The following is a 67,611-nucleotide window of genomic DNA, read 5'->3' on the forward strand; positions in this document are numbered from 1 at the left end:
TTAGGGTTGTAGTTAGGCTTAGGTTTAGGTTTAGGGTTAGGGTTAGGGTTAGTGTTACGGTTTGGGTTAGTTAGCTTTAGTGTTATATTTATGGGTTAGGTGTTAGGAATAGGGTTAGGGTTAGGCTTTTGGTTACGGTTAGGTTTAGGGTTATGATTAGGTTAGGGTTAGGTTATGGGTTATGGTTAGGGCTAGTTTTAGGATTAGGGTTAGCGTTAGGTTTAGGTTTAGGGTTAAGGTTAGGATTATGGTCAGGGTTAGGGTTAGGGTTAGGTTTAGGTTTAGGGCTAGGGTTATTGTTAGGGTTAGCATTAGGGTTAGGTTTAGGGTTAGGGTTAGGGTTATGGTCAGGGTTAGAGTTAGGATTAGGGTTAGGTTTAGGTTTAGGGTTAGGATTAGGGTTAGGGTTAGTGGTTAGGTGTTAGTGATAGTGTTAGCGTTAGGGTTAGGTTTAGGTTTAGGGCTAGGGTTAGTGTTTGGGTTAGCGTTAGTCTTATGTTTAAGGTTATGTTTAGGGGCTAGAGGTTAGGTTTCAGGGATATGGTTAGAGTTAGGCTTCGGGTTATGTTTAGGTTTAGGGTTAGGATTAGGTTAGGTTAGGTTAAGGGTTATGTTTAGGGCTAGTTTTAGGATTAGGGTTAGTGTTATTTTTAGGGTTAAGTTTAGGGTTAGGGTTATGGTCAGGGTTAGTGGTTAGGTGTTAGGGATAGGGTTACAGTTAGGGTTAGTGTTAAATAGTGTTAGGTTTAGAGTTAGTGTTTGGGTTAGGTTTAGGTTTAGGGTTAGGGTTAATGTTAGGGTTAGGGTTAATGTTAGTGTTAGGGTTAGTGTTAGATGTTAAGGTTAGGGCTAGGTATAGTGTTAGTGTTAGGTTTAGGTTAGGTTTTGGGTTAGGGTTATGGTTAGGGTTGGAATTAGTGTTAGGTTAGGGATAGGGTAATGCTTAGGATTACGGTTCGAGTACAGTTTTAGGGTTAGGGTTAGGGTTATTGTTAGGGTTAGGGTTAGGGTTAGGGTTAGAGTTTAGTGTTAGTGTTAGGGTTAGGTTTTAGGGTACATTTAGCGTTAGGGTTAGGATTAGGTTTATGGATTATGGTTAGGATTAAGTTTTGGTTTAGGTTTGCATTAGGTTTAGGGTTATGTTTAGCGTTAGGATTAGGGTTATTGTTAGATTTAGGGTTAGGGTTAGCATTTAGTGTTAGTGTTAGTGTTAGGGTTAGGGTTAGGTTTATTGTTAGAGTTAGGGTTTGGTTTAGTGTTTGTGTTAGGGTTCGTGTTAGGGTTAGGGTTAGTGGTAACAGTTAGGGTTAGGGTTAGGTTTAGGTTTAGAAGTATGGGTTAGTGTTAGGGTTATGTTTAGGATTTGGGTTTTGGGTTTTGGTTAGTGTTATGTTTAGAGTTATGGTTGGGTTAGGTTTAGGGTAATGTTTTGGGTTAGTGTTAGGGTTAGAGTTATGTTAGTTGTTAGTTGTTAGGGATAAGGTTAGGGTTAGGGTTAGGGTTAGGGTTAGGGTTAGAGTTATGGTTAGGGCTCGGTTCAGTGTTAGGGTTACAGTTAGGTTTTGGTTTAGTGTTGGGATTAGGGTTGGTTTAGAAGTTAGGTGTAGGGTTAGGATTTGGGTTAGGGTTAGAGGTTAGGTTTAGTGTTAGAGTTAGGGTTAGGGTTACGGTTCGAGTTTAGCGTTAGGGTTAGGTTTAGGTTTAGGGTTAGGGTTAGAGGTTAGCATTAGGGTTATGGTTAGGTTAGGCTTAGAGGTTAAGTTTAGGGTCATGGTTAGGGTTTAAGCTTATGTTTAGATTTAGGGTTAGCTTTAGAATTTTGCTTTAGGGTTATGGTTAGGGTTAGGTTTAGGTTTAGGGTTAGGGTTATAATTTAGGTTTTGGTAGGGTTTCAGGGTTAGGGTTAGGGTTAGGGTTATGATTAGTGTTACGGTTACGGTTTGTGATAGTGTTAGGTTTAGGGTTAGGGTTTTGGGTTATGGGAACATTAGGGTAGGGGTTAGTTTTAAGTTTAGCATTAAGGTTATGTTTATTGTTAAGGTTAGGGTTAGGGTTAGGGTTAGAGTTTAGGGTAATGGTTAGTGTTAGGTTTAGGTTTATGGTTAGTTTTAGGGTTAAGGTTAGAGTTAGAGGTTAGTGTTAGAGGTAAGGTTAAGGCTAGGGTTAGTGGTTAGGGTTAGGGTTAGGGTTAGGTTTAGGTTTAGTGTTAGAGGTTAGGGTTAGGGTTAAGTTTACGTTTAGGGTTATGGTTAGGTTTAAGGTTAGGATTAGAAGTTAGGCTTAGGTGTAGGCTTAGGCTTAGGGTTACAGTTAAGGTTAGGGTTAGAGTTAGGGTTAAGATTACGGGTTAGATGTTAGGGAGAGTGTTAGGTTTAGGCTTAGGGTTCCTGTTAGGTTTAGGGTTACAATTAGTTAGTGTTAGTGTTAGGGTTAGTGTTATGGTCAGGGTTAGTGGTTAGGTCTTAGGGATAGGGTTAGAGTTAGGGTTAGTGTTAAGTAGGGTTAGGGTTAGAGTTAGAGTAGGGTAAGGATTAGGGTTTGGCGTCAGGTTTAGGGTTACGGTTAGGTTGAGGTTTAGGGTTAGGTTTAGGGTTAGGGTTAGGGTTAGCGTTAGCATTAGAGTTTAGGTTGACTGTTAGGCTTAGTGTTAGTGTTAGTGTTAGGTTTAGAGTTAGAATTATCGTTAGGTTTAGAGTTACGTTTAGGGTTAGGGTTAGGGATATTTTTAGGGTTAGGCTCAGCGTTTAAGGTTACGTTTAGGGTTACGGTTAGGGTTATGTTTAGGGGTTAGGCGTTAGGGATAGGGTTAGGGTTAGGTTTAGGCTTCGGGTTATGGTTTGATTTATGGTTACGATTAAGTTAGTGTTATGGTAATTGTTCGTGTTAGTGTTAGTTTTAGGATTAGGGTTAACATTCGGTTTAGGTTTAGGGTTATGGTTACGGTTAGGGTGAGGGTTAGGGTTAGGGTTAGGCTTAGTGGTTAGGTGTTATGGATAGCGTTAGGGTTAGGGTTAGGATTAGTGATAGGATTACGGTTAGTGTTAGGTTAGGGTTAGGTTTAGGGTTAGTGTTAGGGTTAGGGTTAGGTTCAGGTTTAGTGTTAGAGTTTAGGGTTAGGTTTAAGTTTACATTTAGTGATAGGGTTAGGTTTAAGGTTAGGATTAGAAGTTAGGCTTAGGTGTAGGCTTAGGGTTAGGGTTACGGTTAAGGTTTGGGTTAGGGTTACAGTTAGGGTTAGAATTAGGGGTTAGGTGTTAGGGAGAGTGTTAGGTTTAGGCTTAGGGTTTCTGTTAGGTTTAGGGTTACAATTAGTTTTATGGTTAGTGTTAGGGTTAGAGTTAGTGTTAGGGATTGTTTTAGGGTTAGGTTTTAGGGTCAGTGTTAGCGTTAGTTTTAGGGTTAGGGTTAGGTTTAGGGTTAGGGTTATGGTCAGGGTTAGTGGTTAGGTGTTAGATATAGGGTTAGAGTTAGGGTTAGTGTTAAGTAGGGTTAGGCTTAGAGTTAGGGTTAGGGTAAGGATTAGGGTTTGGCTTTAGGGTTAGGGTTAGTGTTAGGTTGAGATTTAGGGTTAGGTTTAGGATTAGGTTTAGCATTAGAGGTTAGGTTGAGTGTTAGGCTTAGTGTTAGTGTTAGTGTTAGGTTTAGAGTTAGGATTAGGGTTAGCTTTAGAGTTACGTTTAGGGTTAGGGTTAGGGATATTTTTAGGGTTAGGCTCAGCGTTTAGGGTCACGTTTAGGGTTAGGGTTAGGTTTAGTGTTAGCGTTAAGTTTAGGGGTTAGGTGTTAGGGATAGGGTTAGGGTTAGGCTTCAGGTTATGGTTAGATTTATGGTTATGATTAGGTTAGGGTTATGGTAATGGTTAGTGGTATGGTTAGTTTTAGGAATAGGGTTAACATTCGGTTTAGGGTTTGTGTTAGGGTTAGGGTTAGGGTCAGGGTTAGTGTTAGGGTTACAGTTAGGGTTAGAGTTAGGGTTACGGTGAGGTTTAGAGTTAGGTTTAAGGTCATTGTTAGGGTTAGGGTTAGGGTTAGAGTTTAGTCTTAGTGTTAGTGTTATTGTTAGGCTTGATGTTAGGGTTAGAGTTAGGGTTAGCGTTAGGGTTAGGTTTAGGTTTAGGGCAAGGGTTAGTGTTAGGTTTAGCGTTAGTGTTATGTTTTGGTTTATGTTTAGGGGTTAGGTGTTAGGGATATGGTTAGAGAGGCTTCGGGTTACGTTTAGGCTTAGGGTTAGGATTAGGGTAAGGGTTATGGTTTGGGCTCGTTTTAGGATTAGGGTTAGTGTTAGTTTTACGGTTAAGGTTAGGGTTAGGTTTTTGGACAGGGTTAGTCATTAGGTGGTAGGCATAGGGTTAGCGTTAGGGTTACTTTTAAGTAGTGTTAGATTTAGAGTTAGCGTTAGGGTAAGGATTAGGTTTTGGCATTAAGGTTAGGGTTAGGGTTAGGTTGAGGTTTCGGGTTAGGTTTAGCGTTATTGTTAGGGTTAAGGTTAGTGTTAGAGGTTAGGTTGAGGGTTAGGCATAATGTTAGTGTTAGTGTTAGGTTAAGGGTTAGGATTAGGATTAGGTTTAGAGTTATGTTTGGGGTTACGGTTAGGGATATTGTTACGGTTAGGCTCAGCGTTTGGGGTTACGTTTAGTGTTAGGATTAGGGTTATCTTTAGGGGTTAGGCTTTAGCGATAGGGTTAGGTTTAGGCTTCGGGTTATGGTTAGATTTATGATTATGATTAGGTTAGGGTTATGGTAATGGTTAGTGTTAGGGTTAGTTTTAGGATTATCGTTAGCATTAGGTTTAGGTTTAGGGTTAAGGTTAGGGTTAGGAATAGGGTTAGGCTTAGTGGTTAGGTGTTATGGATCGGGTTAGGGTTAGGGTTAGGGTTAGGGTTAAGGTTAGGTTAGGGTTAGGGATAGGCTTAGGGTTAGTGTTAGGGTTAGGATTAGTTTTTGGCGTTGGTTTATTATTATGGTTAGATTGAGGTTTATGTTTAGGTTTAAGTTTAGTGTTAGTGTTAGTGTTAGTGTTAGTGTTAGTGTTAGTGTTAGGGTTAGGTTGGGTTAGGGTTAGGGTTAGGTTTAGGCTTAGGGTTATGGTTAGGTTTAGGCTTAGGGTTAGGGTTAATGTTAGCGTTAGGGTTAGTGTTAGATGTTATGGTTAGGGCTAGGGTTAGTGTTAGTGTTAGTGTTAGGTTTAGGGTTAGGGTTAGGGTTAGGGTTGGAGTTAGTGTTAGGTTAAGGATAGGGTAAGGCTTAGGATTACAGTTAGAGTACACTTTTAGGGTTAGGGTTAGGTTTAGGATTAAGGGTTCATATTTTAGTTAGTGTTAGGTTTAGTGTTAGGGTTGGGTTAGTTTTAGGGTAATGTTTTGGATTAGGGTTAGTGCTAGGGTTAGGGTTAGGGTAAGAGGGTTAGGGTTAGGGATAGCGTTAGGCTTATTGTTAGTGTAAGGGTTAGGTTTAGGGTGAGTGTTAGAGATTAGGTTTCAGCCTAGGGTTAGTGTTATGGTTAAGGTTAGAGTTAGAGGTTAGTGTTAGGGGTAGAGTTAGGGTTAGAATTTATGGTTAGGGTTAGAGTCAGGGTCAGTGGTTAGTTGTTAGGGGTAAGGTTAGGGTTAGGCTTAGGTTTACCGTGAGGGTTAGTGTTACGATAAGTTTTAGGGTTAGTGTCAGTGTGAGAGTTAGTGTTAGTGTTAGTTTTAGGATTAGGGTTTAGGGTTAGGGTTTGAGTTATAGTTAGGGCTCGGTTTAGGGTTAGGGTTACGGTTAAGTTTAGGTTTAGTGTTGGTGTTATGGTTGGTTTAGAAGTTAGGTGTAGGGTTAGGATTTGGGTTAGGGTTAGAGGTTAGGATTAGTGTTAGAGTTAGGGTTAGGGTTACGGTTCGAGTTTAGGGTTAGAGTTAGCGTTAAGGTTATGTTTAGGTTTAGGGTTAGGGTTAGAGGTTAGCATTAGTTAGGGTTAGGGTTAGGTTAGGCTTAGAGGTTAAGTTTAGTGTCATGGTTAGGGTTTAAGCTTAGGTTTAGATTTAGGGTTAGCTTTAGAATTTAGCTTTAGGGTTATGGTTAGGGTTAGGGTTAGGTTTAGGTTTAGGGTTAGGGTTAGTTTTACGGTTAGGTTTATAATTTAGGTTTTGGTTAGGGTCAGGGTTAGGGTTAGGGTTAGGATTAGTGTTACAGTTAGGGTTAGTGATAGTGTTAGGTTTAGGGTTAGGGTTTAGGGTTATGGGAACATTAGGGTAGGGGTTAGTTTTAGGTTTAGGGTTAGGTTTAGGTTTAGGCTTAGTGTTAGGGATAGGGTAAGGTTTAGGATTAGGATTAGAGGGTAGGTTTAGTGTTAGCGTTAGGGTTATTGTTAGGGTTAGGGTTAGGGTTAGAGTTTAGTGTTAGGTTTAAGGTTAGATTTATGGTTAGAGTTAGGGTTAGGATTAGAGTTTAGGGTTAGGGTAGGTTTAGGAGTAAAGCTTAGCTTTAGGGTTAGGATTAGGGTTAGGTATAGGGTATGTGTTAGGATTAGGGTTAGAGGGTAGATTTAGTGCTAGTGTTAGTGTTATTGTTAAGGTTAGGTTTAGGTTTAGGGTTAGGGTTAGAAGTTAGTTTTTGTATATAGCGTTAAGGTTAGGTTTATCGTTAGGGTTAGGGTTAGAGTTAGGGTTAGAGGTTAGGGTTAGTGTTAGTGTTAGGTTTAGTTTTATGGTTGGGTTTAGGGTTAGGGTTAGAGTTTGAGGTTAGTGTTAGAAGTAAGGTTAAGGCTAGGGTTAGATATTAGGGTTAGGGTTAGGATTAGGATTAGATTTAGGGATAGTGTTAGTGTTAGGTTTAGGGTTTATAATTTCGGTTAGGGTTAGGGTTATTGTTAGGACTTTTGGTTAGGGTTAGGGTTTGGGTTAGGTTTAGTGTTAGGGTTAGGGATAAGGTAAGGTTTAGGATTAGGGTTAGAGGCTATGTTTAAGTTTAGAGTTAGTGTTATTTTTAGGGCTAGGGTTTAGTGTTTGGGTTAGTATTAGGGTTAGGGTTAGTGTTAGGGTTTGGGTTAGGGTTTGTGTTAGGGTTAGTTTTAGGGTTAGGGTTAAGGTTACTGTTAGTTTTAGGGTTAGGTTTTGGTTTAGGTTTATGTTTAGGGGTTAGATCCTAGGGATAAGGTTACGGTTAGGCTTCGGGTTATGGTGAGGGTTATGGTTACGATTAGGTTCGGGTTAGGGTAAGGGTTATGGTTAGGGCTAGTTTTAGGATTAGGCTTAGCGTTAATTTTAGGGATAGGGTTAGGGTTAGGGTTAGAGGTTAGGTGTTAGTTATAGGGTTAGGGTTAGGGTTAGGGCTAGTCATAGGTTAGAGTTAGGTTTAGTGTTAGGGTTTGGGTTACTTTTAGGGTTAGGATTATGGTTTGGTGTTAGGGTTAGGATTATGGTTTGGCGTTAGTGTTAGGGTTAGGGTTAGGTTGATATTTAGGGTTAGGTTAAAATTTAGGGTTAGGGTTAGTTTCAGGGTTAGGTTGAGGGTTAGAATTGGGGTTAGGGTTAGGGATAGAAGATAGGTTTGTGTTAGGTTTAGGGTTAGGGTTATGGTTAGGGTTAGGGTTAGATTTGAGGATTAGGCTAGTGTTAGGGTTAGGTTTAGGGTTAGGGTTAACATTAGAGGTTAGTGTTAGGGTTAGTGTTAGGGTTAGGTTTAGGGTTAAGTATAGGATTAAGGTTAGAGGTGAGTGATAGTGTTAGGCTTAGGGTTAGCGTTATGGTTAGTGTTAGTGTTAGGGTTAGACAGGTTTAGAGGTAGGGTTAGGGTTAGGATTAGGGATAGGGTAAGGCTGAGATTTGGGGTTACGGTTAGGTTTAGGTTTACGGTTAGTGTTAGGGTTAGGCTAAGGGTTAGGTTTAGGGTTAGGGTTAGGTGTAGGTTTAGGGTTAGGGTTAGAGTTTAGGGTTAGGGTTAGAGTTTAGTGTTAGTGTTAGGGTTAGGCTTAGGGTTAGGGTTAGAGATGTGAATTTAGAGTTAGGGTTAGGATTAGGGTTAGGGATTAGGGTTAGGCTTACGGTTAGCATTAGGGTTATTTTAGGGATGGGTTAGGGTTAGGGATAGTGTTAGGGTTATGGTTAGGGTTTAGTGTTAGGGTTAGGATTAGGATTAGGGTTAGGTTTAGTGTTAGTGTTAGTGTTAGGGTTAGGGTTACGTTAGGGTTACTGTTCGAGGTTATGGTTAGGGTTAACATTAGGTTTAGGTTTAGGGTTTAGATTTAGGGTTAGGTTTAGGGTTATTGTCCGTGTTAGGATTAGGTTTACAGGCATGGATTAGTGTTAGTGTTAGGGTTAGGGTTAGGTTTAGGTTTAGTGTTAGAATTTAGGGTTATGGTTAGCTTTAGGTTTAGGGTTAGGGTTAGGGTTAAGTTTAGGATTAAAAGGTAGGCTTAGGTGTAGGCTTAGGGTTAGGGTTACGGTTAGGGTTAGGGTTAGGGTTAGGGTTAGGGTTAGGGATTCGTTAAGGTTTATAATAAGGGTTAGAGTATAGGTTTAAGGTTAGGGTTAGGGTTATTGTTAGGGTTAGTGCTAGGGTAAGAGTTTAGTGTTAGGGTTAGTATTAGTGTTAGGGTTAGTGTTAGGGTTACAGTTATGGTTAGAGTTAGGGTTAGGTTTAGGTTTAGTGTTAGGTTTAAAGTTACAGTTAGCATTAGTGGCAGGTATAGGTTTAGGGTTATGTTTAGTGGGTAGCTTTTAGGGGTAGGGTTAGGGTTAGTCTTCTGGTTATGGTTTGGTTTAGGGATACGATCAGGTTAGGGTTAGGGTAATGGTTATGGTTAGGGCTAGTTTTAGGATTAGAGTAGCTTTAGGTTTAGGATTAGGATTAGGGTTATGGTTAGGTTCAGGGTTTGTGGTTAGGTGTTAGGGATAGGTTTAGATTTAGGGTTAGGGTTAGGGTTAGAGTTAGGGTACGAATTAGGTTTTGGCCTTAGTTTTATTGTTAGTTTTAGGTTGAGGTTTAGGTTTAAGGTTAGGTTGAGGTTGAGGATTATGGTTACGGTTACGGTTATGGTTAGAAGTTAGGTTTGTGTTAAGTTTCGGGTTAGGGTTAGCATTAGAAGTTAGGCTTAGGGTTAGTGATAGTGTTAGGGTTTGGGTTAGGGTTAGGGGTAGTGTTAGGGTTAGGGTTAGGGTTTAGGGTTACGTTTAGGGTTGGGTTAGTGTTAGCTTTAGAGTTATGGCTAGGGTTAGTGTTAGATGTATGTTTAGGGGTTAGGTGTTAGGGATAGGTTTATGGGTAGGCTTCAGGTTAGGGTTAGGGTTAGGGTTAGGGTTAGAATTAAGATTAGGATTTGTCATTAGGGTTATGGTTGGGGTTAGGTTGAGGTTTATATTTAGAATTAGGGTTAGGGTTAGAAGTTACGTTTGGTGTTAGGGTTAGGGTTAGTGTTACGGTTAGAGGTTAGGGTTAGTGTTAGAGTTAGAGTTAGGATTAGGGTTAGGGTTAGTGTTATGGTAAGGGTTATGGTTAGAGTTAGGGTTAGGGTTAGGGTTAGTGTTAGTGTTAGGGTTAGCGTTAGGTTTAGGGTTAGGGTTCGGTTTACATTTAGGTGATAGGTGTTAGGGATAGGGTTAGGGTTAGGCTTTGGATTACGGTAAGGGTTAGGGTTATGGTTAGGTTAGGGTAAAGGTAAGGGTTAGAGTTAGGGTTAGTTTTAGGATTAGGGTTAGATTTAGGGTTAGGATTAGGGTTAGCGGTTAGGTGTTAGGGATAGGTTAGTTTTAGGGATAGGGATAGAGTTAGGTTTAGTTTAGGGTTAGGCTTAGGTTTAGGGTTAGGCTTAAAATTAATATTTGTCATTTTGGTTATGGATATGCTTAGGTTGAGGGTTAGGGTTAGATTTAGGGTAAGGGTTAGAAGTTAAGCTTAGTGTTAGGGTTAGGGTTAGTTTTAGGGTTAGGTTAGGGTTAGAGTTTAGTGTTAGTGTTAGGGTTAGGGTTAGGTTGAGGGTTTGGTTTAGGGTTAAGGTTAGGATTAAGGTAAGGGTTAGGGTTAGGGATAGCATTTAGGTTTGCCTTTAGGGGTTAGGGTTAGGGTTTGGGTTAAGTTTAGGGTTAGGGTTAGTGTTAGAGTGTTAGGGTTATGGTTAGTGTTTGGGTTAGAGGTTAGGGTTAAGGTTAGGATTAGGTTTATGATTATGGTTAGTGTTCGTGATCAGATTAGGGTTAGGGTTAGAGGTTAGGCTTATGGTTAGGTTTAGGATTATGGTTACAGTTAGGGTTAGATATTAGGGTTAGTTTTACTGTAGGGTAAGTGTTAGGGTTAGGGTTAAGTTTAGGCTTAGGGTTAGAGGTATGGGTAAGGTTTAGGACTAGGGTTATTGTTAGGTTATGGTTAGCTTTAGGGTTATGGTTATGGTTAGGGTTAGGTTTAGAGCTATGGGTTATGCTTAGGGTTAGGGTTAGGTTTAGGGTTAGGGTTAGAGTAAGTGTTTGGGTTAGGGTTAGGTTTAAAGTTAGGGTTAGGTTTAGGTTTAATGTTAGAGTTTAGGGTTATGGTTAGGTTTAGGTTTAGGGTTATGGTTAGAGTTAAGCTTAGGATTAGAAGTTAGGCTTAGGTGTATGCTTAGGGTTAGGGTTATGGTTAGGGTTAGTGTTAGGGTTAGAGTTAGGGTTAGGGTTAGTTGTTAGGTGTTAGGGAGAGGGTTACATTTAGGCTTAGGGTTACCGTTAATGTTACTGTTACGATTAGGTTCAGGGTTAGTGTTAGGATTAGTGTTAGTGTTAGTTTTAGGGTTAGGGTTTATGGTTAGTGTTACAGTTAGTGTTAGGGTTAGGTTTAGGGTTAGGTTTATTGTTAGGGTTAGGGTTATGTTTAGTGTCAGTGTTAGGGTTAGGGTTTGGTTTATTGTTAGGTTTAGAGTTACGTTTAGGGTTAGGGTTAGGGATAGTGTGAGGGTTAGGCTAGGGTTTACGGTTAAGTTTGGGGTTAGGGTTAGGTTTAGCATTAGGATTGGGTTTATGGTTAGGTTTAGGGTGAGGGGTTAGGTGTTAGGGATAGGGTTAGTGTTAGGCTTCGGGTTTAGGTTAGGGTTATGGTTACAATTAGGTTTGGGTTATGGTAATGGTTAGTGTTAGGCTTAGTTTTAGGATTAGGGTTAACTTTAGGTTTAGGGTTAAGGTTTGGGTTAGGCTTAGGATTTGGGTTAGGGTTAGGGTTAGGTAGTTAGAGTTAGCCTTAGGGTTAGGGTTATGTTTTGGGTTAGTGTAATGGTTTAGGTGTAGAGTTATGGTTAGGGTTACATTTAGAGCTATGGGTTATGGTTAGGGTTAGGGTTAGGTTTAGGGTGATGGATTATCGTTCATGTTAGGTTTAGCTTTAGGGTTGGTTTAGGTTAGGGTTAGGCTTAGGGTTATTCTTAGGGTTAGGGTTAGGGTTAGAATTTAGTGTTAGTGTTAGGGTTAGAGTTAGAGTTAGGGTTAGAGTTAGGTTTAGAGGTGTGGTTTCGGGTTAGGGTTAGAGTTAGGGTTAGGTTTAGTGTTAGGGTCAGGGTTAGGGTTAGATTTAGAGGTATGTGTTATGGGTAGGGTTAGGGTTAGGTTTAGTGTTAGAGTTTAGGGTTATGGTTAAGTTTAGGTTTAGGTTTAGCTTTAGGGTTAAGTCTAGGATTATAAGTTAGGCTTAGGTGTAGCCTTAGGGTTAGGGTTATGGTTAAGGTTAGGGTTAGGGTTAGAGTTAGGTTTAGGGTAGGTGTTAGGTGTTAGGGAGAGGGTTAAGGTTAGGCTTAGGTTTACTGTTAGGGTTAAGGTTATGATTAGGTTTAGGGTTAGTGTTAGGGTTAGAGTTAGTGCTAGTGTTAGTTTTATGGTTAGGGTTTAGGGTTAGGGTTAGAGTTAGTGTTAGGGTTAGGTTTACAGTTAGGGTTATGATTAGGTTTAGGTTTAGAGTTAGGGTTAGGATTGGAAGTTAGGTTTAGAGTTAGGATTAGGGTTATGTTTAGTGTTAGTGTTAGGGTTAGGGTTAGGTTTAGAGTTACATTTAGTGTTAGGTTTAGGGATAGTGTTACGGTTAGGCTTAGGGTTACAGGTTACGTTTGGGGTTAGGGTTAGGGTTAGGATTAGCGTTGGAATTAGGGTTAGGGTTAGGGTTTGGGTTATGGTTATGTTTAGGGGTCATGTGTTAGGGATAGGGTTAGGGTAAGGCTTTGTGTTATGGTTAGGGTATGGTTACAATTAGGTTAGGCTTAGGGTAATGGTTAGTGTTAGGGTTAGTTTTAGGATTAGGGTTAACATTAGGTTTGGGGTTAGGGTTAGGGTTAGGCTTAGGATTAGGTTTAGCGTTAGTGGTTAGGTTTTAGGGATAAGGTTACCATTAGGGTTAATGTTAGGGCTAGGTTTAGTGTCAGGTTAGGTTTAGGGTTAGGATTAGGGATTAGGATTAGTGTTAAGGTTAGGATTATGGTTTGGGGTTAGGGTTAGTGTTAGGGTTAGGTTCAGGTTTAGGGTTAGGTTCAAGTTTAGGGTTAGGGTTTGTGTTAGGGTTAGGTTGAGATTTAGTGTTAGTGTTAGGGTTAGGGTTATAAGTTAGGGTTAGGGCTAGGGTTAGTGTTAGGCTTAGGTTTAGAGTTAGTTTTAGGGTTAGGTTTAGGTTTAGGGTTAAGTTTAGGTTTAGAGTTAGTGTTAGAGTTAGGGATAGACTAAGGTTTAGGATTAGGGTTAGAGGCTAGGTTTAGGGTTAGGATTATGGTTATTGTTAAGGCTAGGATTAGGGTTAGAGTTTAGTGTTAGTGTTTTGTTAGGGTTAGGGCTAGAGCTAGAGTTTTGAGTCAGGGTTAGGGTTAGGGTTAGGGTTAGGTTTATGGATTATGGTTATGTTAGGTTTAGGGTTTGGTTTGGGTTACGTTTAGGTTTATGTTTAAGGTTCGCGTTAGTGTTATTGTTAGGGTTACTGTTAGGGTTAGAGTTAGGTTTAGAGTTAGGGTTAGGGTTAGGGTTCGGTTTAGGTTTAATTTTAGAGTTTAGGTTTAGGGTTCAGTTTACACTTAGGGTTAGGTTTAACGTTAGGATTACAAGTTAGGCTTAGGTGTATTATTAGGGTTAGGGTTACGATTAGGGTTACGGTTAGGTTTAGGATTCGGGGTTAGGTGTTAGGGAGAGGGTTAGCTTTAGGTTTCGGGTTACGGTTAGGGTTATGGTTACGATTAGGTTAGGGTTAGTGTAATGGCTAGTGTTAGGTTTAGTTTTAGGATTAGGGTTAGCGTTAGGTTTAGGGTTAGGATTAGGGCTAGGGTTAGTGTTTAGGTGTTAGAGATAGGGTTAGGATTAGGGTTAGGGTTAGGTTTAGTGTTAGATTAGGGTTAGTGTTAGGGTTAGTGTTAGGGTTAATATTAGGGTCAGGATTACGATTTGGTGTTAGGGTTAGTGTTAGGGTTAGGTTGAGGTTTAGGCTTAGGTTTAAGTTTAGGGTTAGGCTTAATTTTAGGGTTAGGTTGAAGTTTAGGATTATGGTTAGTGTTAGAGGTTAGGGTTAGGGCTAGGTTTAGTGTTAGGATTCGGTTTAGTGTTAGGGTTAGGCTTAGGGTTAAGTTTTGGGTTAGAGTTAGTGTTAGGGTTAAGAAAAGGGTAAGGCTTAGGATCAGGTTTAGAGGATAGATTTAGCGTTAGGGTTAGGGTTATTGTTAGGGTTAGAGTTTATTGTTAGGGATAGAGTTAGGGTTAGAGTTAGAGTTAGGGTTAGAGTTAGGGTTAGGGTTAGGTTTAGGGTTAGGTTTAGAAGTATGTGTTAGGTTTAGGGTTACTGTTAGGGTTAGGGTTAGTTTTAGAGGTATGGGTTAGAGTTAGTGTTAAGGTTAGGGTTTGGGTGATGGATTATTGTTATGGATAGGTTTAGTGCCTGGTTTGGGTTAGGATTAGGGTTATGTTTAGTGTAAGATTTAGGGTTATTGTTAGAGTTAGAGTTTTGTGTTAGGGTTAGGGTTAGGGTTAAGGTTAGGTTTAGGTTTAGATTTAGGGTTAGGGTTAGTGTTAGGGTTAGGGTTAGGGTTAGAGGTATGGTTTAGGGTTACGGTTAGAGTTAGGGTTAGGTTTAGGGTTAGGGTTAATGTTAGGGCTAGGTTTAGAGATATGGGTTAGGGTTAGGGTTAGGGTTTAGGGTTAGAATTATGGTTATGGATTATGGTTAGGGTTAGGTTAAGGGTTAGGGTTTGGTTAGGTTTAAGGTTATATTTAGCCTTAGGCTCGGGGTTATTTTTATGGTTCGGTTTAGGGTTACCATTTAGTGTTAGGGTTAGTGTTAGGGTTAGGGTTACTGTTAGGGTTAGGTTTAGATTTAGGTTTAGGTTTGGGGTTAGGGTTAAGTTTAGGTTTAGTGTTAGAGTTTAGGGTTAGGGTTAAGTTTACATTTAGGGTTAGAGTTAGGTTTAAGTTTAGCATTAGAAGTTAGGCTTAGGTATATACTTAGGGTTAGTGTTATGGTTAGGGTTAGGGTTAGGTTTAGAGTTACAGTTAGGGTTAGGGGTTAGGTGTTAGGGAGAGGGTTAGGTTTAGGCTTAGATCTATTCTTAGGATTAGGGTTACGATTAAGTTTAGAGTTAGTGTTAGGATTAGAGTTGTTATAAGTGTTAGTTTTAGGGTTAGGGTTTAGTTTTAGGGTTAGCCTTAGGGTTAAGGTTAGGGTTTGGTTAGGGCTAGGGTTAGCTTTAGGTTTAGGGTTAGGGTTAGGTTTAGGGTTAGAAGTTAGGTTTAGGGTTAGGGTTAGGGTTAGGCTTGGAGTTATTGTTATGGTTAGGTTTAAGGTTAGAGTTTAGTGTTATTGTTAGTGTTAGGGTTAGGATTAGAGGTAAGGGTCAGTGCTAAAGTTAGGTTTAGCAATGAGGTTCAAGTTTAGGGTTAGGGTTAGGTTTAGCATTAGGGTTAGGGTTAGGGTTAGGGATAGAGTTAGTGTTAGGGTTAGGATTTAACATTTCGGTTAGGGTTAGTTTTACGTTTAGGTTTTGGGTTAGGGTTAGGGTTACGTTTAGGCTTAGGGTTATTGATAGGGTAAGGCTTAGGATTACGGTAAGAGTATAGGTTTAAGGTTAGGTTTAGGTTTATTGTTAGGGTTAGTGTTAGGGTTTGAGTTTAGTGTTATGGTTAGTATTAGGCTTAGGGTTAGTGTCAGGGTTAGGGTTGGGGTTAGTGTTAGGATTAGGGTTAGGTAAAGGGTTAGGGCTAGGGTTACCTTTATGTTTAGGGATAGGGTTAGTGTTAGAGTTAGTGTTAGGGTTAGAGTTAGGGTATGGCTTAGAATTTGGGTTAGAGGATAGTTTTAGGGTTAGGTTTAGGATTAGGGATAGGATTAGCGTTAGGGTTAGTGTTACGGTTAGGGTTAGGGTTATCATTAGGTTTAGGGTTAGGTTTGGGGGTTAGGATTAGTGATAGGTTTAAAGTTAGACTTCGGGTTCCAGTTAGGGTTAGGGTTACTTCTAGGTTAGGGTTACGAAAAGAGTTAGTGTTAGTGTTAGTTTTAGGTTTAGGGTTAGGGTTAGCGCTAGGTATAGGGGTAGGGTTAGAATTAGGGTTAGGGTAGAATTATGGTTTGGCATTAGGGTTACGGATGGGTTAATGTGAGGTTTAGGATTAGGGTTAGAATTTAGGTTTAGGGTGAGGGTTAGGGTTAGGTTTAGGGTTACATTTAGTTTTAGGGTTAGGGTTATGGGTTAGTGTTAGTGTTAGGGTTAGGGTTAGGGTTAGAATTTAGGGTTAGGGTTACCATTCGTGTTAGGGTTAGGTTAAGAATTTAATTTTAGATTTAGGGATAGGCTTAGGGTTAGGATTAGAGGTTACGGTTACTGTTAAATTTAGGGTCAGGTTTACAGTTCGAGTTTAGGGTTAGGGTTAGTGTTAGGGTTAGGGTTAGGATTAGGGTTAGAGGTTAGTGTTAGAATTAGGTTTATTGTTAGGGTTAGGTTAAAGGTTAGGGTTAGGTTATTCTTAGATTTTAGGTTTAGGGTTATGGTTAGGTTTTAAGCTTAGATTTAGATTTAGGGTTAGCCTTAATATTTAGCTTTAGGGTTATGGTAAGGGTTAGGGTTAGGGTGAGAGTTAGGTTTAGGTTTAATGTTATGGTTAGGGTTAGTGATAGTGTTAGGGTTGGAGTTAGGGTTTAGGCTTACAGTTAGCGTTAGGGTTAGGGTTAGTTTTAGGTTTAGGGTTAGGTTTCAGGTTAGGCTTAGGGTTAGGGATAGGGTAAGGGATAGGATTAGGGTTCGAAGGTAGGTTAGTGTTAGGGTTAGTGTTATTTTTAGGGTTAGGTTTAGGGTTAGAGTTTAGTGTTAGGGTTAGGGTTTGGGTTAGGGCTAGGCTTAAAATTTAGGGTTAGCATAGTGTTAGGGGTAAAGCTTAGGTTTAGAGTTAGGATTAGTTTTAGGGATACGGTAAGGTTTAGGATTAGGTTTAGAGGTTAGGTTTAGTGTTAGGGTCAGGGTTATTGTTAATGTTTGGGTTAGGTTTAGGTTTGGGGTTAGAGGTTAGGGTCAGTCTTATGGTTAGGGTTAGGTTTAGGGTTCGGTTTAGGGATAATGTTAGCGTTAGGGTTAGGATTTAATGTTTTGGTTAGGGTTAGGGTTGGGTTAGGTTTTGGGTTAGGGTTAGGTTTAGGGTTAGGGTTAGGGATAGGGTAAGGTTTAGGATTAGGTTTAGAGGATAGGTTTAAAGTTAGGGTTAGGGTTGTTATTAGGGTTAGTGCTAGGGTTAGAGTTTAGTGTTAAGGTTAGTATTAGGGTTAGGGTTAGTGTTAGAGTTAGGGTTATGTTTAGAGTTAGATTTAGGGTTAGGTTTAGGGTTAGGGTTATGGTTAGCGTTAGGGTTAGGTTTAGGTTTAGGGTTATGTTTAGGGTTTAGCTGTTATGGATAGGGTTAGGGTTAGGCTTCGGTTTAGGGTTAGGATTAGGGTTACGATTATGTTAGGTTAAGGGTTATGGTTTGGACTAGTTTTAGGATTAGGGTTAGCGTTAGGTTTAGGGTTAGGTTTAGTTTCAGGGTTTGTGGTTAGGTGTTATTGATAGGGTTAAGGTTAGGGTAAGTGTTAGGGTTATGGTTAGTATTAGGTTAAGTTTAGGGTTAGGGTTATTATTAGGGTACGGTTTAGGGTGTGGCCTTAGGGTTAGTGTTAGGGCTATTTTGAGGTTTAGGTTTAGGTTTACGATTAGGTTTACAGTGAAGTTGAGGATTAGAGTTATGGTTAGGGTTATTGTTTGAAGAAAGATTTGTGTTAGGGTTAGCGTTACAGTTAGCGTTAGAAGTTAGTGTTATGGTTTGTGTGTCAGGATTAGGGTTAGGCTTAGGTTTAGGTTGAGAATTAGGGTTACTTTTAGGGTTAGGGATAGTGTTAGTGTTAGTGTGAAGGTGAACGGTTACATTTAGGGTTAGGGTTAGGGTTAGCCTTAGGGTTAGTGTTTGAGTTAGGGTTAGCGTTATGTTTAGGGGTTAGGTGTTAGGGATAGGGTTAGGGTTAGATTTCGGGATACAGTTAGGGTTAGGGTTAGGGTTAGTGTTAGAGATTAAGGTTAGTATTAAATTTAGTGTCAGGGTTACATTTCGAGTTTATCGTTAGGGTTAGCGTTAGGGTTAAGGTTAGGGTTAGGTTTAGGGTTAGAGGTTAGTTTTAGAATTAGCTTTAGGGTTAGGGTTAGGTTAAATCTTAGGGTTAGGATATGCTTAGAGTTTAGGTTTAGGGTTATGGTTAGGTTTTAAGCTTAGATTTAGATTTAGGGTTAGCTTTAATATTTAGCTTTAGGGTTATGGTTACGGTTAGGGTTAGCCTGAGGTTCAGGGTTATTTTAGGGGGAGAGTTACGTTTAGGTTTAAAGTTATGGTTAGGGTTAGTGATAGTGTTAGAGTTGGAGTTAGCATTTAGGCTTACAGTTAGGGTTAGGGTTAGGGTTAGTTTTATGTTTAGGGTTAGGTTTCGGGTTAGGCTTAGTGTTAGGAATAGGGTAAGGGATATGATTAGGGTTCGAGGGTAGGTTTAGTGTTAGGGTTAGTGTTATTTTTAGGGTTAGGTTTAGGGTTAGAGTTTAGTTTTAGGGTTAGAGTTTGGGTTAGGGTTAGGCTTAGAATTTAGGGTTAGCATAGTGTTAGGGGTAAAGCTTAGGTTTAAAGTTAGTATTAGTTTTAGGGATACGGTAAGGATTAGGATTAGGTTTAGAGGGTAGGTTTAGTGTTAGGATCAGGGTTATTGTTAGTGTTAGGTTTAGGTTTAGGTTTAGAGGTTAGGGTCAGTCTTATGGTTAGGGTTAGGTTTAGGGTTCGGGTTAGGGATAGTGTTAGTGTTAGGGTTAGGGTTTTACGTTTTGGTTAGGGTTAGGGTTAGGGTTAGGTTTTGGGTTAGGGTTAGGTTTAGGGTTAGGGTTAGGGGTAGGGTAAGGTTTAGGATTAGGGTTAGAGGATAGGTTTAAGGTTAGGGTTAGGGTTATTGTTAGGGTTAGTGCTAGGGTTAGAGTTTAGTGTTAAGGATAGTATTAGGGTTAGGGTTAGTGTTAGAGTTAGAGTTATGTTTAGAGTTAGGTATATGGTTAGGTTTATGGTTAGGGTTAGTGTTACGGTTAGCGTTAGGGTTACGTTTAGGTTTAGGGTTATGTTTAGGTTTTAGCTATTAGGGATATGGTTAGGGTTACGCTTCGGGTTCGGGTTAGGGTTAGTGTTACGATTAGTTTAGGTTAAGGGTTATGGTTTGGACTAGTTTTAGGATTAGGGTTAGCGTTAGGTTTAGGGTTAGGTTTAGGTTCAGGGTTTGTGGTTAGGTGTTATTGATAGGGTTAAGGTTAGGGTAAGTGTTAGGGTTGTGTTTAGTATTAGGTTAAGTTTAGGGTTTGGGTTATCTTTAGAGTACAGGTTAGGGTTTGGCCTTAGGGTTAGTGTTAGGGTTATTTTTGAGGTTTAGGTTTAGGGTTAGGGTTAGGTTTAGGTTTAGGGTTAGGTTTTGGGTTAGGTTTAGGTTTAGGGTTAGGGTTATGGATAGGGTAAGGTTTAGGATTAGGGATAGAGGATAGGTTTAAGGTTAGGATTAGGGTTATTGTTAGGGTTAGTGCTAGGGTTAGAGTTTAGTGTTAAGGATAGTATTAGGGTTAAGGTTAGTGTTAGAGTTAGGGGTATGTTTAGAGTTAGGTATACGGTTAGGTTTCTGGTTAGGGTTAGGGCTACGGTTAGCGTTATTGTTACATTTAGGTTTAGGGTTATGTTTAGGGTTTAGCTGTTAGGGATAGGGTTAGGGTTAGGCTTCGGTTTAGGGTTAGGATTAGGGTTACGATTAGGTTAGGTTAAGGGTTATGGTTTGGACTAGTTTTAGGATTAGGTTAGCGTTAGGTTTATGTTTAAGTTTAGTTTCAGGGTTTGTGGTTAGGTGTTATTGATAGGGTTAAGGTTAGGGTAAGTGTTAGGGTTATGGTTAGTATTAGGTTAAGTTTAGGGTTAGTGTTATCATGAGGGTACCGTTTAGGGTTTGGTCTTAGGGTTAGTGTTAGTGCTATTTTGAGGTTTAGGTTTAGGTTTAGGATTAGGTTTACAGTGAAGTTGAGGATTAGGGTTATGGTTAGGGTTATGGTTAGAAGAAAGATTTGTGTTAGGGTTAGTGTTACGGTTAGGTTAGAAGTTAGTGTTATGGTTTGTGTTAGTGTTAGGATTAGTGTTAGGCTTAGGTTTAGGTTTAGAATTAGGGTTACTTTTAGGGTTAGGGATAGTGTTAATGTTTGTGTGAAGGTGTATGGTTACATTTAGGGTTAGGGTTAGGGTTAGCCTTAGGGTTAGTGTTTGAGTTAGGGTTAGCGTTATGTTTAGGGGTTAGGTGTTAGGGATAGGGTTAGGGTTAGACTTCGGGTTACAGTTAGGGTTAGAGTTAGGGTTAGTGTTAGTGTTAGGGTTACCATTCGGGTTATGGTTAGGTTAAGAATTTATGTTTAGGGTTAGGGTTAGGGTTAGGATTAGAGGTTAAGGTTAGTGTTTAATTTAGGGTCAGAGTTACAATTCGAGTTTATGTTTAGGGTTAGCGTTAGGGTTAAGGTTAGGGTTAGGTTTAGGGTTAGAAGTTAGTGTTAGAATTAGGTTTAGGGTTGGGGTTAGGTTAAATCTTAGGGTTAGGTTAAATGTTAGGTTTAGGTTATGCTTAGAGTTTAGGTTTAGGGTTATGGTTAGGTTTTAAGCTTAGATTTAGATTTAGGGTTAGCTTTAATATTTAGTTTTAGGGTTATGGTTAGGGTTGGGGTTAGCCTGAGGTTCAGGGTTAGGGTTAGGGTGAGAGTTAGTTTTAGGTTTAATGTTATGGTTAGGGTTAGTGATAGTGTTAGGGTTGGAGTTAGGGTTTAGGCTTACAGTTAGGGTTAGTGTTAGGTTTAGTTTTAGGTTTAGGGGTACGTATCGGGTTAGGCTTAGTGTTAGGAATAGGGTAAGGCATAGGATTAGGGTTCGAGGGTAGGTTTAGTGTTAGGGTTAGTGTTATTTTTAGGGTTAGGTTTAGGGTTAGAGTTTAGTTTTAGTGTTAGGTTTTGGGTTAGGGTTAGGCTTAGAATTTAGGTTTAGCATATTGTCAGGGGTAAAGCTTAGATTTAGAGTTAGGATTAGTTTTAGGGATACGGTAAGGTTTAGGAATAGGTTTAGAGGGTAGGTTTAGTGTTAGGGTCAGGGTTATTGTTAGTGTTAGGGTTAGGTTTAGGTTTAGGTTTAGAGGTTAGGATCAGTCTTATGGTTAGGGTTAGGTTTAGGGTTCGGGTTAGGGATAGTGTTGGTGTTAGGGTTACGGTTTAACGTTTTGGTTAGGGTTAGGGTTAGGGTTAGGTTTTGGGTTAGGGTTAGGTTTAGGGTTAGGGTTAGGGATAGGGTAAGGTTTAGGATTAGGGTTAGAGGATAGGTTTAAGGTTAGGGTTAGGGTTATTGTTAGGGTTAGTGCTAGGGTTAGAGTTTAGTGTTAAGGATAGTATTAAGGTTAGGGTTAGTGTTAGAGTTAGGGTTATGTTTAGAGTTAGATTTATGGTTAGGTTTATGGTTAGGGTTAGTTTTATGGTTAGCGTTAGGGTTAGGTTTAGGTTTAGGGTTATGTTTAGGGTTTAACTGTTAGGCATAGGGTTAGGGTTAGGCTTCGGTTTAGGGTTAGGATTAGGGTTACGATTAGGTTAGGTTAAGGGTTATGGTTTGGACTAGTTTTAGGATTAGGTTAGCGTTAGGTTTAGGTTTAGGTTTAATTTCAAGTTTTGTGGTTAGGTGTTATTGATAGGGTTAAGGTTAGGGTAAGTGTTAGGGTTATGGTTAGTATTAGGTTAAGTTTAGGGTTAGTGTTATCATGAGGGTACGGTTTAGGGTTTGTTCTTAGGGTTAGTGTTAGGGCTATTTTGAGGTTTAGGTTTAGGTTTAGGATTAGGTTTACAGTGAAGTTGAGGATTAGGGTTATGGTTAGGGTTATGTTTAGAAGAAAGATTTGTGTTAGGGTTAGTGTTACGGTTAGCGTTAGAAGTTAGTGTTATGGTTTGTGTTAGTGTTAGGATTAGTGTTAGGCTTAGGTTTAGGTTTAGAATTAGGGTTACTTTTAGGATTAGGGAAAGTGTTAGTGTTAGTGTGAAGTTGTATGGTTTCCTTTATGGTTAGCCTTAGGTTTAGTGTTTGAGTTAGGTTTAGCGTTATGTTTAGGGGTTAGGTGTTAGGGATAGGGATAGGGTTAGACATCGGGTTACAGGTAGGGTTAGAGTTAGGGTTAGTGTTAGTGTTAGGGTTACCATTCGTGTTATGGTCAGGTTAAGAATTTATGTTTAGGGTTAGGGTTAGGGTTAGGATTAGGGTTAGGGTTAGGTTTAGGATTAGAGGTTAAGGTTAGTGTTAAATTTAGGGTCAGGGTTACAGTTCGAGTTTATGGTTACAGTTAGCGTTAGGGTTAAGGTTAGGATTAGCTTTAAGGTTAGAAGTTAGTGTTAGAATTAGGTTTAGGGTTAGTTTAAATCTTAGGTTTAGGTTAAATCTTAGGTTTAGGTTATCCTTAGACTTTAGGTTTAGGTTTATGGTTAGGTTTTAAGCTTAGATTTAGATTTAGCGTTAGCTTTAATATTTAGCTTTAGGGTTATGGTTAGGGTTAGGGTTAGCCTGAGGTTCAGGGTTAGGGTTAGGGTGAGAGTTAGGTTTAGGTTTAATGTTATGGTTAGGGTTAGTGATAGTGTTAGGTTTGGAGTTAGAGTTTAGGCTTACAGTTAGGGTTAGGGTTAGCGTTAGTTTTAGGTTTAGGGTTAGGTTTCGGGTTAGGCTTAGTGTTAAGGATAGGGTAAGGGATATGATTAGGGTTCGTGGGTTGGTTTAGTGTTAGGGTTAGTGTTATTTTTAGGGTTAGGTTTAGGGTTAGAGATTAGTGTTAGGGTTAGAGTTTGGGTAAGGGTTAGGCTTAGAATTTAGGAATAGCATAGTGTTAGGGGTAAAGCTTAGGTATAGAGTTAGGATTAGTTTTAGGGATACGGTTAGTTTAGGATTAGGTTTAGAGGGTAGGTTTAGTGTTAGGGTCAGGGTTATTGTTAGTGTTAGGGTTAGGTTTAGGTTTAGGTTTAGAGGTTAAGGTCAGTCTTATTGTTAGGGTTAGGTTTAGGGTTCGGGTTAGGGATAGTGTTAGTGTTAGGGTTAGGGTTTAACGTTATGTTTAGGGTTAGGGTTAGGGTTAGGTTTTGGGTTAGGGTAGGGTTTAGGGTTAGGGTTAGGGATAGGGTAAGGTTTAGGATTAGGATTAGAGGATAGGTTTAAGGTTAGGGTTAGGGTTATTGTTAGGGTTAATGCTAGGGTTAGAGTTTAGTGTAAAGGATAGTATTACGGTTAGGGTTAGTGTTAGAGTTAGGGGTATGTTTAGAGTTAGGTATACGGTTAGGTTTATGGTTAGGGTTAGGGCTACGGTTAGCGTTAGGGTTACATTTAGGTTTAGGGTTATGTTTAGGGTTTAGCTATTAGGGATAGGGTTAGGGTTAGGCTTCGGGTTCGGGTTAGGGTTAGTGTTACGAATAGTTTAGGTTAAGGATTGTGGTTTGGACTAGTTTTAGGATTAGGGTTAGCCTTATGTTTAGGGTTAGGTTTAGGTTCAGGGTTTGTGGTTAGGTGTTATTGATAGGGATAAGGTTAGGGTAAGTGTTAGGGTTATGGTTAGTATTAGGTTAAGTTTAGGGTTAGGGTTATCATTAGAGTACGGGTTAGGGTTTGGCCTTAGGGTTAGTGTTAGGGCTATTTTTGAGGTTTAGGTTTAGGGTTAGGGTTAGGGTTAGGGTTAGGGTTAGAATTTAGGGTTAGCATAGTGTTAGGGGTAAAGCTTAGGTTTAGAGTTAGGATTATTTTTAGGGATACGGTAAGGTTTAGGATTAGGTTTAGAGGGTAGGTTTAGCGTTAGGGTCAGGGTTATTGTTAGGGTTAGGTTTAGGTTTAGGTTTAGAGGTTAGGGTCATTCTTATGGTTAGGGTTAGGTTTGGGTTCGTGTTAGGGATACTGTTAGTGTTAGGGTTAGGGCTTAACGTTTTGGTTAGGGTTAGGGTTAGGGTTAGGGTTAAGTTTTGGGTTAGGGTTAGATTTAGGGTTAGGGTTAGGGATAGGGTAAGGTTTAGTATTAGGGTTAGAGGATAGGTTTAATGTTAGGGTTAGGCTTATTTTTAGGGTTAGTGCTAGGGTTAGAGTTTAGTGTTAAGGATAGTATTAGGGTTAGGGTTAGTGTTAGAGTTAGGGTTATGTTTAGAGTTAGATTTAGGGTTAGGTTTATGGTTAGGGTTAGGGTTATGGTTAGCGTTAGGTTTAGGTTGAGGTTTATTTTCAGGGTTTGTGGTTAGGTGTTATTGATAGGGTTAAGGTTAGGGTAAGTGTTAGGGTTATGTTTAGTATTAGGTTAAGTTTAGGGTTAGTGTAATCATGAGGGTACGGTTTAGGGTTTGGTCTTAGGGTTAGTGTTAGGGCTATTTTGAGGTTTAGGTTTAGGTTTAGGATTAGGTTTACATTGAAGTTGAGGATTAGGGTTATGGTTAGGGTTATGGTTAGAAGCAAGATTTGTGTTAGGGTTAGTGTTACGGTTAGCGTTAGAAGTTTGTGTTATGGTTTGTGTTAGTGTTAGGATTAGTGTTAGGCTTAGGTTTAGGTTTAGAATTAGGGTTAATTTTAGGGTTAGGGATAGTGTTAGTGTTAGTGTGAAGGTGTACGGTTACATTAAGGGTTAGGGTTAGGGTTAGCCTTAGGGTTAGTGTTTGAGTTAGGGTTAGCCTTATGTTTAGGGGTTAGGTGTTAGGGATAGGGTTAGGGTTAGACTTCGGGTAACAGTTAGGGTTAGAGTTAGGGTTAGTGTTAGTGTTAGGGTTACCATTCTGGTTATGGTTAGGTTAAGAATTTATGTTTAAGGTTAAGGTTAGGGTTAGGGTTAGGGTTGGGGTTAGGGTTAGGATTAGAGGTTAAGGTTAGTGTTAAATTTAGGGTCAGGGTTACCGTTCGAGTTTATGGTTAGGGTTAGCGTTAGGGTTAAGGTTAGGGTTAGGTTTAGGGTTAGAATTTAGTGTTAGAATTAGGTTTAGGGTTGGGGTTAGGTTAAATCTTAGGGTTAGGTTAAATCTTAGGTTTAGGTTATGCTTAGAATTTAGGTTTAGGATTATGGTTGGGTTTTAAGCTTAGATTTAGATTTAGCGTTAGCTTTAATATTTAGCTTTAGGGTTATGGTTAGGGTTAGGGTTAGCCTGAGGTTCAGGGTTAGGGTTATGGTGAGAGTTAGGTTTAGATTTAATGTTATGGTTAGGGTTAGTGATAGTGTTAGGGTTGGAGTTAGGGTTTAGGCTTACAGTTAGGGTTAAGGTTAGGGTTAGTTTTAGGTTTAGGGTTAGGTTTCATTTTAGGCTTTGTGTTAGGGATAGGGTAAGGGATAGGATTAGGGTTCGAGGGTAGGTTTAGTGTTAGGGTTAGTGTTATTTTTAGGGTTAGGTTTAGGATTAGACTTTAGTGTTAGGGTTAGGGTTTGGGTTAGAGTTAGGCTCAGAATTTAGGGTTAGCATAGTGTTAGGGGTAAAGCTTAAGTTTAGAGTTAGGATTAGTTTTAGGGATACGGTAAGGTTTAGGATTAGGTTTAGAGGGTAGGTTTAGTGTTAGGGTCAGGGTTATTGTTAGGGTTAGGTTTAGGTTTAGGTTTAGAGGTTAGGGTCATTCTTATGGTTAGGGTTAGGTTTAGGGTTCGGGTTAGGGATACTGTTAGTGTTAGGATTAGGGTTTAACGTTTTGGTTAGGGTTAGGGTTAGGGTTAGGGTTAAATTTTGGGTTAGGGTTAGGTTTAGGGTTAGGGTTAGGGATAGGGTAAGGTTTAGGATTAGGGTTAGAGGATAGGTTTAAGGTTAGGGTTAGGGTTATTGTTAGGGTTAGTGCTAGGTTAGAGTTTAGTGTTAAGGATAGTATTAGGGTTAGGTTTAGTGTTAGAATTAGGGTTATGTTTAGAGTTAGGTATAGGGTTAGGTTTATGGTTAGGGTTAGGGTTATGGTAAGCGTTAGGGTTACGTTTAGGTTTAGGGTTATGTTTAGGGTTTAGCTGTTAGGGATAGGTTTAGGGTTAGGCTTTGGGTTCGGGTTAGTGTTAGTGTTACGATTAATTTAGGTTAAAGGTTATGGTTTGGACTAGTTTTAGGATTAGGGTTAGCGTTAGGTTTAGGGTTAGGTTTAGGTTCAGGGTTTGTGGTTAGGTGTTATTGATAGGGTTAAGGTTAGGGTAAGTGTTAGGGTTGTGTTTAGTATTAGGTTAAGTTTAGGGTTTGGGTTATCTTTAGAGTACAGGTTAGGGTTTGGCCTTAGGGTTAGTGTTAGGGCTATTTTTGAGGTTTAGGTTTAGGGTTAGGGTTAGGGTTAGGGTGAGGTTGAGGATTAGGGTTATGGTTAGGGTAATGGTTAGAAGAAAGGTTTGTGTTAGCTTTAGAGTTACGGTTAACGTTAGAAGTTAGTGTTATGGCTTGTGTTAATGTTAGGATTAGGGTTAGCCTTAGGTTTAGGTTTAGAATTAGGGTTACTTTTAGGGTTAGGGATAGTGTTAGTGTTAGTGTTATGGTTTACGTTTACATTTAGGGTTAGGGTTAGGGTTAGCCTTAGGGTTAGTGTTTGAGTTAGGGTTAGCCTTATGTTTAGGGGTTAGGTGTTAGGGATAGGGTAAGGTTAGACTTCGGGTAACAGTTAGGGTTAGAGTTAGGGTTAGTGTTAGTGTTAGGGTTACCATTCTGGTTATGGTTAGGTTAAGAATTTATATTTAGGGTTAGGGTTAGGGTTAGGGTTAGGGTTGGGGTTAGGGTTAGGATTAGAGGTTAAGGTTAGTGTTAAATTTAGGGTCAGGGTTACCGTTCGAGTTTATGGTTAGGGTTAGCGTTAGGGTTAAGGTTAGGGTTAGGTTTAGGGTTAGAATTTAGTGTTAGAATTAGGTTTAGGGTTGGGGTTAGGTTAAATCTTAGGGTTAGGTTAAATCTTAGGTTTAGGTTATGCTTAGAATTTAGGTTTAGGATTATGGTTGGGTTTTAAGCTTAGATTTAGATTTAGCGTTAGCTTTAATATTTAGCTTTAGGGTTATGGTTAGGGTTAGGGTTAGCCTGAGGTTCAGGGTTAGAGTTATGGTGAGAGTTAGGTTTAGATTTAATGTTATGGTTAGGGTTAGGTGATAGTGTTAGGGTTGGAGTTAGGGTTTAGGCTTACAGTTAGGGTTAGGGTTAGGGTTAGTTTTAGGTTTAGGGTTAGGTTTCGTTTTAGGCTTAGTGTTAGGGATAGGGTAAGGGATAGGATTAGGGTTCGAGGGTAGGTTTAGTGTTAGGGTTAGTGTTATTTTTAGGGTTAGGTTTAGGATTAGACTTTAGTGTTAGGGTTAGGGTTTGGGTTAGAGTTAGGCTCAGAATTTAGGGTTAGCATAGTGTTAGGGGTAAAGCTTAGGTTTAGAGTTAGGATTAGTTTTAGGGATACGGTAAGGTTTAGGATTAGGTTTAGAGGGTAGGTTTAGTGTTAGGGTCAGGGTTATTGTTAGGGTTAGGTTTAGGTTTAGGTTTAGAGGTTAGGGTCATTCTTATGGTTAGGGTTAGGTTTAGGGTTCGGGTTAGGGATACTGTTAGTGTTAGGGTTAGGGTTTAACGTTTTGGTTAGGGTTAGGGTTAAATTTTGGGTTAGGGTTAGGTTTAGGGTTAGGGTTAGGGATAGGGTAAGGTTTAGGATTAGGGTTAGAGGATAGGTTTAAGGTTAGGGTTAGGGTTATTGTTAGGGTTAGTGCTAGGTTAGAGTTTAGTGTTAAGGATAGTATTAGGGTTAGGTTTAGTGTTAGAATTAGGGTTATGTTTAGAGTTAGGTATAGGGTTAGGTTTATGGTTAGGGTTAGGGTTATGGTAAGCGTTAGGGTTACGTTTAGGTTTAGGGTTATGTTTAGGGTTTAGCTGTTAGGGATAGGTTTAGGGTTAGGCTTTGGGTTCGGGTTAGTGTTAGTGTTACGATTAATTTAGGTTAAAGGTTATGGTTTGGACTAGTTTTAGGATTAGGGTTAGCGTTAGGTTTAGGGTTAGGTTTAGGTTCAGGGTTTGTGGTTAGGTGTTATTGATAGGGTTAAGGTTAGGGTAAGTGTTAGGGTTGTGGTTAGTATTAGGTTAAGTTTAGGGTTTGGGTTATCTTTAGAGTACAGGTTAGGGTTTGGCCTTAGGGTTAGTGTTAGGGCTATTTTTGAGGTTTAGGTTTAGGGTTAGGGTTAGGGTTAGGGTGAGGTTGAGGATTAGGGTTATGGTTAGGGTAATGGTTAGAAGAAAGGTTTGTGTTAGGGTTAGAGTTACGGTTAATGTTAGAAGTTAGTGTTATAGTTTGTGTTAATGTTAGGATTAGGGTTAGCCTTAGGTTTAGGTTTAGAATTAGGGTTACTTTTAGGGTTAGGGATAGTGTTAGTGTTAGTGTTAAGGTTTACGTTTACATTTCGGGTTAGGGTTAGGGTTAGGGTTAGCGTTAGGGTTAGTGTTTGAGTTAGGGTTAGCGTTATGTTTAGGGGTTAGGTTTAGGGATAGGGTTACGGTTAGACTTTGGGTTACAGTTAGGCTTAGGGTTAAGATTAAGTTAGTTTTACTGTAAGGGTTAGTATTTGTGTTAGTTTAGGATTAGGGTTAGCGTTAGGTTTAGGGTTAGGGTTAGGCTTAGTGTTAGTTGTTAGGTGTTAGGGTTAGTGTTAGTGTTAGGGTTAGTGTTAGAGTTAGGATTAGGGTTAGATTTAGGTTTAGGTTTAGGTTAGATTTAGGGTTAGTGCGAGTGTTAGGGTTACTGTTAGAGTTATGATTATGGTTTGGCAGTAGGGTTAGGTTTAGGTAGTTTGAGATTTAGGGCCAGGTTTAAGTTTAGGGTTATGGATACTTTTAGGGTTAGGTTGAGTGTTAGGGTTAGTGTTAGGCATAGAAGACATGTTTGTTTTTGCGTTAGGGTTACTGTTAGGGTTATAGGTTAGAGTTATGTTTGGAGTTAGTGTTAGGGTTAGATTTAGGGTTAGGTTTGGGGTTAGACTGGGGATAGTGTTAGGTTTAGGGTTTGGCTTTACGCTTACAGTTAGGGTTAGGATTAGGGTTAGGTTTAGGGTTAGGGTTAGGTTTATGGTTAGGGTTAGGTTTACGGTTAGTGTTAGGTTTAGGTTTAGGTTTAGGGTTATGTTTAGGGTTTAGCTGTTAGGGATAGGGTTAGGTCAGGCTTCGGGTTCGGGTTAGTGTTAGGGTTACGATTAGGTTACGTTAAGGGTTATGGTTTGGACTAGTTTTAGGATTAGGTTAACGTTAGGTTTAGGGTTAGATTTAGTTTCAGGGTTTGTGGTTAGGTGTTATTGATAGGGTTAAGGTTAGGGTAAGTGTTAGTGTTATGTATAGTATTAGGTTAAGTTTAGGGTTAGGGTTATCATTAGGGTATGGTTTAGGGTTTGGCCTTAGGGTAAGTGTTAGGGCTATTTTGAAGTTTAGGTTTAAGTTTAGAATTAGGTTTACAGTGAAGTTGAGGATTAGGGTTATGGTTAGGGTTATGGTTAGAAGAAAGTTTTGTGTTAGGTTTAGCGTTACGCTTAGCAGTAGAAGTTAGTGTTATGGTTTGTGTTAGTGTTAGGTTTAGGGTTAGGCTTAGGTTTAGGTTCAGTATTAGGGTTACTTTTAGGTTTAGGGATAGTGTTAGTGTTATTGAGAAGGTGTACGGTTACATTTAGGGTTAGGGTTAGGGTTAGCCTTAGGGTTATTGTTTGAGTTTGTGTTAGCATTATGTTTTAGGGATAGGTGTTAGGAATAGTGTTAGGGTTAGACTTCGGGTTACAATTAGGGTTAGGTTTAGGGTTAGAGTATAGTGTTAGGGTTAGGGTTTGGCTTAGGGTTAGGCTTAGAATTTAGGTTTAGCGTAGTGTTATTGGTAAAGCTTAGGTTTAGAGTTAGGATTAGTTTTAGGGATATGGTAAGGTTTAGGATTAGGTTTAGAGGGTAGGTTTAGTGTTAGGGTCAGGGTTATTGTTAGTGTTAGGGTTAGGTATAGGTTTAGGTTTAGAGGTTAGGGTCAGTCTTATGGTTAGGGTTAGGTTTAGGGTTCCGGTTAGGGATAGTGTTAGTGTTAGGGTTAGGGTTTAACGTTTTGGTTAGTGTTAGGGTTAGGGTTAGGTTTTGGGTTAGGGTTAGGTTTAGGGTTAGGGTTAGGGATAGGGTAAGGTTTAGGATTAGAGTTAGAGGATAGGTTTAAGGTTAGGGTTAGGGTTATTGTTAGGGTTAGTGCTAGGGTTAGAGTTTAGTGTTAAGGATAGTATTAGGGTTAGGGTTAGTGTTAGAGTTAGGGTTATGTTTAGAGTTAGGTATAGGATTATGTTTATGGTTAGGGTTAGGGTTATGGTTAGCGTTAGGGTTAGGTTTAGGTTTAGGCTTATGTTTAGGGTATAGCTTTTAGGGATAGGGTTAGTGTTAGGCTTCGGTTCGGGTTAAGTTTAGTGTTACGATTAGTTTAGGTTAAGGGTTATGGTTTGGACTAGTTTTAGGATTAGGGTTAGCATTAGGTTTAGGGTTAGGTTTAGGTTCAGCGTTTGAGGTTAGGTGTTATTGATAGGGTTAAGGTTAGGGGAAGTGTTAGGGATATGGTGAGTATTAGGTTAAGTTTAGTGTTAGGGTTATCATTAGGGTACGGGATGGATTTGTCCTTAGGGTTTATGTTAGGGCTATTTTTGAGGTTTAGGTTTATGTTTAGGGTTAGGTTTAGGGTGAGGTTGAGGATTAGGGTTATGGTTAGAAGAAAGGTTTGTGTTAGGGTTAGGGGTACGGTTATCGTTAGAAGTCAGTGTTATGGTGTGTGCTAGTGTTAGGATTAGGTTTAGGTTTAGGTTTAGGTTTAGGTTTAGAATTAGGGTTACTTTTAGGGTTAGGGATAGTGTTAGTGTTAGTGTTAAGGTTTATGGTTATATTTAGGGTTAGGGTTAGGGTTAGCGTTAGGGTTAGTGTTTGAGTTAGGGTTAGCGTTACGTTTAGGGGTTAGGTGTTAGAGATAGGGTTAGGGTTAGACTTCGGGTTACAGTTAGGCTTAGGGTTAATATTAGGTGAGTTTTAGGGTAAGGGTTAGTATTTGCATTAGTTTAGGATTAGGGTTAGCGTTAGGTTTAGGGTTAGGCTTAGGGTTAGTTGTTAGGTGTTAGGGATAGTGTTAGTGTTAGGGTTAGTGTTAGAGTTAGGTTTAGGGTTAGGTTTAGGTTTAGGTTAGAGTTAGGGTTAGTGCTAGTGTTAGGGTTACTGTTAGAGTTATGATTATGGTTTGGCAGTAGGGTTAGGTTAAGGTAGTTTGAGATTTAGGGCCAGGTTTAAGTTAAGGGTAGGGATACCTTTAGGGTTAGGTTGAGTGTTAGGGTTAGTGTTAGGCATAGAAGAGATGTTTGTTTTTGCGTTAGGGTTACTGTTAGGGTTATAGGTTAGAGTTATGTTTGGAGTTAGTGTTAGGGTTAGATTTAGGGTTGGGTTTGGGGTTAGACTTGGGGATAGTGTTAGGTTTAGGGTTTGGCTTTAGGGTTACAGTTAGGGTTAGGATTAGGGTTAGGTTTAGGTTTAGGGTTAGGTTTATGGTTAGGGTTAGGTTTACGGTTAGTGTTAGGTTTAGGTTTAGGGTTATGTTTAGGGTTTAGCTGTTAGGGATAGGGTTAGGTTAGGCTTCGGGTTCGGGTTAGTGTTAGGGTTACGATTAGGTTACGTTAAGGGTTATGGTTTGGACTAGTTTTAGGATTAGGTTAACGTTAGGTTTAGGGTTAGATTTAGTTTCAGGGTTTGTGGTTAGGTGTTATTGATAGGGTTAAGGTTAGGGTAAGTGTTAGTGTTATGTATAGTATTAGGTTAAGTTTAGGGTTAGGGTTATCATTAGGGTATGGTTTAGGGTTTGGCCTTAGGGTTAGTGTTAGGGCTATTTTGAAGTTTAGGTTTAAGTTTAGAATTGGGTTTACAGTGAAGTTGAGGATTAGGGTTATGGTTAGGGTTATGGTTAGAAGAAAGTTTTGTGTTAGGTTTAGCGTTACGCTTAGCATTAGAAGTTAGTGTTATGGTTTGTGTTAGTGTTAGGTTTAGGGTTAGGCTTAGGTTTAGGTTCAGTATTAGGGTTACTTTTAGGTTTAGGGATAGTGTTAGTGTTATTGAGAAGGTGTACGGTTACATTTAGGGTTAGGGTTAGGGTTAGCCTTAGGGTTATTGTTTGAGTTTGTGTTAGCGTTATGTTTTAGGGATAGGTGTTAGGAATAGGGTTAGGGTTAGACTTCGGGTTACAATTAGGGTTAGGTTTAGGGTTAGAGTATAGTGTTAGGGTTAGGGTTTGGCTTAGGTTAGGCTTAGAATTTAGGGTTAGCGTAGTGTTATGTGTAAAGCTTAGGTTTAGAGTTAGGATTAGTTTTAGGGATATGGTAAGGTTTAGGATTAGGTTTAGAGGGTAGGTTTAGTGTTAGGGTCAGGGTTATTGTTAGTGTTAGGGTTAGGTATAGGTTTAGGTTTAGAGGTTAGGGTCAGTCTTATGGTTAGAGTTAGGTTTAGGGTTCCGGTTAGGGATAGTGTTAGTGTTAGGGTTAGGGTTTAACGTTTTGGTTAGTGTTAGGGTTAGGGTTAGGTTTTGGGTTAGGGTTAGGTTTAGGGTTAGGGTTAGGGATAGGGTAAGGTTTAGGATTAGGGTTAGAGGATAGGTCTAAGGTTAGGGTTAGGGTTATTGTTAGTGTTAGTGCTAGGGTTAGAGTTTAGTGTTAAGGATAGTATTAGGGTTAGGGTTAGTGTTAGAGTTAGGGTTATGTTTAGAGTTAGGTATAGGGTTATGTTTATGGTTAGGGTTAGGGTTATGGTTAGCGTTAGGGTTAGGTTTAGGTTTAGGCTTATGTTTAGGGTATAGCTTTTAGGGATTGGGTTAGTGTTAGGCTTCGGTTCGGGTTAAGTTTAGTGTTACGATTAGTTTAGGTTAAGGGTTATGGTTTGGACTAGTTTTAGGATTAGGTTTAGCATTAGGTTTAGGGTTAGGTTTAGGTTCAGGCTTTGAGGTTAGGTGTTATTGATAGGGTTAAGGTTAGGGGAAGTGTTAGGGATATGGTGAGTATTAGGTTAAGTTTAGTGTTAGGGTTATCATTAGGGTACGGGATGGATTTGTCCTTAGGGTTTATGTTAGGGCTATTTTTGAGGTTTAGGTTTATGTTTAGGGTTAGGTTTAGGGTGAGGTTGAGGATTAGGGTTATGGTTAGAAGAAAGGTTTGTGTTAGGGTTAGGGGTACGGTTATCGTTAGAAGTCAGTGTTATGGTGTGTGCTAGTGTTAGGATTAGGTTTAGGTTTAGGTTTAGGTTTAGAATTAGGGTTACTTTTAGGGTTAGGGATAGTGTTAGTGTTAAGGTTTATGGTTATATTTAGGGTTAGGGTTAGGGTTAGCGTTAGGGTTAGTGTTTGAGTTAGGGTTAGCGTTACGTTTAGGGGTTAGGTGTTAGGGATAGGGTTAGGGTTAGACTTCGGGTTACAGTTAGGCTTAGGGTTAATATTAGGTGAGTTTTAGGGTAAGGGTTAGTATTTGCATTAGTTTAGGATTAGGGTTAGCGTTAGGTTTAGGGTTAGGCTTAGGGTTAGTTGTTAGGTGTTAGGGTTAGTGTTAGTGTTAGGGTTAGTGTTAGAGTTAGGTTTAGGGTTAGGTTTAGGTTTAGGTTAGAGTTAGGGTTAGTGCTAGTGTTAGGGTTACTGTTAGAGTTATGATTATGGTTTGGCAGTAGGGTTAGGTTTAGGTAGTTTGAGATTTAGGGCCAGGTTTAAGTTAAGGGTAGGGATACCTTTAGGGTTAGGTTGAGTGTTAGGGTTAGTGTTAGGCATAGAAGAGATGTTTGTTTTTGCGTTAGGGTTACTGTTAGGGTTATAGGTTAGAGTTATGTTTGGAGTTAGTGTTAGGGTTAGATTTAGGGTTGGGTTTGGGGTTAGACTTGGGGATAGTGTTAGGTTTAGGGTTTGGCTTTAGGGTTACAGTTAGGGTTAGGATTAGGGTTAGGTTTAGGTTTAGGGTTAGGTTTATGGTTAGGGTTAGGTTTACGGTTAGTGTTAGGTTTAGGTTTAGGTTTAGGGTTATGTTTAGGGTTTAGCTGTTAGGGATAGGGTTATGTTAGGCTTCGGGTTCGGGTTAGTGTTAGGGTTACGATTAGGTTACGTTAAGGGTTATGGTTTGGACTAGTTTTAGGATTAGGTTAACGTTAGGTTTAGGGTTAGATTTAGTTTCAGGGTTTGTGGTTAGGTGTTATTGATAGGGTTAAGGTTAGGGTAAGTGTTAGTGTTATGTATAGTATTAGGTTAAGTTTAGGGTTAGGGTTATCATTAGGGTATGGTTTAGGGTTTGGCCTTAGGGTTAGTGTTAGGGCTATTTTGAAGTTTAGGTTTAAGTTTAGAATTGGGTTTACAGTGAAGTTGAGGATTAGGGTTATGGTTAGGGTTATGGTTAGAAGAAAGTTTTGTGTTAGGTTTAGCGTTACGCTTAGCATTAGAAGTTAGTGTTATGGTTTGTGTTAGTGTTAGGTTTAGGGTTAGGCTTAGGTTTAGGTTCAGTATTAGGGTTACTTTTAGGTTTAGGGATAGTGTTAGTGTTATTGAGAAGGTGTACGGTTACATTTAGGGTTAGGGTTAGGTTAGCCTTAGGGTTATTGTTTGAGTTTGTGTTAGCGTCATGTTTTAGGGATAGGTGTTAGGAATAGGGTTAGGGTTAGACTTCGGGTTACAATTAGGGTTAGGTTTAGGGTTAGAGTATAGTGTTAGGGTTAGGGTTTGGCTTAGGGTTAGGCTTAGAATTTAGGGTTAGCGTAGTGTTATGGGTAAAGCTTAGGTTTAGAGTTAGGATTAGTTTTAGGGATATGGTAAGGTTTAGGATTAGGTTTAGAGGGTAGGTTTAGTGTTAGGGTCAGGGTTATTGTTAGTGTTACGGTTAGGTATAGGTTTAGTTTTAGAGGTTAGGGTCAGTCTTATGGTTAGGGTTAGGTTTAGGGTTAGGGTTAGGGATAGGGTAAAGTTTAGGATTAGGGTTAGAGGATAGATCTAAGGTTAGGGTTAGGGTTATTGTTAGTGTTAGTGCTAGGGTTAGAGTTTAGTGTTAAGGATAGTATTAGGGTTAGGGTTAGTGTTAGAGTTAGGGTTATGTTTAGAGTTAGGTATAGGGTTATGTTTATGGTTAGGGTTAGTGTTATGGTTAGCGTTAGGGTTAGGTTTAGGTTTAGGCTTATGTTTAGGGTATCGCTTTTAGGGATAGGGTTAGTGTTAGGCTTCGGTTCGGGTTAAGTTTAGTGTTACGATTAGTTTAGGTTAAGGGTTATGGTTTGGACTAGTTTTAGGATTAGGGTTAGCATTAGGTTTAGGGTTAGGTTTAGGTTCAGTGTTTGAGGTTAGGTGTTATTGATATGGTTAAGGTTAGGGGAAGTGTTAGGGATATGGTGAGTATTAGGTTAAGTTTAGTGTTAGGGTTATCATTAGGGTACGGGATGGATTTGTCCTTAGGGTTTATGTTAGGGCTATTTTTGAGGTTTAGGTTTATGTTTAGGGTTAGGTTTAGGGTGAGGTTGAGGATTAGGGTTATGGTTAGAAGAAAGGTTTGTGTTAGGTTTAGCGTTACGCTTACCATTAGAAGTTAGTGTTATGGTTTGTGTTTGTGTTAGGATTAGGGTTAGGCTTAGGTTTAGGTTCAGTATTAGGGTTACTTTTAGGTTTAGGGATAGTGTTAGTGTTTTTGAGAAGGTGTACAGTTACATTTAGGGTTAGGGTTAGGGTTAGCCTTAGGGTTAGTGTTTGAGTTTGTGTTAGCATTATGTTTAAGTGTTATGTGTTAGGAATAGGGTTAGGGTTAGACTTCGGGTTACAATTAGGTTTAGGGTTAGGGTTAGGGTTAGGGTTAGTGTTAGAGTTAGGTTTAGGGTTAGGTTTAGGTTTAGGTTAGAGTTAGGGTTAGTGCTAGTGTTAGGGTTACTGTTAGAGTTATGTTTATGGTTTGGCAGTAGGGTTAGGTTTAGGTAGTTTGAGAGTTAGGGCCAGGTTTAAGTTAAGGGTAGGGATACCTTTAGGGTTAGCTTGAGTGTTAGGGTTAGTGTTACGCATAGAAGATAGGTTTGTTTTTGCGTTAGGGTTAGTGTTAGGGTTAGAGGTTAGAGTTATGTTTGGAGTTAGTGTTAGGGTAGATTTAGGGTTAGGATTGGAGTTAGACTTGGGGATAGTGTTAGGTTTAGGGTTTGGCTTTAGGGTTACGGTTAGGCTTAGGATTAGGGTTAGGGTTAGGTTTAGGGTTAGGTTTGGGTTTAGGGTTAGGGTTAGGTTTAGGGTTAGGTTTATGGTTAGGGTTAGGTTTACGGTTAGCGTTAGGATTAGGTTTAGGTTTAGGGTTACGTTTAGGGTTTAGCTGTTAGGGATAGTGTTAGGTTAGGCTTCGGGTTCGGGTTAGCGTTAGCTTTACGATTAGGTTAGGTTAAGGGTTATGGTTTGGTCTAGTTTTAGGATTAGGTTAGCGTTAGGTTTAGGTTTAGGTTTAGTTTCAGGGTTTGTGGTTAGGTGTTATTGATAGGATTAAGGTTAGGGTAAGTGTTAGTTTTATGTTTAGTATTAGGTTAAGTTTAGGGTTAGGGTTATCATTAGGGTACGGTTTAGGGTTTGGCCTTAGGTTTAGTGTTAGGGCTATTTTGAAGTTTAGGTTTAAGTTTAGGATTAGGTTTACAGTGAAGTTGAGGATTAGGGTTATGGTTAGGGTTATGGTTAGAAGAAAGATTTGTGTTAGGTTTAGCTTTACGCTTAGCATTAGAAGTTAGTGTTATGGTTTGTGTTAGTGTTAGGATTAGGGTTAGGCTTAGGTTTAGGTTCAGTATTAGGGTTACTTTGAGGGTTAGGGATAGTGTTAGTGTTTTTGAGAAGGTGTACGTTTACATTTAGGGTTAAGGTTAGGGTTAGCCTTAGGGTTATTGTTTGAGTTTGTTTTAGTGTTATGTTTAAGTGTTAGGTGATAGGAATAGGGTTAGTGTTAGACTTCGGGTTACAATAGGGTTAGGGTTAGGGTTAGGGTTAGTGTTAGTGTTAGGGTTACCATTCGGGTTATGGTTAGGTTAAGAATTTATGTTTGGGGTTAGGGTTAGGTTTAGGGTTTTGGTTAAGATTAGAATTTAAGGATAGTGTTAAGTTTAGGGTCAGGGTTACAGTTCGAGTTTATGTTTAGGTTTAGTGTTAGGGTTAAGGTTAGGGTTAGGTTAATTTAGAGGTTAGTGTTTGAATTAGGTTTATGGTTAGGATTAGGTTAAATCTTAGGGTTAGGATATGCTTAGAGTTTAGGTTTAGGGTTATGGTTAGGTTTTAAGCTTAGATTTAGATTTAGGGTTAGCTTTAATATTTAGCTTTAGGGTTATGGTTAGGGTTAGGGTTAGCCTGAGGTTCAGGGTTATTTTAGGGGGAGAGTTACGTTTAGGTTTAAAGTTATGGTTAGGGTTAGTGATAGTTTTAGAGTTGGAGTTAGCATTTAGGCTTACAGTTAGGGTTAGGGTTAGGGTTAGTTTTACGTTTAGGGTTAGGTTTCTGGTTAGGCTTAGTGTTATGGATAGGGTAAGAGATAGGATTAGGGTTCGAGGGTATGTTTAGTGTTAGGGTTAGTTTTATTTTTAGGGTTAGGTTTAGGGTCAGATTATAGTGTTAGGGTTAGGGTTTGGCTTAGGGTTAGGCTTAGAATTTAGGGTTAGCGTAGTGTTATGGGTAAAGCTTAGGTTTAGAGTTAGGATTAGTTTTAGGGATATGGTAAGGTTTAGGATTAGGTTTAGAGGGTAGGTTTAGTGTTAGGGTCAGGGTTATTGTTAGTGTTAGGGTTAGGTTTAGGTTTAGGTTTAGAGGTTAGGGTCAGTCTTATGGTTAGGGTTAGGTTTAGGGTTCGGCTTAGGGATAGTTTTAGTGTTAGGGTTAGGGTTTAACGTTTTGGTTAGTGTTAGGTTTAGGGTTTAACGTTTTGGTTAGTGTTAGGGTTATGGTTAGGTTTTGGGTTAGGGTTAGGTTTAGGGTTAGGGTTAGGGATAGGGTAAGGTTTAGGATTAGGGTTAGAGGATAGGTTTAAGGTTAGGGTTAGGGTTATTGTTAGTGTTAGTGCTAGGGTTAGAGTTTAGTGTTAAGGATAGTATTAGGGTTAGGGTTAGTGTTAGAGTTAGGGTTATGTTTAGAGTTAGGTATAGGGTTATGTTTATGGTTAGGGTTAGGGTTATGGTTAGCGTTAGGGTTAGGTTTAGGTTTAGGCTTATGTTTAGGGTTTAGCTTTTAGGGATAGGGTTAGTGTTAGGCTTCGGTTCGGGTTAAGTTTAGTTCTACGATTAGTTTAGGTTAAAGGTTATGGTTTGGACTAGTTTTAGGATTAGGGTTAGCATTAGGTTTAGGGTTAGGCTTAGGTTCCGGGTTTGTAGTTAGGTGTTATTGATAGGGTTAAGGTTAGGGGAAGTGTTAGGGATATGGTTAGTATTAGGTTAAGTTTAGTGTTAGGGTTATCATTAGGGTGCGGGATGGATTTGTCCTTAGGGTTTATGTTAGGGCTATTTTTGAGGTTTAGGTTTACGTTTAGGGTTAGGTTTAGGGTGAGGTTGAGGATTAGGGTTATGGTTAGAAGAAAGGTTTGTGTTAGGGTTAGGGGTACGGTTATCGTTAGAAGTTAGTGTTATGGTTTGTGTTAGTGTTAGGATTAGGTTTAGGTTTAGGTTTAGGTTTAGGTTTAGAATTAGGGTTACTTTTAGGGTTAGGGATAGTGTTAGTGTTAGTGTTAAGGTTTACGGTTATATTTAGGGTTAGGGTTAGGGTTAGCATTAGGGTTAGTGTTTGAGTTAGGGTTAGCGTTATGTTTAGGGGTTAGATGTTAGGGATAGGGTTAGCGTTAGACTTCGGGTTACAGTTAGGCTTAGGGTTAATATTAGGTTAGATTTAGGGTAAGGGTTAGTATTTGCGTTAGTTTAGGATTAGGGTTAGCGTTAGGTTTAGGATTAGGGTTAGGCTTAGGGTTAGTTGTTAGGTGTTAGGGTTAGTGTTAGGGTTAGGGTTAGTGTTAGAGTTAGGATTAGGGTTAGGTTTAGGTTTAGGTTAGAGTTAGGTTTAGTGCTAGTGTTAGGGTTACTGTTAGAGTTATGATTATGGTTTTGGCAGTAGGGTTAGGTTTAGGTATTTTGAGATTTAGAGCCAGGTTTAAGTTTAGGGTTAGAGATACTTTTAGGGTTAGGTTGAGTGTTAGGGTTAGTGTTACGCATAGAAGATAGGTTTGTTTTTGCGTTAGGGTTAGTGTTAGGGTTAGAGGTTAGAGTTATCTTTGGAGTTAGTGTTAGGGTTAGATTTAGGGTTAGGATTGGAGTTAGACTTGGGGATAGTGTTAGGTTTAGGGTTTCGCTTTAGGGTTACGGTTAGGATTAGGATTAGGGTTAGGGTTAGGTTTAGGGTTAGGTTTGGGTTTAGGGTTAGGGTTAGGTTTAGGGTTAGGTTTATGGTTAGGGTTAGGTTTACGGTTAGCGTTAGGGTTAGGTTTAGGTTTATGGTTACGTTTAGGGTTTAGCTGTTAGGGATAGGGTTAGGTTAGGCTTCGGGTTCGGGTTAGCGTTAGGCTTACGATTAGGTTAGGTTAAGGGTTATGGTTTGGACTAGTTTTAGGATTAGGTTAGTTTAGGTTTAGGTTTAGGTTTAGTTTCAAGGTTTGTGGTTAGGTGTTATTGATAGGGTTAAGGTTAGGGTAAGTGTTAGTGTTATGTTTAGTATTAGGTTAAGTTTAGGGTTAGGGTTGTCATTAGGGTACGGTTTAGGGTTTGGCCTTAGGTTTAATGTTAGGGCTATTTTGAAGTTTAGGTTTAAGTTTAGGATTAGGTTTACAGTGAAGTTGAGGATTAGGGTTATGGTTAGGGTTATGGTTAGAAGAAAGATTTGTGTTAGGATTAGCGTTACGCTTAGCATTAGAAGTTAGTGTTATGGTTTGTGTTAGTGTTAGGTTTAGGGTTAGGCTTAGGTTTAGGTTCAGTATTAGGGTTACTTTTAGGGTTATGGATAGTGTTAGTGTTTTTGAGAAGGTGTACGGTTACATTTAGGGTTAGGGTTAGGGTTAGCCTTAGGGTTAGTGTTTGAGTTTGTGTTAGCATTATGTTTAAGTGTTATGTGTTAGGAATAGGGTTAGGGTTAGACTTCGGGTTACAATTAGGTTTAGGGTTAGGGTTAGGGTTAGGGTTAGTGTTAGTGTTTGGGTTACCATTCGGGTTATGGTTAGGTTAAGAATTTATGTTTGGGGTTAGGGTTAGAGTTAGGGTTTGGGTTAGGATTAGAGTTTAAGGATAGTGTTAAGTTTAGGGTCAGGGTTACAGTTCGAGTTTATGGTTAGGTTTAGTGTTAGGGTTAAGGTTAGGGTTAGGTTAAGTTAGAGGTTAGTGTTCGAATTAGGTTTATGGTTAGGATTAGGTTAAATCTTAGGGTTAGGATATGCTTAGAGTTTAGGTTTAGGGTTATGGTTAGGTTTTAAGCTTAGATTTAGATTTAGGGTTAGCTTTAATATTTAGCTTTAGGGTAATGGTTAGGGTTAGGGTTAGCCTGACGTTCAGGGTTATTTTAGGGTGAGAGTTACGTTTAGGTTTAAAGTTATGGTTAGGTTTAGTGATAGTGTTAGTGTTAGTGTTAGCATTTAGGCTTACAGTTAATGTTAGGGTTAGGGTTAGATTTACATTTAGGGTTAGTGTTCCGGTTAGGCTTAGTGTTAGGGATAGGGTAAGAGATAGGATTAGGGTTCGAGGGTATGTTTAGTGTTAGGGTTACTTTTATTTTTAGGGTTAGGTTTAGGGTTAGAGTATAGTGTTAGGGTTAGGGTTTGGCTTAGGCTAGGCTTAGAATTTAGGGTTAGCGTAGTGTTATGGGTAAAGCTTAGGTTTAGAGTTAGGATTAGTTTTAGGGATATGGTAAGGTTTAGGATTAGGTTTAGAGGGTAGGTTAATGTTAGGGTCAGGGTTATTGTTAGTGTTAGGGATTGGTTTAGGTTTAGGTTTAGAGGTTAGGGTCATTCTTATGGTTAGTGTTAGGTTTAGGGTTCGTGTTAGGGATACTGTTAGTGTTAGGGTTAGGGTTTAACGTTTTGTTTAGGGTTAGGGTTAGGGTTAGGTTTTGGGTTAGGGTTAGGTTTAGGGTTAGGGTTAGGGATAGGGTAAGGTTTAGGATTAGAGTTAGAGGATAGGTTTAAGGTTAGGGTTAGGGTTATTGTTAGGGTTAGTGCTAGGGTTAGAGTTTAGTGTTAAGGATAGTATTAGGGTTAGGGTTAGTGTTAGAGTTAGGGTTATGTTTAGAGTTAGGTATAGGATTATGTTTATGGTTAGGGTTAGGGTTATGGTTAGCGTTAGGGTTAGGTTTAGGTTTAGGCTTATGTTTAGGGTTTAGCTTTTAGGGATAGGGTTAGTTTTAGGCTTCGGTTCGGGTTAAGTTTAGTGTTACGATTAGTTTAGGTTAAGGGTTATGGTTTGGACTAGTTTTAGGATTAGGGTTAGCATTAGGTTTAGGGTTAGGTTTAGGTTCAGGGTTTGTGGTTAGGTGTTATTGATAGGGTAAAGGTTAGGGAAGTGTTAGGGTTATGGTTAGTATTAGGTTAAGTTTAGTGTTAGGGTTATCATTAGGGTACGGGTTGGATTTCTCCTTAGGGTTTATGTTAGGGCTATTTTTGAGGTTTAGGTTTACGTTTAGGGTTAGGGTTAGAGTGAGGTTGAGGATTAGGTTTATGGTTAGAAGAAAGATTTGTGTTAGGGTTAGGGGTGCGTTTATCGTTAGAAGTTAGTGTTATGGTTTGTGTTAGTGTTAGGATTAGGGTTAGGCTTAGGTTTAGGTTTAGAATTAGGGTTACTTTTAGGGTTAGGGATAATGTTAGTGTTAGTGTTAAGGTTTACGGTTATATTTAGGGTTAGGGTTAGGGTTAGCGTTAGGGTTAGTGTTTGAGTTAGGGTTAGCGATATGTTTAGGGGTTAGGTGTTAGTGATAGGGTTAGGGTTAGACTTCGGGTTAAAGTTAGGCTTAGGGTTAATATTAGGTTAGTTTTAGGGTAAGGGTTAGTATTTGTGTTAGTTTAGGATTAGGGTTAGCGTTAGGTTTAGGGTTAGGGTTAGTCTTTGGGTTAGTTGTAAGGTGTTCAGGTTAGTGTTAGTGTTAGGGTTAGTGTTAGAGTTAGGATTAGGGTTAGGTTTAGGTTTAGGTTAGAGTTAGGGTTATTGGTAGTGTTAGGGTTACTGTTAGAGTTATGATTATGGTTTGGCAGTAGGGTTAGGTTTAGGTAGTTTGAGATTTAGGGCCAGGTTTAAGTTTAGGGTTATGGATACTTTTAGGGTTAGGTTGAGTGTTAGGGTTAGTGTTACGCATAGAAGATAGGTTTGTTTTTGCGTTAGGGTTAGTGTTAGGGTTAGAGGTTAGAGTTATGTTTGGAGTTAGTGTTAGGGTTAGATTTAGGGTTAGGATTGGAGTTAAACTTGGGGATAGTGTTAGGTTTAGGGTTTGGCTTTAGGGTTACGGTTAGGGTTAGGATTAGGGTTAGGGTTAGGTTTAGGGTTAGGTTTGGGTTTAGGGTTAGGGTTATGTTTAGGGTTAGGGTTATGTTTAGGGTTAGGTTTATGGTTAGGGTTAGGTTTACGGTTAGCGTTAGGGTTAGGTTTAGGTTTAGGCTTATGTTTAGGGTTTAGCTGTTAGGGATAGGGTTAGGTTAGGCTTCGGGTTCGGGTTAGCGTTAGGGTTACGATTAGGTTAGGTTAAGGGTTATGATTTGGACTAGTTTTAGGATTAGGTTAGCATTAGGTTTAGGTTTTGGTTTAGTTTCAGGGTTTGTGGTTAGGTGTTATTGATAGGGTTAAGGTTAGGGTAAGTGTTAGTGTTATGTTTAGTATTAGGTTAAGTTTAGGGTTAGGGTTATCATTAGGGTACGGTTTAGGGTTTGGCCTTAGGTTTAGTGTTAGGGCTATTTTGAAGTTTAGGTTTAAGTTTAGGATTAGGTTTACAGTGAAGTTGAGGATTAGGGTTATGGTTAGGGTTATGGTTAGAAGAAAGATTTGTGTTAGGTTTAGCGTTACGCTTAGCATTAGAAGTTAGTGTTATGGTTTGTATTAGTGTTAGGATTAGGGTTAGGCTTAGGTTTAGGTTCAGTATTAGGGTTACTTTTAGGGTTAGGGATAGTGTTAGTGTTTTTGAGAAGGTGTACGGTTACATTTAGGGTTAGGGTTAGGGTTAGCTTTAGGGTTAGTGTTTGAGTTTGTGTTAGCGTTATGTTTAAGGGTTAGGTGTTAGGAATAGGGTTAGGGTTAGACTTCGGGTTACAATTAGTGTTAGTGTTAGGGTTAGGGTTAGTGTTAGTGTTAGGGTTGCCATTCGGGTTATGGTTAGGTTAAGAATTTATGTTTGGGGTTAGGGTTAGGGTTAGGGTTTGGGTTAGGATTAGAGTTTAAGGATAGTGTTAAGTTTAGGGTCAGAGTTACAGTTCGAGTTTATGTTTAGGTTTAGTGTTAGGGTTAAGGTTAGGGTTAGGTTTAAGTTAGAGGTTAGTGTTCGAATTAGGTTTATGGTTAGGATTAAGTTAAATCTTAGGGTTAGGATATGCTTAGAGTTTATGTTTAGGGTTATGGTTAGGTTTTAAGCTTAGGTTTAGATTTAGGGTTAGCTTTAATATTTAGCTTTAGGGTTATGGTTAGGATTAGGGTTAGCCTGAGGTTCAGGGTTATTTTAGGGGGAGAGTTACGTTTAGGTTTAAAGTTATGGTTAGGGTTAGTGACAGTGTTATGGTTAGAGTTAGCATTTAGGCTTACAGTTAGGGTTAGGGTTAGTTTTACGTTTAGGGTTAGGATTCGGGTTAGGCTTAGTGTTAGGGATAGGGTAAGAGATAGGATTAGGGTTAGAGGGTATGTTTAGTGTTAGGTTTACTTTTATTTTTAGTGTTAGGTTTAGGGTTAGAGTATAGTGTTAGGGTTAGGGTTTGGCTTAGGGCTAGGCTTAGAATTTAGGGTTAGCGTAGTTTTATTGGTTAAGCTTAGGTTTAGAGTTAGGATTAGTTTTAGGGATATGGTAAGGTTTAGGATTAGGTTTAGAGGGTAGGTTTAGTGTTAGGGTCAGGGTTATTGTTAGTGTTAGGGTTAGGTTTAGGTTTAGGTTTAGAGGTTAGGGTCAGTCTTATGGTTAGGGTTAGGTTTAGTGTTCGGGTTAGGCATAGTGTTAGTGTTAGGGTTAGGGTTTAACATTTTGGTTAGGGTTAGGGTTAGGGTTAGGGTTAGGTTTAGGGTTAGGGTTAGGGATAGGGTAAGGTTTAGGATTAGGGTTAGAGGATAGGTTTAAGGTTAGGGTTAGGGTTATTGTTAGGGTTAGTGCTAGGGTTAGAGTTTAGTGTTAAGGATAGTATTAGGTTTAGGGTTAGTGTTAGAGTTAGGGTTATGTTTAGAGTTAGGTATAGGGTTATGTTTATGGTTAGGGTTAGGGTTATGGTTAGCGTTAGGGTTACGTTTAGGTTTAGGGTTATGTTTAGGGTTTAGCTTTTAGTGATAGGGTTAGTGTTAGGCTTCGGTTCGTGTTAAGTTTAGTGTTACGATTAGTTTAGGTTAAGGGTTATGGTTTGGACTAGTTTTTGGATTAGGGTTAGCGTTAGGTTTAGGGTTAGGTTTAGGTTCAGGGTTTGTGGTTAGGTGTCATTGATAGGGTTAAGGTTAGGGGAAGTGTTAGGCATATGTTTAGTATTAGGTTAAGTTTAGTGTTAGGGTTATCATTAGGGTACGGATTGGATTTGTCCTTAGGGTTTATGTTAGGGCTAATTTTGAGGTTTAGGTTTACAGTTAGTGTTAGGGTTAGGGTGATGTTGAGGATTAGGGTTATGGTTAGTAAAAAGGTTTGTGTTTGGGTTAGGGGTACGGTTATCGTTAGAAGTTACTATTATGGTTTGTGTTAGTGTTAGGATTAGGGCTAGGCTTAGGTTTAGGTTTAGAATTGGGGTTACTTTTAGGGTTAGGGATAGTGTTAGTGTTAGTATTAAGGTTTACGGTTATATTTAGGGTTAGGGTTAGCGTTAGGGTTAGTGTTTGAGTTAGGGTTAGCGTTATGTTTAGGGGTTAGGTGTTAGGGATAGGGTTAGGGTTAGACTTCGGGTTACAGTTAGGCTTAGGGTTAATATTAGGTTAGTTTTAGGGTAAGGGTTAGTATTTGTGTTAGTTTAGGATTAGGGTTAGCGTTAGGTTTAGGGTTAGGGTTAGTCTTAGGGTTAGTTGTTAGGTGTTAGGGTTAGTGTTAGTGTTAGGTTTAGTGTTAGAGTTAGGATTAGGGTTAGGTTTAGGTTTAGGTTAGAGTTAGGGTTAGTGCTAGTTTTAGGGTTACTGTTAGAGTTATGATTATGGTTTGGCAGTAGGGTTAGGTTTAGGTATTTTGAGATTTAGGGCCAGGTTTAAGTTTAGGGTTAGGGATACTTTTAGGGTTAGGTTGATTGTTAGGGTTAGTGTTAGGCATAGAAGATAGGTTTGTTTTTGCGTTAGGGTTAGTGTCAGGGTTAGAGGTTAGAGTTATGTTTGGAGTTAGTGTTAGGGTTAGATTTAGGGTTAGGTTTGGAGTTAGACTTGGGGATAGTGTTAGGTTTAGGGTTTGGCTTTAGGGTTACAGTTAGGGTTAGGATTAGGGTTAGGGTTAGGTTTAGGGTTAGGTTTGGGTTTTGGGTTATGGTTATGTTTAGGGTTAGGTTTATGGTTAGGGTTAGGTTTACAGTTAGCGTTAGGGTTAGGGTTAGGTTTAGGTTTAGGGTTATGTTTAGGGTTTAGCTGTTAGGGATAGGGTTAGGTTAGGCTTCGGGTTCGGGTTAGCGTTAGGCTTACGATTAGGTTAGGTTAAGGGTTATGGTTTGGACTAGTTTTAGGATTAGGTTTAGCGTTTGGTTTAGGGTTAGGTTTAGGTTCACGGTTTGTGATTATGTGTTATTAATAGTTTTAAGGTTAGCGTAAGTGTTATGGTTATGGTTAGTATTAGGTTAAGTTTAGTGTTAGGGTTATCATTAGGGTACGGATTAGTGTTTGGCCTTAGGGTTAGTGTTAGGGCTATTTTTGAGGTTTTGTGTTAGGGTTAGGGTTAGGGTTAGCACGAGGTTGAGGATTAGGGTTATGGTTAGGGTTATGGTTAGAAGAAAGGTTTGTGTTAGGGTTAGGGTTATGGTTAGGGTTAGAAGTTAGTGATATGGTTTGTTTTAGTGTGAGGATTAGTGTTAGGCTTAGGTTTAGGTTTAGAATTAGGGTTACTTTTAGGGTTAGGGAAAGTGTTAGTGTTAGTGTTAAGGTTTACGGTTACATTTAGGGTTAGGGTTGGTGTTAGCGTTAGGGTTAGTGTTTGAGTTAGGGTTAGCGTTATGTTTAGGGGTTAGGTGTTAGGGATAGGGTGAGGGTTAGACTTCGGGTTCCAGTTATGGTTAGGGTTAGGGTTAGTGTTAGGATTTGGGTTACCGTTCGGGTGATTGTTAAGAATTTAAATTTAGGGTTAGGGTTAATGTTAGGGTTAGGATTAGAGGTTAAGCTTAGTGTGAAATTTAGGGTCAGGTTTACAGTTCGAGTTTAGGGTTAGCATTAGGGTTAGGATTAGGGTTAGGTGTAGGGTTAGAGGTTAGTGTTAGAATTAGGTTTAGGGTTAGGGTTAGGTTAAAGTTTAGGGTTAGGTTATGGTTAGAGTTTAGTTTAGGGTTATGGTTAGGTTTTAAGCTTAGATTTAGATTTAGGGTTTGCTTTAATATTTAGCTTTAGGGTTATTGTTAGGGTTTGGGTTAGCCTGAGATTCAGGGTTAGGGTTAGGGTGAGAGTTAGGTTTTGGATTAATGTTATGGTTAGGGTTAGTGATATTGTTAGGGTTAGAGTTAGCGTTTAGGCTTACAGTTAGGGTTAGGGTTAGGGTTAGTTTTAGGTTTAGGGTTAGGTTTCGGGTTAGACTTAGTTTTAGGGATAGGGTAAGTGATAGGATTAGGGTTCGAGGGTAGGTTTAGTGTTAGGGTTAGTGTTATTTTTAGGGTTTGGTTTAGGGTTATAGTTCAGTGTTAGTGTTAGGGTTTGGGTGAGGGTTAGGCTTAGAATTTAGGGTTAGCATAGTGTTTGGGGTAAAGCTTAGGTTTAGAGTTAGGATTAGTTTTAGGGATACAGTAAGGTTTAGGATTAGGTTTAGAGGGTAGGTTTAGTGTTAGAGTCAGGGTCATTGTTAGTGTTAGGGTTAGGTTTAGGTTTAGGTTTAGAGGTTAAGGTAAGTCTTATGGTTAGGGTTAGGTTTATGGTTCGGGTTAGGGATAGTGTTAGTGTTAGGGTTAGGGTTTAACGTTTTGGTTAGTGTTAGGGTTAGGGTTAGGTTTTGGGTTAGGGTTAGGTTTAGGGTTAGGTTTAGGGATAGGGTAATGTTTAGGATTAGGGTTAGAGGATAGGTTTAAGGTTAGGGTTAGTGTTATTGTTAGGGTTAGTGCTAGGGTTCAGAGTTTAGTGTTAAGGATAGTATTAGGGTTAGGGTTAGTGTTAGAGTTAGGGTTATGTTTAGAGTTAGGTATACGGTTAGGTTTGTGGTTAGGGTTAGGGTTACAGTTTGGTTTAGGGTTATGTTTAGGGTTTAGCTGTTAGGGATAGGGTTAGTGTTAGGCTTAGTTAGGGTTAGGGTTATGTTTACCATTAGTTTAGGTTAAGGGTTATGGTTTGGACGAGTTTTAGGATTAGGGTTAGCGTTAGGTTTAGGGTTAGGTTTAGGTTCAGGATTTGTGGTTAGGTGTTATTGATAGGGTTAAGGTTAGGGTAACTGTTAGGGTTATGGTTAGTATTAGGTTAAGTTTAGTGTTAGGGTTATCATTAGCGTACGGGTTAGGGTTTGGCCTTAGTTTTAGTGTTAGAGCTATTTTTGAGGTTTAGGGTTAGGGTTAGGGTTAGGGTTAGGGTTAGCACGAGGTTGAGGATTAGGATTATGGTTACGGTTATGGTTAGAAGAAAGGTTTGTGTTAGGGTTAGGGTTACGATTATCGTTAGAATTTAGTGTTATGGTTTCTGTTAATGTTAGGATTAGTGTTAGGCTTAGGTTTAGGTTTAGAATTAGGGTTACTTTTAGGGTTAGGGATAGTGTTAGTGTTAGTTTTAGTGTTAAGGTTTATGGTTACATTTAGGATTAGGGTTAGGGTTAGCGTTAGGGTTAGTGTTTGAGTTAGGGTTAGCATTTTGTTTAGGGGTTAGGTGTTAGGGATAGGGTGAGGGTTAGACTTCGGGTTACAGTTAGGCTTAGGGTTAATATTAGGTTAGTTTTAGGGTAAGGGTTAGTATTTGCGTTAGTTTAGGATTAGGGTTAGCATTAGGTTTAGGGTTAGGGTTAGGCTTAGGGTTAGTTGTTAGGTGTTCGGGTTAGTGTTAGTGTTAGGGTTAGTGTTAGAGTTAGGATTAGGGTTAGGTTTAGGTTTAGGTTAGAGTTAGGGTTAGTGCTAGTTTTAGGGTTACTGTTAGAGTTATGATTATGGTTTGGCAGTAGGGTTAGGTTTAGGTAGTTTGAGATTTAGGGCCAGGTTTAAGTTTAGGGTTAGGGATACTTTTAGGGTTAGGTTGAGTGTTAGGGTTAGTGTTAGGCTTAGAAGATAGTTTTGTTTTTGCGTTAGAGTTAGTGTTAGGATTAGAGGTTAGAGTTATGTTTGGAGTTAGTGTTAGGGTTAGATTTAGGGTTAGGTTTGGAGTTAGACTTGGGGATAGTGTTAGGTTTAGGGTTTGGCTTTAGGGTTACGGTTAGGGTTAGGATTAGGGTTAGGGTTAAGTTTAGGGTTAGGTTTGCGTTTAGGGTTAGGGTTAGGTTTAGGGTTAGGGTTGGGGATAGTGTTAGCTGTAGGTTTACAGTTTAGGGTTATGGTTACGTTTTAGGGTTAGGGTTACATTTATATTTAAGGTTAGGTTTAGTGTTATGGTTAGTGTTAGGATTAGGGAATAAGGTAAGTCTTAGGAATATGGATAGAGGATAATTTTAGTGTTAGGGTTAGAGTTATTGTTAGGGTTAGGGTTACAGTTAGAGTTAGGGTTTGGGTTAGAGTTAGGGTTAGGGTTAGTGTTAGTGTTAGGGTTTGTGTTACAGTTATTGTTATGGGTTAGCATTAGGGTTAGTTTTCGATTAGTAGCTGGGTTTTAGAAATCGGGTTAGGGTCAGGCTTCGGTTTACCATTAGGGTTATGTTTATTTTTAGATTAGGGTTATGGTAAGAGTTAGGATTAGTGTTTATTTTAGGATTACGGTTAGGGTTAGCGTTAGGTTTTGGGGTAGTGTTAGGATTAGGGTTAGGTTAGGGTTATGATTAGGGTTTGGCGTTAGGCTTTGAGTTGGGTTACAGTTAGATTTAGGATTATGGTTAGGTTTGGATTAGGGTTAGGGTTAGGTTTAGGGTTAAGGTTAGAGGTTAGTGTTAGCTTTAGGTTTATGGTTAGGGTTAGTTTTAGGTTTAGGGTTAGAGTTAGGTTTAGGATTAAATTTAAGGTTAGGGGTTAGGTGTTAGGGATAGGGTTAGGGTTAGGGTTAGGGCTATTGTTAGGGTTAGATTTAGGGTTAGGATTAGAGTTTGACTTTAGGGGTTAGGTTTAGCGTTAGATATAGGGGTTAGGTGTTACGGACAGGTTTAGGGTTAGACTTCCGTTTGCAGTTATGGTAGGGTTACTATTTGGCTAGGGTTATGTAAGGGTTAGTGTTAGTGTTAATTTTAGGATTAGGTTTAGGGTTAGGTTTAAGGTTATGGTTAGGGTTAGGGTTAGGATTAGGGTTATGGATTATGGTTAGGGTTAGGTTTAGGTTTAGGGTTGGGTTAAGTTTAGGGTTATGTTTAGGGTTGGGGTTAGGGTTAGTGTTAGAGATATGGGTTAGTGTTAGTGTTAGGGTTAGGGTTAGAGGTTAGGTTTCGGATTAGGGTTAGTGTTAGGGTTAGGGTTAGTGTTAGAGGTTAGTGTTGGAGTAGAGTTATGGTTAGGGTTAGTGTTCAGGGTTAGGGTTAGGGTGAGTATTATGTTTAGGTATATCTTTAGTGTTATGATTTAGGGTTAGTGTTAGCTTTAGGTTTCGTGTTAGGGTTAGTGTTAGGGTTAAGTTTAGGATTAGAAGTTAATGCTAAATGTAGCCTTAGGGATAGGCTTAGGGTTAGGGTTAAAGTTTGGGATAAGGTTAGGGTTAGGGTTAGGGGTTAGGGGTTAGGTAGAGGGTTATGTTTAGGCTTAGGGTTACAGTCAGGGTTAGTGTTATGATTAGGTTTAGGCTTACTGTTACGGTTAGAGTTAGTGTTAGGGTTAGTTTTAGTTTTAGGGTTTAGGGTTAGTGTTAACCTTAATGGTTAGTGTTAGGGTTAGGGTCAGGTTTAGGTTTAGGGTTAGGTTTAGTGTTAGGATTAGAAGTTAGTTTTAGGGCTAGGGTTAGTGTTACGGTTAGCGTTAGATGTTAGGGTTAGTGTTAGAGTTAGGGTTACAGTTACAGTTTGAGTTTAGGGTTAGTGTTAGGGTTAGGTTTAGCATTAGTATTAGGGTTTGCATTAGGGTTAGAGGTTAGCATTTGATTTAGTGTTAGCGTTAATGTTTATGTTAGGGTTAGGATTCGGGTTAGTGTTAAAGCTTAGGTTTTGGGTTTGGATTAGGGTTAGGTTTAAGGATAGGGTTAGGGTAAGGGTTAAAACTTTAGGGTTATGGTTAGGGTTAGGTTGAGGTTTAGGGTTAGGTTTAGGGTTACAAGTTAGTTTTAGCTTAGCGTTAGGGTTAGTGTTTGTGTAATGGTTGGGGGTAGTGATAGTTTTAGGGTTAGGTTTACGGTTTAGGGTTATGGTTAGCGTTAGGGTTATGGTTAGTTTTAGTTTTAGGTTTAGGTTTAGGCCCAGAGTTAGGGATAGAATAAGGGTTAGTATTAGGGTTATAGGGTAGGTTTAGCGTTAGGGTTAGTGTTATATTTAGGGTTAGGGTTAGGGTTAGAATTTAGTGTTAGTGTTAGGATTAGGGTTAGAGTTAAGGTTAGGGTTATGGATAGGGTTAGACTTAGAGGTTAGGGTTAGGGTTAGTGTTAGTTTTAGGATTAGGGTTAGGGTTAGCGTTAGGTTTAGGGGTAGGGTTAAGGTTAGGGTAAGGTTTAGGGTTAGGATTAGGGTTTGGCGTTAGGTTTAGAGTTAGGGTTAGGGTTAGGGTTAGGGTTATGTTTAGGATTAATTTTAGGGTTAGAGGTTAGTTTTAGTTCTATGTTTTGGGTTATGGTTAGGCTTAGGCTTAGGGGTTAGGTGTTAGGGATAGGGTTAGAGTTAGTGTTAGGGTTAGGTTTAGGGTTAGGATTAGAATTTGGCATTAGGGGTTAGTGTTAGGGTTAGGGTTAGGGTTAGGGTTAGGTTTAGGGGTTAGGTGTTACGGATAGGTTTAGGGTTAGGCTTCGGGTTACATTTAGGGTTAGGGTTATGCTTAGGTTATGGTTACAGTAAGGGTTAGTGTTAGTGTTAGTTTTAGGATTAGGGTTAGTGTTAGGGTTAGGTTTAAGGTTAGGATTAGGGTTATGTATTATGGTTAGGGTTAGGTTTAGGTTTAGGGTTGGGTTAAGTTTAGGGATTTGTTTAGGGTTACGGTTAGGCTTGGGGTTAGAGATATGGGTTAGGGTTAGTGTTAGGGTTAGGAATAGAGGTTATGTTTGGGCTTAGTGTTAGGGTTGTGGTTAGAGTTAGAAGTTAGTTTTAGGAGTAGGGTTAGGGTTATTGTCAGGGTTAGGGTTAGGGTGAGAGTTAGGTTTAGGTTTAGCTTTAGTGTTATAGTTTAGGGTTTGGGTTAGGTTTATGTTTAGGTTTAGGTTTAGGGTTAAGGTTAGGATTAGACGTTAGTGCTAGGTGTAGGCTTAGGGTTTGTGTTATGGTTAGGGTTAGGGTTTGGTTTAGGGTTAGGGTTAGGTTTAGGGTTTAGGTGTTAGGGAGAGGGTTATGTTTAGGCTTAGTGTTACGGTTAGGGTTAGTGTTATGATTAGGTTTAGGGTTACTGTTAGGGTTAGAGTTAGTGTTACAGTTAGTTTTAGAGTTAGGGTTTATGGTTAGTGTTAAAGTTAAGGGTTAGCATTAGGGTTAGGGTCCGGTTTAGGTTTAGACTTAGGTTTAGGGTTAGGGTTAGAAGTTAGGTTTAGGGTTAGGGCTAGTGTGAGGGTTAAGGTTAGAAGTTAGGGTTAGTGTTAGAGTTAGTGTTACGCTTATGATTCGAGTTTAGGGTTAGTGTTAGGGTTAGTGTTAGTGTTAGGTTTAGGATTAGGGTTAGGGTTTGCGTTAGGGTTAGAGGTTAGCATTGGATTTACGGTTAGCGTTAGTGTTAGGGTTAGTGTTAAAGCTTACGTTTTTGGTTAGGATTAGGGTTAGGGTTAAGGATAGGGTTAGGGTAAGAGTTAAAGCTTACCCGTAAGGATTGGGTTAGGGTAAGAGTTAAATGGTTAAGGATAGGGTTAGGGTTAGGGTTAGGGTTAATTTTAGGATTAAGCTTATTGTTAGAGGTTAATTTTAGGGTTAGAGTTAGTGTTAGTGTTAGGGTTAGGGTTAGACAGGGTTAGGGTTAGGGAAGGGTTAGGGTTAGGATTGGGGTTAGGGTTAGGGTTAGTGTTAGCGTTAGGGTTAGGGTTAGGATTAGGGTTTGGTGTAAGGGTTTAGGATTGGTGTTAGGGTTAGGGCTAGGGTTAGGGTTAGTGTTAGGGTTAGAGGTTAGGGATATTGTTAGGATTAGGGTTAGGGTTAGTGTTAGGTTTAGGGTTAGAGTTAGTATTAGGATTAGGATTAGTGTTTGTCTTTAGTGTTATGGTCAGGTTTAGGTTGAGGTTTAGTGTTAGGATTAGGGTTAGGGTTAGAAGTTAAATTTAGTATTAGGGTTAGGGATAGAGTTAGGATTACGTTTAGAGGTTAGTTTTAGAGTTCGGGTTAGGGTTAGGGTTAGGGTTAGGGTTAGTGTTACGGTTAGATTTAAGTTTAGGGTTAGGTTTAGGGTTAGTGTTAGGTTTAGGATTAGTGTTAAGGTTAAGTTTAGGGTTAGGGTTAAGGTTAAGGTTAGGGACAGAATAAGGCTTGGGATTAGGGTTAGAGCATAGGTTTGGGGTTAGGGTTAGGTTATTGTTAGTGTTAGGGTAAGAGTTTAGTGTTAATGTTAGGGTTAGGGTTAGGGTTAGCGTTAGGTTTAGTGTTAGAGATAGGGTTAGGCTTAGGGTTAGCATTAAGGTTAGTGTTATGGTTAGGGTTATGGTTAGAGTTAGGGTTAGGTATAGGGTTAGGGTTATGGTTAGGGTTACGGTTAGAGGGTTAGGTTTATGATTAGGGTTAGGCTTATGGTTAGCGTTAGGATTAGGTTTTGGCATTAGGGTTTAGGATTAGGGTTAGGGTTAGTGTTAGGATTAGGATTAGTGTTTGTCATTAGGATTACAGTTAGGTGTAGGTGAGGTTTATTGTTAGGATTAGGGATTAGGGTTAGAAGTTATGCTTAGTATTAGGGTTAGGGTTACAGTTAGAATTAGTGTTGGGTTAGAGTTAGGGTTAGGGTTAGGGTTAGGGTTAGTGTTATGGTTAGGTTTAAGTTTAGGGTTATGTTTAGGGTTAGGGTTAGAGTTAGGGTTAGGTTTATGGTTAGGTTTATGTTTAGGATTAGGGTTAGGGTTAGGTTTAGGGACAGAATAACTCTTGTGATTAGTGTTAGAGGATAGGTTTAGGGTTAGGTTATTGTTAGTGTTAGGGTTAGGGTTAGAGTTTAGTATTAGTGTTAGGGTTACTGTTAGGGTTAGGGTTTGGGTTAGTATTAGCGTTAGGGTTAGGGTTAGAGTTAGGGTTGGGCTTAGGGTTAGGATTAAGGTTTGGATTATGGTTAGGGTTATGGTTAGAGGGTTAGGTTTAGGATTAGGGTTAGGGTTATGGTTAGGGTTAGGATTAGGTTTTGGCATTAAGGTTTAGGATTGGGGTTAGGGTTAGGGTTAGGGTTAGGGTAAGGTTTAGAGGTTAGGGTTATGGTTAGGATTAAGGTTATGTTAGTGTTAGGTTTAGGTTTAGGGTTATGGTTAGTGTTAGGATTAGTATTAGTGTTTGCCGTTAGGGTTACGGTTACCTGTAGGTTGATGTTTAGGGTTAGGATTAGGGATTAGGGTTAGAAGTTAAGTTTAGTATTAGGGTTAGGGTTAGGGTTTGGGTTACAGTTAGCGTTTAGTGTGAGGGTTAGACTTAGGGTTATGGTTAGGGTTAGTGTTACGGTTAGGTTTAAGGTTAGGGTTAGGTTTAGGGTTAGGGTTAGAGTTAGAGTTAGGTTTAGGGTTAGGTTCATGTTTAGGGTTAGGGTTAGCATTAGGTTTAGGGACAGAATAAGGCTTGGGATTAAAGTTTGAGGATAGGTTTAGGGTTAGGCTTAAGTTATTGTTAGGGTTAGGGTTAGGACTAGGGTTATGGTTAGGGTTAGGGTTAGTGTTACGGTTAGGGTTAGGGTTAGCATTAGGTTTACGTTTAGGTTTAGAGGTTAGGTGTTAGTGATAGGGTTAGGGTTAGGCTTGGGGTTACGATTAGGGTTATGTTTACGTTTAGGTTAGGGTTAGGGTAAGAATTAGGGTTAGTGTTAATTTTAGGATTACGGTTAGTGTTAGCATTAGGTTTTGGGGTAGGGTTAGGTTTAGAGTTAGGGTTAGGGTTACAATTAGGGTTTGGCATTAGGGTTAGTGTTACGGTTAGGGTAAGGTTTAGAATTACAATTAGTTTTAGGATTAGGGTTAGAAGCTAGGTTTAGTGTTAGGGTTAGTTTTAGGGTTAGTGTTAGTGTTATGGTTAGAGGTTAGTGTTAGGGTTAGGTTCATGCTTAGGGTTAGTTTTAGGTTTAGGTTTAGGGTTAGGTTTAGGACTAAGTTTAGGGTTAGAGGTTAGTGTTACGGTAATGGATAGGGTTACGGTTCAGGTTATGGTTAGGGTTAGACAGGGTTAGGGTTAGGGTTAGGTTTAGGGATAGCATTGGGTTTAGATTTAGGTTTACTCTTAGGGTTAGGGCTAGGGATATGATTAGGGTTTGGCATTAGCATTAGGGTTAGGGGTAGGTTTAGAGGTTAGGGCTAGAGTTAGGGATATATTTAGGGTTTGGTTTGGGAGAGGGTTGGGGTTAGAAGGTAGCATTATTGTTAGATTTAGGGTTAGGATTAGGGTTAATGTTAGACTTTAGGGTTAGTGTTAGGTTTGGTGTAAGTGATAGGTTTGGTGTTAGGGTTAGGTTTAGGGTTAGGGATAAGGTTAGGATTAGAGGTATGTGTTAGGGTTAGGATTTGGTTTAAGTTTGGGATTAAGGTTATTGATTATGTTTAGTGTTAGGTTTAGGGTTAGTGTTTGGTTAGGGTTAGCGTTATGTTTAGGGTTAGATTTAGGGTTAGAGGTATGAGTTAGGGTTAGCGTTAGTGTTACGGTTAGAGTTAGGTTTAGGGTTTATGGTTAGGGATAGGGTTAGCTTTAGGGTTAGGGTTAAGGTTAGAGGCTTATCGTTAGGGATAGCGTTAGGCTTACTGTTAGGCTTAGGGTTAGGGTGAGAGGTTAGGGTGAGAGGTTAGGTTTAGGCTTTGGGATAGTGTTAGGTTTAGGGTTAGAGTTAGAGGTTAGTGTTAGGGTTAGGGTTAGGGTTAGAGTTTAGGGTTAGGCTTAGGGTTAGGTTTAGTGTTATAGTTTAGGGTTAGGGTTAGGGTTAGGTTTAGGTTTAGGGTTAGGGTTAGGGTTAAGGTTATTATTAGAAGTTAGGGTTAGGTGTAGCCTTAGGGTTAGGGTTACGGTTCAGGTTAGGGTTATTGTTATGGTTAGGAGTTAGGTGTTAGGGAGAGGCTTATGTTTAGGTTTAGGGTAGTGCTTAGGGTTTAGTGTTACGGTTAGGTTTAGGGTTAGTGTTAGGGTTAGAGTTATTTTTAGGGTTAGTTTTAGGGTTAGGTTTTAGGGTTACTGCTAGCATTAAGGTTAGGTTTAGGGTTAGGTGTAGGTTTAGGTTTAGGTTTAGGGTTAGGGTTAGGTTTAGAAGTTAGTTTTAGGGTTAGGGTTATGAGTTAGGTGTTAGGGAGAGAGTTAGGTTTAGGCATAGATAACGCTTAGGATTAGTGTTACGGTTAGGTTTAGGGTTAGTGTTAAGGTTAGAGTTAGTTTTAGGGTTAGTTTTAGGGTTAGGGTTAGTGTGAGCATTAGGTTTAGGTTGAGGGTTAGGTGTAGGTTTAGGTTTAGGTTTAGGGTTAGGGTTAGGTTTAGCAGTTAGTTTTAGGTTTAGGGTCAGGGTTAGCCTTAGGATTAGTGTTAGAGGTTAGGGTGAGTGTTAGAGTTGGGGTTAGGGTTACAGTTCGTGTTTAAGTTTAGTGTTAGTGTTAGTGTTAGTGTTAGTGTTAGTGTTAGTGTTAGTGTTAGGGTTAGAAGTTGACATTTGATTTATGGTTAGGGTTAGGTTTACGATTAGGGTTACACTTTAAGCTTTGGTTCAGTGTAATAATTATGGTTAGGGTTAAGGTTAGGTTTAAGGGTAGGGTTAAAGCATTAGGGTTAGGGTTAGGGTTAGGGTTAGAAGTTAGTTTTAGGGTTAGGGTTATGAGTTAGGTGTTAGGGAGAGAGTTAGGTTTAGGCTAAGATAACGCTTAGGATTAGTGTTACGGTTAGGTTTAGGGTTAGTGTTAGGGTTAGAGTTAGTTTTAGGGTTAGTTTTAGGGTTAGGGTTAGTGTTAGCGTTAGGTTTAGGTTTAGGGTTAGGTGTAGGTTTAGGTTTAGGTTTAGGGTTAGGGTTAGCAGTTAGTTTTAGGTTTAGGGTCAGGGTTAGGCTTAGGATTAGTGTTAGAGGTTAGGGTGAGTGTTAGAGTTGGGGTTAGGGTTACAGTTCGTGTTTAAGTTTAGTGTTAGTGTTAGTATTAGTGTTAGAAGTTGACATTTGATTTATGGTTAGGGTTAGGTTTACGGTTAGGGTTACACTTTAAGCTTAGGTTCAGCGTTATGATGGTTATATGGGTAGGGTTAAGGTTAGGGTTAAGGGTAGGGTTAAAGCTTTAGGGTTAGGGTTAGTGTTAGGGTTAGGTTTTGGGTTAGAAGTTAGCTTTAGTGTTATGGTTAGGGTTAGGTTCAGGTTTAAGTTTAGGGTTAGGTTTAGGGTTAAAAGATAGGTTTGGGTTAGGGTTATTTTTAGGTTTACAGATAGGGTTAGGGTTACTGTTACGGTTAGCAATAGTGTTAGGGTTAGGGTTAGTGTTTAGGGTTATCGTTAGCATTAGGGTTAGGGTTAGTTTTAAGTTTAGGGTTAGGTTTAGGGTTAGGCTTAGTGTTAGGGATAGGGTAAGTTTTAGGATTAGGGTTAGAGGTTAGCTATAGTGTTAGGGTAGGATTACTGTTAGGTTTACTGTAAGGTTAGAGTTTAGTGTTAATGTTAGGGTTAGGGTAAGTGTTAGGGATAGGCTTAGAGGTTAGTGTTAGGGTTAGAGTGTGTGTTAAAGCTTAGGTTTAAGGTTTGGATTGTTTTAGGTTTAAGTTTAGGGTTAGGGTTAGGGTTAGTGTTAGGTTTAGGGATAGGGTAAGTGTTACGATTAGGTTTGGAGGATAGGTTTAGTGTTACAGTTAGGGTTACTGTTAGGGTTAGGGTTATGGTTAGATTTTAGCATTAGGTTTAGTGTTAGGGTTAGGAGTAGGGTTAGGGTTCGGTTTAGGGGTTAGGTGGTAGGGATAGGGATAAAGTTAGGCTTCGGGTTAAGGTTAGTGTTAGGGTTATGAATAGGTTAGGGTTAGGGTAAGGGTTAGGTTTAGGGATAGTTTTAGGATAAGGGTTAATTTTAGCATTAGGTTTAGGCTTAGGGTTAGGGGTTAGGTGTTAAGGATAGTGTTAGGTTTAGGGTTAGTGTTAGGGTTAGTGTTAGGGTTAGGTTTAGGGTTAGGCTTAGAGTTTCACGTTAGGGGTTACGGTTCGGGTTAGGGTTAGTGTTAGGTTTAGTGTTTAGGGTGTTAGGGATAGGTTTAGGGTTAGGCTTCGTGTTACGGTTAGGGCTAGGGTTACGATTAGGTTAGAGTTATGGTAAGGGTTAGTGTTAGTGTTAGTTTTAGGATTAGGGTAAGTGTTAGGTTTAGGTTTAGGGTTAGGATTAGGGTTATAGATTATGGTTAGGGTTATGTTTAGGGTTAGGTTTTTGTTAATTTCAGGGTTATGTTTAGGGTTAGGTTTAGTTTTAGGGTTAGTGTTAGAGGTATGGGTTAGGGTTAGTGTTAGGGTTAGGGTTAGAGTTTAGTTTTCCGCTTACGGTTAGTGTTAGGGTTCTGCTTAAAGTTAGAGGTTAGTGTTAGGAGTACAGTTAGGGTTAGGATTAGTGTTCAGGGTAAGGGATAGGGTGAGGGTTAGGTTTAGGTTTAGCTTTAGTGTTATACTTTATGGTTATATTTAGGGCTAGGGTTAGGGTTAGGGTTAGGGTTAAGGTTAGGATTAGAATTTAATGCTAGGTGTAGGCTTAGGGTTAGTGTTACAGTTAGGGTTAGGCTTTGCATTAGAATTAGGGTTACGGTTAAGGTTAGGGGCTAGGTGTTACAGAGAAGGTAGGCTTTAGGCTTAGGGTTACGGCTAGGGTTAGGATTACGATTAGGTTTAGGTTTACTGTTACTGTTAGAGTTAGTGTTAGGGTTAGTTTTAGGGTTAAGGTTTAGGGTTAGTGTTAACGTTAAGGGTTAGCATTAGGGTTAGTGTCAGGTTTAGGTTTAGGGTTAGGTTTAGGGTTCGGTTAGTGTTAGCGTTTGAGTTGAGGTCAGGGTTAGTGTTAGAGTTAGGGTTACGGTTACGGTTCGAGTTTAGGGTTAGGGTTAGTGTTAGGGTTAGAGATAGGGTTAGTATTAGGGTTAGGGTTTGGGTTTGTGTTAGGGTTAGAGGTTAGCGTTAAATTTATGGTTAGCGTTAGGGTTAGTGTTAGGTTTAGGGTTCGGATTAGTGTTAAAGCTTAGGTTTTGGGTTAGGATTAGAGTTCGGGTTAAGGATAGGTTTAGGGTAATGGTTACAGCGTTAGGTTTAGGATTAGCGTTAGGGTTAGGGTTAAAAGATAGCTTTAGGGTTATGGTTAGGTTTTCGTTTAGGTTTAGGGTTAGAGTTAGAAGTTAGTTTGTCTTAGGTTTAGGGTTAGGGTTAGTGTTATGGTTAGGGGTAGTGATAGTTTTAGGGTTAGGGTTAAGGTTTTGGGTTACAGTTACCATTAGGGTTTGGGTTCGTTTTAGGTTTAGGGTTAGGTTTATGTTTAGGCTTAGTGTTAGGGATAGGATAAGGGTTAGAATTAGGGTTTGAGGGTAGGTTTTGTGTGAGGGTTAGAGTTATTGTTAGTGTTAGGGTTAGGATTAGAATTTAGTGTTAGTGTTAGGATTAGAGTTACAGTTATGGTTAGGGTTACGGTTAGGGTTAGGCTTAGAGGTTAGGATTAGTGTTAGTTTTAGGATTAGGGTTAGGGTTAGCATTAGGTTTAGGGGTAGGTTTAGGGTTAGGTTTAGGGTTAGGGTTAGGGTTAGTGTTATGGTTAGGTTTAGGATTAGCATTATGTTTAGGTTTAGGTTTAGAGGTTAAGTGTTAGGGATAGGGTTAGGGTCAGGCTTCGAATTACGGTTAGTGTGATGGTTATGTTTAGGTTAGGGTTATGGTAAGAGTTAGGGTTATTGTTAATTTTAGGATTATGGTTAGTGTTAGCATTAGGTTTTGTGGTAGGGTTAGGATTAGGGTTTCGGTTAGGGTTATGATTAGGGTTTGGTGTTAGGTTTAGCATTAGATTTAGGGTTAGTGTTAGGTTTAGTGTAAGTGATAGGTTTGGTGTTAGGGTTAGGTTTAGGGTTAGGGATATGGTTAGGATTAGAGGTATGTGTTAGGGTTAAGATTTGGGTTAGGGTTAGGATTAGGGTTATGGATTATGTTTAGTTTTAGGTTTAGTTTTAGTGTTTGGTTAGGGTTAGGGTTATTTTTAAGGTTAGGTTTAGGGTTATAGGTATGAGTTAGGGTTCGTGTTAGTGTTAGAGTTACATTTAGGGTTTATGGTTAGGTTATAGGGTTAGCTTAAGGGTTAGGGTTAGGGTTAGATGGTTAGCGTTAGGGATAGCAGTAGGCTTATTCTTAAGCTTAGGTTTAGAGGTTAGTCTTAGGCTTAGTGTTAGTGTTAGGTTTAGGGTTAGAGTTAGAGGTTAGTGTTAGGGGTAGTGTTAGGGTTAGGCATAGAGTTTAGGGCTAGGGTTAGCCTTAGGTTTAGGTTTAGTGTTATAGTTTAGGGTTAGGGTTAGGTTTAGGTTTAGGGTTAGGTTTAGGTTTAGGGTTCAGGTTAGGATTGGAAGTTAGGGTTAGGTGTAGGATTAGGGTTAGGGTTATGGTTAAGGTTAGGGTTAGGTTTAGGGTTAGGTTTAGGAGTTAGGTGTTAGGGAGAGGGTTAGGTTTAGACTTGCAATAATGCTTAGGTTTAGTGTTACCGTTAGGTTTAGGGTTAATTTTAGGGTTAGATTTAGTTTTTGGGTTAGCCTTTAGGGTTAGTGTTAGCATTAGGGTAGTGGTACGGTTAGGTGTAGGTTTTGGGTTGAGTTTAGGGTTAGGGTTAGGGTTAGGGTTAGGGGTTAGGTGTTAGGGAGAGTGTTAGGTTTAGGCTTAAGGTAACGTTTAGGGTTAGTGTTACGGTTACATTTAGGGTTAGTGTTATGGTTAGAGTTAGTTTTAGGGTTAGTTTTAGGGTTAGGGTTTAGGGTTAGTGTTAGCATGAGGGTTAGGGTTAAGGTTAGGGTTACGGTTAGAGGTATGGTTTAGGGTTAGGGTTAGAAGTCAGTTTGAGGATTAGGGTTAGGTTTAGGCTTAGGCTTAGGTTTAGAGTTTAGGGTTAGTGTTAGATTTACGGTTAGGGTTACGGTTCGCATTTAGGGTTAGGTTACGTTTTGGGTTAATGATAGGGTTAGGGGTTAGCATTAGATTTATGGTTAGGGTTAGTGTTAGAGTTAGACTTTAAGGTTAGTTTTAGCGTTAGAATTATGGTTAGGGTTAAGGTTAGGGTTAGCGTTTGGGTTAGGGTTAGGGTTAGTAATAGTGTTAGGGTTAGGGTTAGGGTGTAGGGTTATGGTTAGTGTTAGGGTTAGGGTTAGTTTTAGGTTTAGGGTTCAGTTTAGGGTTAGGCTTAGTGTTAAGCATAGGGTAGGGGTTAGAATTAGGGTTAGAGGGCAGGTTTAGTGTTAGGGTAGGCTTATTGTTAGGTTTATCATTAGGGTTAAAGTGTAGTGTTAGGGTTAGGTTCAGGGTTAGGGTTAGGCTTAGAGGTTAGGGTTAGGGTTAGTGTTCAGGTTAAAGTTTAGGTTTAGGGTTAGGATTGGTTTAGGTTTAAGGTTAGGGTTAGGTTTAGAAATAGGGTAAGTGTTAGGATTAGGGTTGGAGTGTAGGTTTAGTGTTACCTTTAGGATTACTGTTAGGGTTAGGGTTATGGTTAGATGTTAGGTTTAGGTTTAGTGTTAGGGTTAGGAGTAGGGTTAGGGTTAGGGTTAGAGTTGGGTTAGGTTTAAGGGTTAGGTGGTAGGGATAGGGTTAAGGTTAGGCTTTGGATTAAGGTTAGTGTTAGGGTTACGATTAGGTTACGGTTAGGGTAAGGGTTAGGTTTAGCGATAGTTTTAGGATAAGGGTTAGTATTAGCATTTTGTTTAGGGTTAGGTTTAGACTTAGGGTTAGGGTTTAGTTGTTAGGGATAGGGTTAGGATTAGGGTTAGTGCTAGTGTTAGGGTTAGATTTAGGGTTAGGATTAGAGTTTGGCATTAGGAGTTAGGGTTCGGGTTCGGGTTCGGGTTAGGTTTAGGGGTTAGGTGATATCGATAGGTTTAGGGTTAGGCTCCCGAGTATGGTTACGGTTAGGGTTACTATTTGGCCAGTGTTACGGTAAGGGTTAGTGTTAATTTAGTTTTACGATTAGGGTTAGTGTTAGGGTTAGGGTTAGGATTAGGGTTATGGATTATGGTTAGGGTTAGGTTTAGGGTTAGGGTTGGGTTAAGTTTAGGGTTATGTTTAGGGTTAGGGTTATGGTTAGTGTTAGAGATATGGGTTAGTGTTAGTGTTAGGGTTAGGTTTAGAGGTTAGGTTTCGGCTTAGGTTTAGTGTTAGGATTAGTATTAGGGTTATGTATTATGGTTAGGGTTAGGTTTAGGGTTAGGGTTGGGTTAAGTTTAGGATTATGTTTAGGGTTAGGCTTAGGGTTAGTGTTAGAGATATGTGTTAGTGTTAGTGCTAGGGTTAGGTTTAGAGGTTAGGTTTCAGCTTAGGGTTAGTGTTAGGGTTAGGGTTAGAGTTAGAGGTTAGTGTTGGAGTAGAGTTATGGTTAGGGTTAGTGTTCAGGGTTAGGGTTAGGGTGAGGGTTTTGTTTAGGTTTATCTTTAGTGTTATAATTAGGGTTAGGTTTAGGTTTAGTGTTAGGGTTAGGGTTAGGGTTAGGGTTAGGGTTAGGGTTACGGATAGGATTACTTTTAGGGTTAGGGTTAGGTTTTGGGTTAGGGTTTGGGATACTGTTAGGGTTAGTGTTAGGGTTTAGGTTTTCAGTTAGAGGTAGCGTTAGGGTTCTGTTTATGTTAGTGTTAGGTTTAGGGTTATTGTTTCGTTTAGGGTTAGTGATTGGTAAGGGTTAGGATTAGGTTTGGAGGCTAGGTTTAGGGTTAGGGTTAGGGTTAGGTTTAGGGTTAGAGTTTAGTGTTAGTGTTAGTGTTAGGGTTAGTGTTAGTGTTAGGGTTAGGGTTAGGCTTACAGTTAGGGTTAGGGTTAGGTTTAGTTTAGGGTCAGTGTTATGGTTAGGGTTAGTGTTAGGGTTATGTTTAGGGTTAGGGTTAGGGTTAGTGGTTAGGTTTTAGGGATAGTGGTAGGGTTAGCTTAAGGATGAGGGTTAGGGTTAGGGTAGGGTTAGGTTTAGGGTTAGGGTTAGGTTTGGGGATAGTGTTAGTGTTAGTGTTAGGGTTTAGGGTTATGCTTGCAGTTAGGGTTATGGTTAGTTTTATGTTTAGGTTTAGGTTTAGGGTTAGGGTTCTGGGTAGAAGTTAGGTTTGTGTTAGGGTTAGTGTTAGTGTTAGGGTTAGGGTTAGAGGTTACTGTTAGTGTTAGAGTTACGGTTAGGGTTAGGCTTAGGGTTAGGTTTTGGGTTAGGTTTAGGGTTGGGAATAGTGTTAGGGTTAATGTTAGGGTTTAGGGTTATGGTTAGGGTTAGTGTTACGGTTAGGTTTATGTTTAGGGTTGGGGTTAGGGTTAGGGATAGAGTAAGGCTTAGGATTACGGTTAGGGTTAGGGTTAGGGTTATGATTAGGTTTAGGGATATTGTTAGGGTTAGAGTTAGTGTTAGGGTTAGTTTTGGGTTAGGGTTTAGGGTTAGGGTTACAAGTTAGGTTTGAGTTAGTGTTAGTGTTAGTGTTTGGGTTAGGGCTAGGGTTATGCTTAAGTTTAGGTTTAGGGTTAGGTTTAGTGTTAGGTTTAGTGTTTAGGGTTAAGGTTAGAGTTAGGGTTAGCGTTAGAGGTTAGGGTGAGGGTTAGAATTAGTGTTACGGTTACTGTTTGACTTTAGGCTTAGGGTTAGCGTTAGGGTTAGGGTTAGGTTTATGGTTAGAGGTTAGCTTTAGATTTTGGGTTACAGTTATGGTTACGGTTATGGTTAGGGTTAGGGATTGTGTTAGGTTTGGTGTTACGGTTAGTTTTAGTGTTAGGGTTACGCTTTAGGGTTACGGTTAGTTTTAGGCTTATGGTTAGGTTTAGGTATAGGGTTAGGTTTAGTCTTAGGTTTAGGTATAGGGTTAGGTTTAGGCTTAGGTTTAGGTATAGGGTAAGGGTTAGGAATAGTGTTAGAGGATAGGCTTAGGGTTAGTATTAGGGTTATGTAAGGGATAGGGTAGGGGGAAGGGTTAGGGTTAGAGTTTAGTGTTAGGGTTAGGGTTTGGTTTATGGTTACGATTCGAGTCTAGGGTTAGGTTTAGCGTTAGGATTAGGGTTAGGGTTAGGGTTTTGGTTAGCTGTTAGCATTACATTTAGTGTTACGATTAGGGTTAGGGTTACAATAAATGTTAGGGTTAGGCTTAGAGGTTAGAGTTATGGTTAGGGTTAGGGTTGAGCCTTAGGTTTAGTGTTAGGCTTAGGGTTTGAAGTTAGCTTTAGGGTTATGGTTAAGGTTAGTGTTAGGTGGAGGTTTAGGGTTAGGGATAGGGTTAGTGTTAGATGTTAGTTTTGTTTAAGACTTAGTGTTAGGTTTAGGTTTAGGGGTTAGGGTTATGGTTAGATTTAAGGTTAGGGTTAGCTTTAGGGTTAGCTTTAGTGTTAGTTGTAGGATTAGGGTTGGGGACAGTGTAAGGATTATTGTTAGGATTTAAGGTTATGGTTAGGGTTAGTGTTAGGTTTATGTTTATGTTTAGGGTTAGGGTTATGTTTAGGGTTATGGTTAGGATTAGGGTTAGGGTTAGGTTTAGGGTTAGGGTTAGGGTTAGGGGTAGTGTTAGGTTTAGGGGCAGGGTTTAGGTTTGCAGTTAGTTTTAGAGTTAGGGTTTGTTTTAGGTTTAGGGTTAGGTTTACGTTTAGTGATAGGGTAAGGGTTAGGATTAGGGTTAGAGGATAGGTTGAGGGTTAGGGTTTGGGTTATTGATAGCGTTAGGGTTAGAGTTTAGTTTTAGCGTTAGGGTTAGTATTAGGGTTTATGTTAGTGTTAGGGTTAGGGTTAGAGTTAGGGTTAGGGTTAGGGTTAGGATTATGGTTAAGGTTAGGGTTAGGGTTAGTATTGAGGTTAGGGTTAGGGTTATGTTTATGGGTTAGTTGTTAGCAATAGGGTTAGGGTTAGGCTTCGGGTTATGGTTAGGGTTACGGTTATGATTAGGTTAGGATTAGGGTAAGGGTTAGGGTTAGAGTTAGTTTTAGGATTAGGTTAGCGTTAGGTTTAGGGTTGGGTTTAGGGTTGGATTAGGGTTACGTTTAGGGTTAGGGTTAGGGTTAGGTTTAGTGTTTAGGTGTTAGGGATAGGGTTGGGGTTAGCTTAAGGTTTAGTGTTAGGTTTAGGTTTAGGGCTAGGTTTAGGGTTAGGGTTACGTTGATGTTTACAGTTAGGGTTAGGGATAGGGTTAGAAGTTGGTTTGTGTTATGCTTAGTGTTAGGGATAGGCTTAGAGGTTAGGTTTAGGTTTAGTGTTAGGCTTACGGTTAAGATTAGATTTAGGCTTAGGTTTAGGGTTAGTTGTAGGATTACTGTTGGGGATAGTGTTAGGGTTAGTGTTAGGGTGTAAGGTTATGGTTAGGTTTAGAATTAGGGTTATATTTATGTTTGGGGTTAGGGTTATGTTTAGGGTTATTGTTAGGGTTAGGGCTAGAGTAAGACTTAGTATTGAGGTTAGAGGATAGGTTCAGTGTTAGGGTTAGGTTATTGTGAGTGCTATGGTTAGGCTTAGAGTTTAGGGTTTGCATTAGGGTTATGGTTAGTGTTAGTTTTAGGGTTAGGCTTAGGTTTCAAGATAGGGTTAGGGTTAGTGTTGGGTCAGGGTAAGGTTTAGGGTTAGGGATAGGTCTATGTTTATGTTTAGGATTAGGGTTAGGGTTAGGGACAGAGTAAGGCTTAGGATTAGGGTTAGAAGATAGGTTTACGGTTAGGGTCAGGTTATTGTTACTATTAGGGTTAGGATTAGAGTTTAGTGTTAGGATGAGGGTTAGGTTTTGGGTTAGTGTTAGCATTAGGGTTAGGGTTAGAATATGGTTAGGCTTAGGGTTAGGGTTAAGGTTAGTGTTACGATTAGGGTTTTGGTTAGGGTTAGGGTTACGTTTAGGGTTAGGGTTAGGATTAGGGTTAGGGTTAGGTTTAGAGGGTTAGGTTTAGGATTTGGGTTATGGTTAGGGTTAGGGTTAGCATTAGGGTTTGGCGTTAGGGTTTAGGATTGGGGTTAGGGTTAGGGTTAGTGTTAGGTTTAGGGTTAGGGTTAGGGTTAGCATTATGGTTAGGGTTAGGTTTAGACGGTTAGGTTTAGTATTTGGGTTAGGGTTAGGGATAGGGTTAGGGTTAGGGTTAGCATTAGGGTTTGGCGTTAGGGTTTAGGATTGAGTTTAGGGTTAGGGTGAGGGTTAGTGTTAGAGGTTAGGGTTATGGTTAGTATTAGGGTTAGGGTTAGTGTTAGGTTGAGGGTTAGTTTTAGAGTTAGTGTTAGGATTAGGATTAGTGTTTGTCATTAGGGTTACGGTTAGGTGTAGGTTGAGGTTTAGGATTAGATTTAGGGATTAGGGTTAGAAGTTAAGTTTACTATTAGGGTTAAGGTTACAGTTAGGTTTATGGTTAGAGGTTAGTGTTAGGTTTAGTGTTATGGTTAGGGTTAGTTTTAGTGTTACGGTTAGGATTACGGTTAGGTTTATGTTTAGGGTTAGGGTTAGGGTTTGAGTTAGTGACAGAATAAAGCTTGGGATTAGGGTTAGAGGATAGGTTTAGGGTTAGGTTATTGTTAGGGTTAGGGTCAGAGTTTAGTGTTAATGTTAGGGTTAGTGTTAGGGTTAGTGTTAGCATTAGGTTTAGTGTTAGAGTTAGGTTTAAGCTTAGGCTTAAGATTAAGGTTAGTGTTACAGTTACGGTTAGGGTTAGGTTTAGGGGTTTGGTGTTATGGATAGGGTTATGTTTAGGCTGTCTTATGGTTAGGTTTAGGGTTACGATTAGGTTAGGGTTACAGTAAGGGTTAGGGTCATTATTAGTTTTTGGATTATTGTTAGTGTTAGTGTTAGGGTTAGGGCTAGGGCTAGGGTTCGGGTAGGGTTAGGATTTGGGTTAGGCTTAGGGTGAGGCTTATGGTTAGGGTTAGGTTTAGGTTTACGGTTATGGATCGTGTTCGTGTTCGGATTAGGGTTAGGGTTACAGAGTTAGGGTTAGGTTTATGGTTAGGTTTAGGGTTAGAATTTAGGGTTATTTTTAGTGTTAGGGTAAGAGTTATGGTTAGTGTTAGGGTTAGGGTTAGGGATAGCATTAGGGTTAGAGTTATGTGTTAGGGTTAGCGGTAGGGTTATTGTTATGGTTAAGTTTAGGGTTTATGTTTAGGTATAGGGTTAGGGTTAATTTTAGGATTAAGCTTATTGTTAGAGGTTAATTTTAGGTTTAGGGTTAGTGTTAGGGTTAGGGTTAGGTTTAGACAGTGTTAGGGTTAGGGTAGGGTTAGGGTTAGGATTGGGTTTAGGGTTAGGGTTAGGGTTAGTGTTAGCATTAGGGTTAGGGTTAGGATTAGGGTTTGGCGTTAGGGTTTAGGATTGGTGTTAGGGTTAGGGCTAGGGTTAGGGTTAGTTTTAGGGTTAGACGTTAGGGATATTTTTAGGATTAGGTTTGGGGTTAATGTTAGGTTTAGGGTTAGAGTTAGTGTTAGGATTAGTATTAGTGTTTGTCTTTAGTGTTATTGTCAGGTTTAGGTTGAGGTTTAGTGTTAGGATTAGGGTTAGGGTTAGAAGTTAAGTTTAGTATTAGGGTTAGGGATAGAGTTAGGTTTACGGTTAGAGGTTCCTTTTAGAGTTCGTGTTAGGGTTAGGGTTAGGTTTAGGGTTAGTGTTAGGGTTAGATTTAAGTTTAGGGTTAGGGTTAGTTTAGGATTAGTGTTAAGGTTAAGTTTATGTTTAAGGTTAGGATTAGGGTTAAGGTAAGGGACAGATGAAGGCTTGGGATTGGGGTTAGAGGATAGGTTTAGGGTTAGGGTTAGGTTATTGTTAGTGTTAGGGTAAGAGTTTAGTGTTAATGTTAGGGTTAGGGTTAGGGTTAGTGTTAGCATTAGGTTTAGTTTTAGAGATAGGGTTAAGCTTAGGGTTAGCATTAAGGTTAGTGTTATGGTTAAGGTTATGGTTAGAGTTAGGGTTAGGTATAGGGTTAGGGTTATGTTTAGGGTTAGGGTTAGAGGGTTAGGTTTAGGATTAGGGTTAGGGTTATGGTTAGGGTTAGGATTAGGTTTTGGCATTAGGGTTTAGGATTGGGGTTAGGGTTAGTGTCCGGTTTAGAGGTTAGGGTTATGGTTAGGATTAGGGTTAGGGTTAGTGTTAGGTTCAAGGTTAGGGTTAGGGTTAGGGTTAGGATTAGGATGAGTGTTTGTCATTAGGATTATTGTTAGGTGTAGGTGAGGTTTATTGTTAGGATTAGGTATTAGGGTTAGAAGTTATGTTTAGTATTAGGGTTAGGGTTAGGGTTACAGTTAGAATTAGTGTTGGGTTAATGTTAGGGTTAGGGTTAGGTTTAGTGTTATGGTTAGGTTTAAGTTTAGGGTTAGAGTTAGGGTTAGGTTTATGGTTAGGTTTATGTTTAGGATTAGGGTTAGGGTTAGGTTTAGGGA

The sequence above is a fragment of the Cavia porcellus genome, unplaced genomic scaffold (assembly GCF_034190915.1).
Source record: "Cavia porcellus strain 051 isolate PalLab524CR breed Dunkin Hartley unplaced genomic scaffold, mCavPor4.1 scaffold_5, whole genome shotgun sequence".
Lineage (NCBI taxonomy): Eukaryota > Metazoa > Chordata > Mammalia > Rodentia > Caviidae > Cavia > Cavia porcellus.